Source organism: Pseudorasbora parva, chromosome 16, assembly GCF_024679245.1.
Source record: "Pseudorasbora parva isolate DD20220531a chromosome 16, ASM2467924v1, whole genome shotgun sequence".
Classification (NCBI taxonomy): domain Eukaryota; kingdom Metazoa; phylum Chordata; class Actinopteri; order Cypriniformes; family Gobionidae; genus Pseudorasbora; species Pseudorasbora parva.
This window is the reverse complement of record NC_090187.1, coordinates 32,237,936-32,298,883: the sequence shown is the minus strand read 5'-3', so window position 1 is coordinate 32,298,883 and position 60,948 is coordinate 32,237,936. Positions and strand designations below refer to the sequence as shown.

The following is a 60,948-nucleotide window of genomic DNA, read 5'->3' as shown; positions in this document are numbered from 1 at the left end:
ATTAAACACATTTTTTATCTTTTTTCAACACTGATTCTAATAAAACACATATTTCACTGTTCAAAATGTATATTGGTCAATCTCAGGTAACTTTATTTTATTTTTTAAAAGGTTTCAAAGTGGGAGATGGATGCATTTTTCTCAGTCCTGTTACCAAAAAACATGTGTCTTTTAAAAAACAAGTTTAAAAGAAATGTCAACTGGTCTATTTGTTTTCATTTCACAAACGTGCTTATTTTAAAGACATGGTTGGTTGCATGTTTAAATCATTTACATTTGTCTCTAAAAATCAGTATTTATGCACACAAGGTGTATTTCTTTTAAAAAACAAAAGCCATTTTTTCATTTTAAAGGAGACCCAAACCTCAAATTTATAAAAAATGTTATAATGTAATAAATTAAACTATTGGATAAATAATAAACATAACACAATTGAAAAAATCAGTGATTTAACTTTATTTTTTAGAGAAAAACAATTTAATAACAGGATTGAACATTGCGTAACAGGAATGAATGCGGACTGTGTGTGCGTGTGTGCGTGTGTGTGTGTGTGTGTGTGTGTGTGTGTGTGTGTGTGTGTGTGTGTGTGTGTGTGTGTGTGTGTGTGTGTGTGTGTATATATATATTTATATATATATATATATATATATATATATGTATGTATAGTGTGCATAGCTTGTGTGTGAGAGATTTCTGAAGAAAAGTGCTTGTTTCTCACAGCAAAGACAGAAAGAGAATGAAAAGAAGAATGAGAGAGAGAGAGAGTGTGAGAGAGTGTGAGAGAGAGAGTGTGAGAGAGTGTGAGAGAGAGAGAGAGAGAGAGAGAGAGAGAGAGAGAGAGAGAGAGAGAGAGAGAGAGAGAGAGAGAGAGAGAGAGAGAGAGAGAGAGAGGTGTATCTCCTTCCCCGTCAGCATGCCATGGCCATGCTCCGAATGGCCACACTTGGAAGTTGTCTTAATTGTTTGTTTACCTTTGTGCGTGGAGATGCATGTTTCTTTTTAAAGCGCTGGAGTCTTTTCTTGTACCTTTGTGTTTTTTTGGTTTCTTTTTTCAACAGAACCTTTAGTTCTTGAATTTGTGAATTGAGCTTTTTTCGTGTTTTTCGGTTTCTTCTCTGCCCTTGATTATGTTGCCTGAAAAAACATGCATCACAATAAATTAGACATCACAATAGTCAAATCTATGATTACATTGTTAAACTAATCTCTATAACCTGATGGAAAGAATTCATACCCCCCGGTTTCACATCGTAAAGCACATCGTAAAATATGTCAGTGTCATGGTTTTGTCTCAAGATGCACAGCAGTAATGTTTTATAGTTTATAAAACATTTATAAAATGTTTATAAAACGTTTATAAAACGTTCATAAAAGCCACTTAAATGCCCTAATTGATCTAAGGCCCTAATCCTGATTTAATCTAAGCCCTGTCTGTGAAACTAGGCCATTTTGGAATGTAATCATGTTCATGGCTATTTTCATTAAACCTAACCCCTCTAGCACATTGTCTTTGGCACATGAGCATTTTCTGAACTAGACCTGGAAGTGCTTGGTTGTGGATGTACAGCTTGCTCTGGTGATAACTGGGGGCTGTGTGGAGGTGTGACAAGGTGTTGGAGGGCTTCTTTCCTGTCCTTGATGCTATGGTAATTCTCCCTCCACGTTCTGCGACGTCTGTCCTTTTCTCTCTGACTGAGGTCATTGATTAGTTTCTTTCTGCCTGACTCGAGATCCTTCTTGTATTTTTCACATTCCTTCTCTAAATATTTCTGTCTCCTCTCTGGGTCTGCATCGCGCCGGGCGCGATAGAGTCGCTGCTTTTCTGCAGCACTTAGTGGTGGATTGGCTCCCTGTAATGGTATTCAGATTTGTAAAACTGATACGTCTGCAATTTAAGTAACTGTTAACTGTAAAACTTTAAAAAATCAAGTAAATTGTATTCCATAAACTGATATTTACACTAATAAATCAATACACCGGAGGATGCTACTCAGTCCTGTTACTGTTACTCAGTCCTGTTACGGTTTATATTAGTAACAGGACTGAAGGTAACAGGACTGAGTTTTTAGCATATAATTAGCAAATACATGAACTATAGCCACATAGCATACATGCTAACAGCATGAGGATACTAAGCAAATTCTATTGATTTACCCCAAAAATTATCTTAAAAATAAACAAATAACATCGAACTAATAATTTAGGTAACAGGAAAGTATGTTGAGATTGACCTTCTCAGACATAGTTGCAATATCATCAAATATACAGAAAATAAAATGAGAGGACTTACTTTTGGTCTTCCCATTGCCTTCAGAAGATGTAGATGATGCAACTTCCTGTTGAAAAGGTGTCTTGTGGAATGTTCCAAGTTTTTTAGAGGGGGGAATGTGTTACGGTAACAGGACTGAGTGAAAACCCAGGGACATGACTAAAACATTTTTTTTATTTAAAATATTAGATAAAATATTTTTTTCTCTTGATTTTATTTTTTAAAAAAGCATAGATTGTGTATAAAGTCACGCAACAATGCAAAAAAAATACGATTTCTGAAGGATTTTAATCATTATATTTCATTGTAAAGTACAGAGATAGAGAGTGGGGACATGCAACAAATGCTATTTTCTTACTGATCTAGGTAGTTTTTATTGATGTTTTTAATCAAATATTTAAATTTTTCATTTAGCTTAATATGCGGGACACTTTGCTTAATAATAAAATGCATTTTAGAGTTAATTTTCATGAATTTTTATACATATAATGTCCTGGGGACACAAATGTCACCCATTCGGTGGAATGGCTCGCAAACAATAGCATAATATGGGAATATTTACAGACGATTGCTACAAAGCTCCTTTTTATGACACAAGGCGCTAAAATATTTTGACACTCTTTACCAAATTGATACAGGGAGCCTAATAGTTTTGATGTCTTTTTAATACAAAACTCACCTCAACAATAATCAAAACAACAGCCAGCCTGTTACAATCAGGTAACGTTAATGCCCTAATATAACACAGTTTTCTGGTTTAAAAATAAAAGTGATGGTGTAGAAACTGAATGCGATATGGCCGAATTACAGCTGCAACCGAAAAGATGGCAGTCTCCGGCACCAGCACAGTTCAGTACCCGCATACCGCCATCGCATCCGTGACCGCATTTTTCTCGGCTTGCATAACATATCGCGTGACTTACTAGGTTAGTAACGTGAGGGAAAGGACAGCAAAGAAGGCGGTGTTGATGATGGTAGGAGGAGATTGTGCGCCGTAGTCTTCCGCGTTTCCCGGGATTTCAACCACTGTCCTGATTACATCGTGCCCTCTCCTTGCACGTTTTTACGCTCAGCCCACCCTCCCAATTCAGTTAGTTGAAAAGACAAATAATTAAATCAATATACAGGCCTCGCCGTCCCCCCTCTGCCGTCACCTCTCCTTTTCTCTCCCCCCTTTGCAAATAACCACCACCGCCTTCATTCTCCACATGCAGCATCGGAGTCCTGGGCCCCGGCGTACCGGCTCCAGCCATGTCGGCGAGGAATACAGCGGCTGGCGTCGGTGACGGAGCGACGGGGGAAAAGACAGGTAACGCCACTTAAAACAATACAAGTTAGTCCACCCCACACGGGTCCGCTTAAAGCGGAGACAGTTGTTGTAGATTGCGCTGTGTGCCGGCCGGGCGGAGGAGAGGGGAGATCTCGGTGTTCCCCGCTGATTGGTTTGCACACTCGCGTTCGCAGAGAAACTAGGTCAGTAGTTCAGTAGAGCGAACTCTAGCAAACAAGCAGGGCTGCGTCGGAGCTGCTCACAGGGGCACATTTGGGGCTTTAACGCGGCATTTAACCACATATCCTGCGTTTTAATGTTACTGACAGTCACGTATTTTAAATGTAATATGTTGTTTGTAGTTATTTTGCGAGGCCTTGGCTGATTGGCTGTCTCGGTCAGTTTGTGGCTCGTTCTTAAAATGTCTTAAAATATTTATTTGCTTGCTGCTGACGACTTTTTTATGTTTTGTGGAACTTGTTTCTTCTTTCTTATGGTCAACTATTTTGTTATATTTATTTTTTTCGCAAACCCACACCAAAATAATAGAATCGGATCTTATCCAGAAAAACATGTTAAATCGGCGGTATAGCCTACATAGGGGTTGTTAAATTCGATCCTGATGCATGCTTTTATTCCGGTTCCCAATCAAAGTTAGCTATTCTTTTATAGTAGCTATCCTTCCTACTTTTGAGGAAGAATATATAGGAAAAAGTAATTTGCGGTCTGTTGTTCAACACAAAGATACAAAGAAGTCTGATATTAAATGTACAATTCTGACAAAAGGAGGCATAAATGCGTTTTGGTCATTCATAAAAATGATGACACAATTAACTTGATCCTAATTTATTGTTTACGAAATAAAGCTGATTGCTACAAACCCCATGTGTATCTAAACGTTGTCATAATAACCAATCCGAAAGGTTTATTTTGAGAACAAAATGTTCTCTGTTCTGCAACTAGCTTACATAGCGAACTATAATACTGGTTTTATACTTTTCATATAGCCTATATTATATAGTCATCACTTGTGCTGTTTCATTGACATGAGCCCAAATAATTGACAAACAAGGTTGTTTTTTGATCATAGAACATTCTGTTTTATGATTTCTCACATACACAGTGTAGCACAGTCATTTCCTCTAGTGAATTCAGTGTCCCCTTTAATGAGTGAAACTGCATGTTGTGACGTAAATGTGAATCATTAGCATTGTGAGGTCATAGTGCTGCCTGATCTAGTCTGATTTCTTGTAACGTGACCTTGTAACGTGACGGTTGTGTAATATGTAGGTCAAACACTTACACAGCACGTGCAGGCCAGGGCTGTGATGCCCTCCTCTTCCTCAGGCGTTGCTTTCTCTCTTCACCCTAACTCATTCTGTGAACCTTTGCATAACTAGCTTATGAATATAGCTTATTAATAGTTTATGAATCCCAATTAAAGCTGTTTAATGTAATAGAACGACAGGGCAATATATTCCTGCTAAAACGTGTAACCTAAATCTGCTGCCAGTTTGGTTTGACTAGTCTCGTGACAGACACCCCCTCCCTTCCCCGACACTAAAAAAACGTGACTGGAATTTAGGGTCTTATCTGGAAAGTATGTCTCTTAGGTAACTGGCCTTTTGAGTTGCCCATTCCAGTCATTTCAGTGATAGGCGTTTTTTCAGGTCAGTTATTTACTTTCTGGCCCATCTGTAATTTCTAGCATAGCTGACAAATAAATGCATTTTCCCTGGCAATTTGTCTATTTATTTATTTTTTTGCCATAAAAATATACCCTATTTTTTTATTTAATGTGGGTTTTACGTCAATGACAGTGCATTATAATGCTGGCAATTAATAAAGATAATACTTTTTTTTTTACAACAAAAATGCACTTATAATGAACTCATTCACCTAAAGGATTATTAGGAACACCTGTTCAATTTCTCATTAATGAAATTATCTAATCGACCAATCACATGGCAGTTGCTTCAATGCATTTAGGGGTGTTGTCTTGGTCAAGACAATCTCCTGAACTCCAAACTGAATGTCAGAATGGGAAAGCGTGGCATGGTTGTTAGTGCCAGACGGGCTGGTCTGAGTATTTCACAATCTGTTTAGTTACTGGGATTTTCACGCACAACAATTTCTAGGGTTTACAAAGAATGGTGTGAAAAGGTAAAAACATCCAGTATGCGGCAGTCCTGTGGGTGAAAATGCCTTGTTGATGCTAGAGGTCAGAGGAGAATGGGCCGGCTGATTCAAGCTGATACAAGAGCAACTTTGACTGAAATAACCACTCGTTACAACCAATGTATGCAGCAAAGCATTTGTGAAGCCACAACATGCACAACCTTGAGGCTGATGGGCTACAACAGCAGAAGGCCCCACCGGGAACCACTCATCTCCACTACAAATAGCAAAAAGAGGCTACAATTTGCACGAGCTCACCAAATTTGGACAGTTGAAGACTGGAAAAATGTTGCCTGGTCTGATGAGTCTCCATTTCTGTTGAGACATTCAGATGGTAGAGTCAGAATTTGGTATTAAACAGAATGAGAATATGGATCCATCATGCCTTGTTACAACTGTGCAGACTGGTGGTGGTGGTGTAATGGTGTGGGGTATGTTTTCTTGACACATTTTAGCCCCCTTAGTTCCTATTGGGCATCGTTTAAATGCCACGCCCTACCTGAGCGTTGTTTCTGACCATGTCCATCCCTTTGTGACCACCATGTACCCATCCTCTGATGGCTACTTCCAGCAGGATAATGCACCATGTCACAAAGCTTGAATCATTTCAAATGGATTTCTTGAACATGACAATGAGTTCACTGTACTAAAATGGCCCCCACAGTCACCAGATCTCAACCCAATAGAGCATCTTTGGGATGTGGTGGAACGGGAGCTTCGTACCCTGGATGTGCATCCCACAAATCTCAATCAACTGCAAAATGCTATCCTATCAATATGGGCCAACATTTCTAAAAAATGATTTCAGCACCTTGATGAATCAATGCCACGTAGAATTAAGGCAGTTATGAAGGCGAAAGGGGGTCAAACACAGTATTAGTATGGTGTTACTAATAATCCTTTGTGTGTGTGTGTGTGTGTGTGTGTGTGTGTGTGTGTGTGTGTGTGTGTGTGTGTGTGTGTGTGTGTGTGTGTGTGTGTGTGTGTGTGTGTGTGTGTGTGTGTGTGTGTGTGTGTGTGTGTGTGTGTGTGTATATACATATAAAAAATTTTTTTTTTTTTTTTTTTTTATAAATGTAGTACTCTGTCTGGTGAATTAAAGTGTATCGTATATGTATGTATGCAGTACCGGTCAAAAGTTTGAAAAAATAACTATTCTTTAATATTTTTAAAAGTTGTGCTGCTTAATATTTTTGGGAACATGTGACTTTTATCAGATTCATTGATTAATAAAAAGTTTAAAAGAAGAACATTCAATATAGAAATATTTTTTTAACAGTATAAGCCTTTACTATCAATTAAACACAGCCTTGCTGAAGAAAACTAAAAAAGAAACTGACCCCAAACTTGAACGGTAGTATATTGTTATTGGTTACTGAACTAGTCATTTAGAATATTGTTCATCATGCATGGTGTATTGATTGATGCATATTGTTTTTTTTTTTTTATTATTAATAAAATATATTTAATATGTTAGTATAGTCATTACTTCCAAAAGTAATTCATGTTTTTAGTTGTGTAGATATACTTAGATTTCTTGACCTGAATACGTAAATTGTTTAATAGAAGTTCAGTCTTTATGGTATTCATAAATGTAGGTCAGAAGGACTGGGGTGTATTACGATGCTTTTTTTATCAACACTTTGACCACTGCATTTCTAGCTGTAGCATATGCAGATAAAATGTTGCACTATGGCTTGCTACACCTGATTCTGAGCTATACATGGAAGTCAGAGGACTTTTTTGCATGAAAGTCAAGGGAGAGTATTTTTTAAATTATTTGTTGTATTAGAATGTAAATTTGTTTATATGAAATGTTAGCAGTTTTTAAGGAATAAGGAACTGTATTTCAGTACAATTATTTAGCTGAGCATTTAAGATTGTAGTATTAGTGTGTCATTCCTGTAAGTGTTGCCTAAAGTACACTTACTTTGTCATGGTCAGTGAGGAGGCTCCACTGATTTGAATGGTCAAGCTATTTTGAGTATGCTTAAATTCTTCATGGTCTCATTCTCAAGGACCTCTTTACAACATTGTTTTTTTTTTTTTATCCTAGAAATTATAGTCCGGACTGATTGTTTTGCTGTCAATCTTTCTGATTATCCCATCACAATTTTTTTGTGTCAGTTTTATGGCTTGCACTTGACTTCCTATCTTTTCAAAGAGATGGTTTCCGGTTGCCTCCATTTCTAGACATCAGAAAATCATGTGGTTTGTTGATACTGCTATTGAGTTAAGCATTTTAACTGATTGTCTTGCTTAGCTTCATGTAATTTTGGTTATTTAGTGATTTGTTTTTATGTTAAAGGTATAACAACATCAAGCTCAAAGAGTTTATTCAGTTTATTACATTCCCATGTGAAAATTATTTCTTGTCCAAATATCTTATCTGTGACTAAGAAAAGGTCTGTTATAATATTAATAAACGTTTTAAAATATACAATACAAAGTTTAATAGGCAGATAAAGGAAGTAGATGCAATAATAATGTGTATATTAAAATGTATAGTGTATGCCACAATTTTTCTTATACTTTGAGGTAATCCAGAAAAAGAAAACATTATTACGTGAGACTGAAACTTATGTGATCATTTTAGAAATACTGTATGTAAGATGGTTTGTAAAAAGAATTATACTTTTATATAGCTTTAATTTAATAGTTTAATTAGTAAATTATTTAGTACTTATCGCTTGTCTGTGGTGTTTATAGCCCTGGATTAATTGCCCAATTATCAAAATAATTAAGTGTTCAAAATTGCCAGCTATGGAGGCAGGCAAGGCGCTTTTGTAATTTGTTAGAGAAATTAGGTCATGTCTAAACTTGAATGCCTTTTTTTAACATTTAGAGATTCTCACATTTTAGCTACTTTTCAGTAATTTAGCCGAACACTGATCTGAAAAATAGCATGTTTTTACATTAAAACTGGGAAAATTTGAAGTAATTTTCACTACATTAATATGAACAAATCTGAAAATAAACATCAGTCCTTTCGGAGTTTCCTTTCGTCATACAGAAAATCCACTGTTTATTGCCAAGATGATTTAACTGGCTTGAGTTGTGGTTCTAAACAACCTAGACATTAGTAATTGGCCTTTTGGCTTTAGTGACAGGAATGTGTCAGTGTTTTATTTAACCATGGGAATAATTAACATGTTTTTTTTTATCTGAATCATCAAATTTTAATAACTACTATATAGCTTTTCTTTTTAAGCTTAAACCTCACATAACAGATCATTTCAACTGAAATCAAGATGTCTATTTATTTATTTATTTTTATTATTTTTTTGCCAAGTAGGCATTTAACAAGTGGATTAATCTAGTCAGCCAGTCATTGACGGAAAATAAATCCATTCAGGTTGATAGAAAATCTCTCTTATGGAAGATTGTTTCTGCCACAGAATTAAAAAAAAAAAAAAAAGATAATTGTGACTTTTTATCTGACAATTGCAAGTTAACAAGTCTTGCAATTCTGACTTTTTTCTCTCACAATTTTATATGTTGGTCTTGCAAGCCTAAATCAACAGGTGAAGCCGGCAGGAAAACAGACTGCGCTGTGAAAGCCTGGCCATCAATAAGTTGCTCTGCTCACAGGGAGTTTGTGAATGGATTAGGGCGGTCAATGGGGATGGCAGATGGCAAAAACAGCTTCATTATGTCCCTGGTGTCAGGTAGAGCTACAGTTTGATATAAAAATTAATCATATCGCAGTTATTATAACATACTATGCTTGCGATATGAACTGCAATATGAAAAGCCCTCATGAAGTGGTTTTTTTTTTATTTTATTTTTTTAAGTCAGAATTGCATGAAATAGTCAAGAAAATTGTGTGATATAGGCTAATGTTTCTATACCCTCTGCTTCATGTCGGGATTCAGATCACCCTTTGTGATTTTATTTTGTGGTCGTGAAGATACACTGTAAAAAATTATTTAGAAAAAAAGTTACCTGGTTGCCTTAATTTTGGGTTCATTGAAATTAAAATTTTGAGTTAATACAGTGAACATTTTTTGAGATTCGACAACCTTTATTAAAATATAATTAAAAGATTTTGTAATCATATTGGGTAATTGTGTGTTTTATTTTTGATGATAAAGTGAAAAATGCCAAATTGTGCTATTTTTATGATTTATCAAATTTTTTATGTGGTTCAGATACAATAATATTTTAAGATTCTATTTATTAAACTAATTTCCTTCATTTTATCAACTAAAATTTTTAATTTCAATAAACTCAAAATTTTAAGGCAACCAGGTTACTTACTTTAAGTTAAACCAACAAAAACTAACAAATTTTTTTACAGTGTAGTGATTACTTATGTTTTTGTCACAAATGACAAAATACTTATTTTTTAGTAAGAGGCAGCAGTGGCTCAGTGGTTCATGTAGATGTCTACAGACCGGAAGGTTGGTTGTTTGATCCTTGGCTCCACCTGACCAAGTGTCGAGGTGTCCATGAGCTAGACACCTAACCCCAGCTGCTCCCGACAAGCTGGATGTCACCCTGCATGGCTGACACCGCCGTTGGTGTATGAATGAGAGAGTGAATGGGTGAATGTGAGGCAACGTGTAAAGCGCTTTGGAGGTCCATGGGTCTGTCAAAAGCGCTATATAAATGCAGTCCATTTACCATTTATTTTATAAGAAGTACAGCAGCTCCTTCTTCAGCCCCTTACATCCAATTGATTTGGCAGTTTAACTCTTATGGTGTCCCATCTTAAAGTGCCCCTATTATGCCATTTTAAAGGCTCCTAATTTTGTTTAATGTTTCATTTGTTTAATTTTCTTATAATATACATTGCACAACACCACCACATTTTTCAGTGATTCTCAAACAACTCAACGAATGAATCATTCTCTCTAAATTCCTCCTTTCCATGAGCTACTCTGCTCTGAGTGGCCAGATGGCCCAGTCTGTTGTGATTGGTCTACCGCATACAGTATGTGACGGAAGATAAACGACGATCACCATAACTGAATTTCAGCTCCGTCTGGAGGCTTCCTAAAGCTCAGCGATTGTACACTGTAAAGAAATTAATAATGACGTCGACTTTTACCATACCAATCCGAGTCCGATGATGAAACATTGGAAGAACTTATTCAGCCCGAGCCTCCTTCTCAAGGACAACTTGACTTTTCTCTGATACGCTACTGATTTTGAGGTACAAAATGAGATGTTGCAATTGTAGTTCCTCACTGCAGCATTAACAACTCTACCTCTACTTTTCTAATTTATTGCAGTGCAGATGCGGGAACTGCTTCAATAACGGCACAGGTGTTAGCCGAGCACTAAACTGAATGACTTGTGTAACAAAAGTTTGTAAAACAAATGCCTTTCCTCCATCCTTTATCTTTCCTCAAAATCATAAGAATTACAGACAATCTGCATTAATAGACAGTTTTAGGTAAAAGTGGCCCACAGCTGATTAGCAGATGTATTTTAGTAAGACAGTAACGTGAGTTAGCAGATTAGCCAGAAACGTACAAAATTTAAAACGCAAAACTTATGTATTTTGAACATCCAGTAGAAAATTATATACATCAATAAATATTCATATTTACAGCGTGTGATTCTGAGGAGCAAGCTGTTCCAAATAAACTGGGTACTGACCCATCTTTCAAGAGCAAGCGTTTTGCAAATCCTGCATTGAAATCCGAGATTTGACATTTGAGGGCGAGTCAATTTGTTCGCGGACGGACAACGTACAACATAGGCAGGCATTATCCAAATGTATTTTTTATTGACATATAACCATCATGCAGTGGGATTCAAATTACAAACAACTTACATAGGTGGTTCAGAGTCGATTCTTTCTGTTGGGAGACAACTTTACGGAGTGTATATTTACACCAAGTGCAAATAGCATAACTTGTTGGCGAGTGCTATTCGCACTAGCTCCGCCTAACAATGCCTGGCTGTGCCAAACAAGATTTTTTAAAACGCCCATAATTCAACATCCTCAGTGGGCAATCAGTAAAGCATATGCATGTCTTATAGATCACTGTTTAATCACGATCAGCACAGGTTCGATTCGGCCTTTTGTAAAGCTTGCTCTTCTTTCTTTTCTCATCACAAATCTCTTCGGAAAGGCATTTATTTTCAATTTAAAAAAAAATCTAAATGTGGAAATAAAATGCCAAACAAGCTGTTTAATAATAATAAAAACATGTATTGTTTAGGGTTAGGGATGGGTGTAAGGAGGGCTTTTATTGTCCCTTTAAGGCAGAATTCCATTTAATAATTTAAATAAAAATAATTTACACTGTTATTATTGCATCCTGTTATTGTACAACAATACTGAGGTGCAAATAGTATGTATCTGTCAAATAAATGATAAATTACATGTAATTACTGTTTATATGGCAAAAAACTTACTTTTATATGGTGTAAAAAGAATCACTATTTGCACTTAGTGTAAATAGCAATTATCATAAAGAAAATGTGTAAGAGTGTAAATAGAATCTAGTTGCTATTAACACTTGGTGTAAATAGCTGCTGCCAAAACTTTATTTATCGTGCCCTTTCAACTTTGCAGAAAGTTTACATTCACAAACAACAGTTATATTAAGCCGGGTGCACACTGTGCGATCTTGGCCACGATTTGGCCGTCTGAGACAAATTTAGGAAATCCCAAAAGATTCCTCAGATCCTAGGCTAAAATCTGACGTCTTTGGTCGTTAGTTTGACATGTTCACCGGCCGCCGATTAATGAGCTCTGCGATCAAATTTTACCTCAGACGAAATTCTGGCAGTGTCAGAAGATTTGGCACAGAATCCTGCAGTGTGACTTCTCCTACGACAACAGTCAAATATCTCGGTTTTTCAAGACAAACTATGACATAATACATAATATAATGCAGCTCACTGTCACCCAACGCGTCATTCATTGATGATATAAATATCCGGGTGAGATTTCTTGCGCGCGTCCGTTTTTAGCGCGCCTTAACTATCGTGCAGTCTGACATTAATGACAACTGAGATCTTACAGTGTGACACGGGGATCATGTTCGTACAGTCTGACAAGGGACATTCGCAAAGGATTTTGAAAAATCGCACAGTGTGCAGGACCCATTACACACTGCATGAAAGGGAATATTAGAGAAACCATAATAGGGTTAAATCCCTTTTAAGATGGCGATATGATAACATTATGTTATGACCCTTCTAGGGTAAGGTCGCAAATCACAAATCATTCTTCACCTGCAAACCTCAAAGATAGCAACCAGATAAGTTCACCATGTTGGCAAAGTTTTGCAGAACATAAATACTATGATCAACTTACAAATGACAATGAGTTAACAGTAGTGAACCCTGTGGTTACCCGTTTGTCAAACATTTAGCTGAACAGTCACTTTACAGCTTGACTCGGGGTGATGAAACGCAAAATACTACCAATGTGTGGTGTGTTGCCAAAAGTGTGCAATCGACTCATTGACCTACTTTCATATACTTTTGTCACGTTTCTTGCATAGTGGTTGACGTGAGTTTGGATATGTTTCCATTGCAGCTCTATGGTAACAGCGTAATGTATAATGAATAATGAGCTCACCTTATGACATGATCGTTTTTCAATGTCTGGGTGTGTATTCTTTTAAGATTTAACATTGTTCTGGGAAGTCTGCTCTGTATTTTCTACTGCACGAGGTGAAATCAACAGGCACAGTTCAAATTACTGTGTGAAATTGGATCGTTCTTCAACCACTCAGACAGCAAGAGGCGTGATCAACGGGCGTAGTTCAAATGACTCTGTACGCAATTGGATAGTCATTTAACCAATCAGGCCAATGATCCATTGCTTCGCAAATTTGTAACAGAAGAAGGATAAAAATATGTGTAAGTTTCCAGCCTGAGCTGCAAGGTGGAATCAAATCGCTGGCAGATCGGGCTGGGTTAACCCAGTCTAGGTGTGTATTGCTTTTAAAGAGTATAATTACACCTATGATTAATTTGTTTTGAGAAAGAAGCAGGCTAGATTAAGCTGTTGAGTGATTTTTGAGGTTGAATACTTTGGAATATGATTGTTCCTATGCATATGTAGGTTATGTATGTGTATGCATTTGAATGGTCCTGTAAAATCCTCACATCAATATGAATAGTGAGTCAGTGAAATGGCCTTTCTCTTGTGCAAATGATGTCAGAAAGTCATCATGAGCCTTAGCATCTAAATGGAGGTCAGTGGAGTCCAGATAAAATCATGAGCCAGTGAAAGACGGAGCTCTGCAGCGGCCTTGTAAAACCAAATAATCCCGCCACAGATCTTCACTCCAGCACACAGGATTAAAAATCAGGTTGTTGCCGATCTGTTAACGACTATTTAGGTCACTGGTCTTGCAGAGGACTGTTAAATATAGGAGCCAGGGCCACGAGCTGTGTTTGGCCTGGCCCGTGCCATTGTCACCTGAACCTGATGTCACTGTAAACACACACACAGAGTAAATGCACGTGTACACATGGCTCGAGGAAGAGTGTGTCTGTTGGTTTTAGAGGCTTAAGGCAACAGGTGAAGCCGCCAGGAAAACAGACTGCGCTGTGAATGCCTGTTCATGAATAAGTTGCTCTGCTCACAGGGAGTTTGTGAATGGATTAGGGCGGTCAATGGGGATGGCAGATGGCAAAAACAGCTTCATTATGTCCCTTGGTGTCAAGTAGAGCTACACAGTTTGATAAAATAAAATTCAAAATCATACTTTCATTTTAACAAATGCTATGATTGCGATATGAACATCCCTATGAACATTTTTTTTTTTTTTTACTATTTTGTCTTGCTTTTCAAAAAATCAATTACAAAACCACAAATAATGTGGAACAATATGTTTAAAAAAATTGATACAATAAAATGTTTTATATTTATTATTTTAAATGATAAACAGTGACAACAGTTCACAAAAATGGAAAGCATATTAAAAAATAATAATTTTATATATATATATATATATATATATATATATATATATATATATATATATATATATATATATATATATATATATATATATATGTATGTGTGTGTGTGTATATGTAATTTTATATATATATATATATATATATATATATATATATATATATATATATATATATATATATATATATATATATATATTTGACTGTGTCAGCCCCTTTTCAGAATTGCACACACAAAAAATAAAGAGAAGCTGGTCACTCGAGTTTGTGTGGAGTACTTGCCCTTCAACTTTGAATATATTTGTTTAAATTGCACTCTTCTGCATTTTAATAATCACACTAGGCCAGTGAGCCATTTTTATAAATAGAAGTAATAGAAACCGAAACTGAAATGTTATTGACTTTAATATTCAAGATTCCTTTGCTTTGATTTGAAACAATAACTAAATGCAGCTTAGCGGTTTTCATTTTTGTATAATTTTTTTTTTGCCAAAACTGACAAGCTAAATCTCTTTGAACTCAATGGATGTATGGTGTTAGCGTTTGACTGATCCTCAGACTGGATATGTAAATAGACATAACTGCCATAAAGGCTTCTGGTTTTAAAGCCTTGTTTGTACAGGGAATTCAAAGACCCTATATTAATTGATACCTCATTGTCTAAATGGGCTGATAGATGAGCATAAAGGAAAGAGTGATGCAAGTTCTTACGGTGGTGAACTAGGTTGTCTGTATTGTGCTTCTGGTCGGCCAGCCTCAATGCAGCAAGTAGTTCTATCTGAACTTCGTGTGTTTTGAAGAATCAGGTGTAAACTGGGTTTCTGGGTTTTAAGATTACACTTTTAAACATTTTTGTGATGACTTTCGCAAGATAAAAAATGTCCTGTTTATTACTAAAGTCACCGCACAGGCAAAAAGTATCATTCTTCTGAATTCACATAAAAATCCTTTGACTTTGTGTGCCGATTACAGATGGTCTGATTCTTTAGAAGTCTGTTATGAAATCTGTTCCACAGTGCCCTGGTTCCAATATGTAGCACGTAGTTGAACATTTGCAGTCCTGCCTACTTCAAATTGTTTTGGCATATTTCTTTTTGTCACTTTACTAAAATAAATCCCTCCCACTAATGGCAGGAGATGCATTAGAGGAAGAACCCCAGGGCCTCTCCGTCTCTCTGTCTGGTTTGATGACCCCCACCTCAGCCACCGGCATGGCCTCAGGCATGGAGCTGCCCAGGAAACGGAAAGGCAGCATGGACATCCAGTAAGTACATAATAAAATATTTTGTATTTGTCTCTAGTAGGCTGGTGGTTTGACAAAAATATGACAGAAACTGTAAACATCAATATATTGTTATTTTTTGTCAGTAAAATTAACGATTAAATGTTTTATATATTAACAATGTATATAACACTGTAGTAATGGCTTTTTAAAATAATTGATTTAAATGCTTACATTCTCTTGACTAAAATTTAACTACTCAAATTATTCATTTTATTTACACTATTATTCAGAAGTTGTTTTCTTTTAAAATAATCTATTACTTTTATCCAGTAAGGAGCAGGGATTCATTAAATTGATCAAAAGTGACATTTATAATGTTGCAAAAGAGTTGTATTCCAAATAAATGCTGTTCTTTTGAATTTTCTGTTCATAAAGGATTCCTGAAAAAAATTTAGCAGTTTTCACAAAAACAAAAAATAGTAATAATGCTAATAAAATAGGTAATTCTGGTTCTTAATTCTGATCGGTTACTTCTACATACTTGCATGTCAATTTAATTCTATTAATTCAGAAGACTGAGAAGTTGTACAACAGCTGCAACCAAAAGATCTTTTGCGTTTGCCTAACAACATATTTACTCCTCTCTGCCTCTTTAATTTTGGTATTATTCTGTTTGTTCATTTTTTATTCATTTTTGTAAATCACATGAATGTCTTTATATATATATTAAATGTCTATATATGCCATACTGCCTATCCCCTAGTGTCTAGAAAGAGTGTATGTGTGGGTGTCCGAGTATAACACTATTGATGTTAGATATTGGGATTTTATAGCTGATTTGTATGACTACTACTTCGTCTTGCTTTTCTGAATGAGTCGAGATGTGTTGGAGGGGGATGTGCGTGGTCTGTGTATAATGCCCTCTTAGAATCACAGCAGCATTTCATGAGTCATTTTAATCATCTGACCACTTTGTTTCCAGAGAAACAAAATCTGCATCAAATCTAGACGAGGATATGGAGGACAGTCAGGGAAGGTATTATGCCCATTATCGATACTCTGTGTGGCTAAACTTGATCCACAATTTTATTCATTATTTTTAATATCTGCATGTTGTTATTTTGTTTTTTAGATCGGAAGGAGACGACCAGCATTTAAAAATTAAGTGCATCAGGTATTTATTGTATCCAGATTTTATGGGGATTGATTATGTTATTTATTTATTCCCCTTTAACCCACTTATTTTTTCTCCTTTTATTTATGTATTGTCCTTTTTATTAGAAATTTCAACTGTCATTGAAAACACTTTAATAGTTTGTTGTTTAGTGACGTTATATTTCAACTAAGTTAAGTACTTGCGGTACTTATGACATATTAACGTCATCTCGTAGGGAACCTCACAGTCAGATTGAGAAACGACGGCGCGATAAGATGAATAACTTGATTGACGAATTGGCAGTGATGATTCCCACCTGTAACCCCATGTCCCGCAAGCTTGACAAACTCACTGTGTTACGAATGGCTGTCCAGCACCTCAAATCACTCAAAGGTACCTAGAAGACTGTTAAATGTCTTTACAGATGCTTTTAGTGTAGACTAGCATGCACAAGACTAATATTGAGTTTGAAAATTAGTTTTTCCTCATGAGTACTGAACATTGTTATACACTGATGAATGTTCTTGATCGTATGTGGTGTAATAAAGTCACTGTTTTTCAGGAGCGACCAACTCCTTTGCAGAAGCCAATTACAAACCTGCATTTCTCCCAGATGATGAGCTCAAGCACCTTGTCCTTAAGGTAAATCCTTCAGTTTATAGAGCTATGTGTTAAAGTCCCCTGTAATAAAAAATGATATCCCTTAAAGCCCTTTGAAACTGCATTGATTTGGACCTTCAACCTGTTAGTTGCCATCAAAGTCTATTATATGCAGACAAATCCTGGAATGTTTTTCTTAAAAAAATGCATTTCTGTTTGACTGAAGAAATGAAGACAAACACCTTGGATGAGGTGGGGGCGAGTAAAATTATATCAGGAAATTTTCATTTTTTTAAGTGAACTAATCCTTTAAAGGTGCACTGTGACATTTTTTTCAGTAAAATATCCAAAAACCTCTAGGCCAGTGTTATTATATATTTTGTTCAGTTGTGTACTTACAATATCCCAAATGTTTCCAACCATTTGTAAATCGTGAGAAAATTGCTATTTTAACCAAGGAACCTGGACGTGTGAGGGAATCGCCTGTTAACTGCGTCATATCTGCGTAACTCTGTTTTATTTTGCAGAAAAGTAACTATTTTACTGCAGTGTGCAACAAGTATCACAGCAGCCGCCAAGTGAACACACAGAGTAACGTCATAACATGATTTTCAACACACTCAGATGTATATAATCTGTAAAACAGAGCAGCGTTACCTCATACTCATGACGGGAAAAGCGGAAATAGCGTCAGCGTAATAAGTCCCGCTGACGTGATTGGTTACAAGGTAGTTTGTGACGTAAGACTCACTGTCGATTTCAATCCGTCTTTTTTCATGCAGTTTTAAGAAGAAAATACTCTGCAATGGTGTTGACTTATGCTTTAAGACAAACCATGTGCAAATTCATATTAAAAACATCATATAGACATATAAACAAAATTAAAAACTTGATTTTCTCCATAGGGGGGACTTTAAAGCTATATGTAATAGGAGAAGAAATATCACAGCAAATCTTTGATAATGTGGGTGGGTTTTGACTGTTTGCAATTGCAAAATTACGACATTAACCCTGAATGATCTCCCTCTTGTCCAGGCTGCGGATGGATTTCTCTTTGTGGTTGGCTGCGATCGTGGAAAAATTGTCTTTGTGTCAGAATCTGTTTCAAAAATCCTGAACTACAGCCGGGTAGGAGAATTTGACTATAAAAAGACCAACTACTTGCCAACTATTTTAAATGGAAAGTAGCTTAAAAGCTGCTCAAAAATTAAAAAATAATGTCTGTCTGCAGATTACATCTGTTTTCTCTCCTAATCCAGCCTGAAAAACTGTAATTTGTATATAATATATAGCCGAATGTCCAAAAAAGATGTTCTAATTTACATATTATCTGTCAGAGATTATCTGGAACATAGATGATATAGCAGTCCAAAAAGTCGCTAGATTGTCATTCTTTAGAGAGAGAGACAGAGATTAAAAAAGACACCATGCTGTTTCCAAAATTTAAAGGGGTGGTTAAACACATTCTTTCGAAGGCTTGATTGTGTTTGTGCGGTGCACTGTAACGTGTTCATGCTTCGTTTTCAAAAAATTGCATTATTTTTCATATATTTTACCTTTATTCTACACTACTCCTCCTTGTAAAAACGGTCTAATGGTTTCTGGGTTCTATGAAGCCTGTCCCTCAAAAATATGCAATGGGCTCCGATTGGTTAGCTGACCCAGCTGTGTTGTGATTTGCTAACCACCTAGTGCACGTTTCTCGGAAACCCCTTACTTTACCGGTAGTCTGTAAAGACTGTGGATCTATACTGATTGCTACTGAATGGCACCTTTTGTATTTTTTAGAACGATTATAGCCAAATATCTGTTGCAAGAACTATTAACCCAAAATGAACACTAAACATTGGCTTTACTATAGTAGCCAAATCAAATACAGAACCATGTTTAGCATGCCTGTAGATAAACAATCATGTGGATAAACTATACATAAAAGCTCTAATCAAAGAATAATTTACACTAATTCCAAGCAAGTTCACTGTTGAGATTTTAAAAAGTTTGTAACGTTTGGTGTTTGTCAGATAATGTTAAGTATGAATGAGCATTTAACAAACTGGTTTGCAGAGTTAAAAAGCATTGTCATTTGTTTACTTCCTTGTAATTGTACAATTAACAATACGAACTATTACAGAAAAAAACATCAACAAAAAATAAATCATACAGTTTGTGGCCCGTAAACAACTTCTTTTTTAAAAGTTTGAACTGCTCCATCTTTCATTACAAGCTGTTGTGCGAATCCTGCATTGAACTCGCGACGATTGTGAGCTTTCCTCCGTGCAGCACAGAGAGCGAGATTTGGGTAATAATTATATGAGGGACAGAGTTAAAAATAAATTAACCATTGATCCCTAACTCCCCCGTCCCCAGGAAGGCTAAACAAAGTGGACCTGCAATCCAGATGAAAATAACAGTGTTTCGCCGGCATAGCGTCATTGCGCAACACTCCAGCCTACTAACTATACCACAACAACTTTTTTCCACAGCAATAAAAAATGGCCTCACCCCCCTTATTTAATATTCTCGGAGGAGGGTTTTATGTAAATATTGGGGCTGGTAATGTCACCAACCCTGAAGGAAAGTCTGTAGTCCCTATTAGCCGCTTGCTGTAGTCCTTAGAAATGTTTTGTTTTAAACTTTGAACGTTGTAACTTTGCAGATGTTGTTTATGCTCAGACAGCAACATTACACACTAGCTAAAGTAAGTTAGAAAAGTGAAATTGTGTTGTACCACCCCTTTAATAATATTTTTAACAAAATATCTGAGATGAACAAATATAATAAAACAAATCCTGATTCATTTCAAGATTCCCCAGAAGAGTACAGAAATGTAGGTTTTGGGATTTGTTCGTTTCAGATGTGTTATCAACTTAATAAAAGCTATTTTATTTTGGAAACAGCATGGTGTCTTGTGTAATATTATATAATATTTTTCTTACACAGTACATGGTTTTATATTTTAGTAAAAGGTTGGTTAACTGTTAATGCCAACTAAAAAAAGAAAAATGTATACATGTGCATGTATGTCAACAAAAATTGCTTTATGCTTTTTAAAGCATTTTGTTGAATAGGTTTCAAGAAACCTCATACATAGAAACCTGAACATTAAATCAGTCTAGTATGACTGAACATTTGACTGGTAGTATATACTAGTATTTTGAGGGCTGTTTAAAAAAAATCCTTTTGCCTGGTAATAAATAATTAGGCTGATGATATTGTGACCTGTTTGCAAAATATTGTAGTCAGATCATGGCTCATTTGAATATGTTTCTCCCCAGACGGAGTTAATTGGACAAAGCCTGTTTGATTATGTTCATCCAAAGGACATTGGAAAAGTGAAGGAACAGCTATCTGCCTCCGAACTTTACCCACGGGAGCGCCTCATAGATGCCAAAAGTAAACATATAAATATATATAGGCTGTACAAATGTTGTTCTCTATGTCACGTTTGTGTGGATGCTTCCTCAATGCTTTTTATAAGTGCTTATAAAGTTTTATGTCTTTCTGTTCATGCACACTATCATTCAAAAGGCGTTTTGGAAAGAAGCCTCTTCTTTTTACAGTTTAAAATAATTGTTTTCATTTCAATGTTTTAAATTGTAAGTTATTCCTGTGATAGCAAAGCAGAAGTTTTCGCATCATTACTTCTTAAGTTCTTAGTCTTAAGTGTCACATTATCCTTCAGAAATCATTCTAACAATCACTGCTTATTTTTTATGGAAACTATGATACCTAACTATGATTTCATATTTCATGATTATTTGATGAATAGAAAGTTCAGAGAAACATCTATTTGAAATAGAAGTCATAACTTTATGTATGTCTTTACTGCCACATACATATTTGTTTCTTTCAAAGAAATGGTACTGCTCCCAAACTTTAAAATGATAGTGTATGAATGAATGTGTATGAATTTAAAGTGTTTATTATTCATTTATAGTTCCTTATTTACTCTCCCACATGTTTAAAACTTGTATCCCAGGAAAAGCACAATAAAAGTAGTCCGTATGACTCATGCTTTGTATTTGAAGTCTTCCAAAGCTATAATATTGCTTTTTGTAAAGAAAATAGGATTGCTTTTTGTAAGATTTGGAAGAACATGAGGGTGAGTAAATGATAAACAGAACATGCATTTTTGGGGGAAGCATTTCTTTTAACGTGTGTGTGTGTGTACTTGTTTATATTACATTGTGGGGACCAAATGTCCCTACAAAAATACAGAATATTTCCTGTGATGGGTAGGTTTAGGGGCAGGGATAGTGTAGGGGGATAGAATGTACAGTGTAAAATCCATTACGCCTATGGAATGCCCCCACATTTAACAAAAGCCTAACGCGTGTGTGTGTAGCGGGGTTGCAGGTGCAGGCTGAGCTCCCTGTCGGATCGGCTCGGCTTTGCTCTGGAGCCCGCCGCTCATTCTTCTGCCGAATGAAGTACAACAAAGTTACCATCAAAGAGGAGAAGGACTTCCAGGCTGGTGCCTCAAAAAAGAAAGGTCAGTAGAATTACATTTAAGAAACATCAGGAGCTCATCTTGTTTTTAGAGTCAAGTTGTTAAAGCTATTTTTCTAATTTCATTGATGACATTAAGTGAATCAGAAGAGCCTTATGTTCATGAAACCAAATCGACTGTGATGAAACCCATTATTAAGTCTGTTATGATTGCTCTGTAAAAATTAATAAATAATGGGAGTAGAAATTAAAATGAAATGATTTCCTTGACTTCAGACCGCCAATAAGCGGAAAACATCTTCATGTCTCTGTTCTTACTGAGAACCAAAAATCCAAGTGGTGATTTTGTGACGTGTTGATGACGTGGCCTGCATATTTTCTCCATTACACGCGTCATCTTTTCTTCTTTCTTCTCGCCACATGCAGTAGTGTGAGCACAGCTTGTGGGATTTTATTCCGACAGCTGTATCCCTACAAACTTGGATAGTTGGATAGTGACTTCACTTTGGAAAGTGTTGTGCTGTGATGTCTGGACTTGGATAGCATTGATGTTTCTGTTCTTGGTGAGCATAGTCTTTTCCAAACTGGCCCGAGAAGTTAGTTGACTAGTCATTCAGACAACCCCATAAAGCCATGCATTGATTATTTTTATGCATTGAACAGGCATTTTTTTTAAATGACAGTTTGTTCAACATGTTAAGCAAAAGCTTGTATTTAAGCTTTATTAAGTATCACTTTTGGCACAATATTAAAAGAAGAAAAAAAATGTGTCAGATGTTTGTCAACGCACGTTTTTAGATTAAATAGAGCAAATCGAAAAGGGAACGAAACATGCACCTTTGTGTCCCTCTTTAACAACATATGGTGGAACATTTGGCTCACAGATCACCTGTAAATTGACTCTGTGTTGATTGGCTGCCCCATCAGAGTCCCAGCGGTACTGCACCGTTCACTGCACAGGCTACATGCGCATCTGGCCCACGCGCCAGCTGGGCACGGAGGGGGAGGCCGAGGTGGAGAAGGAAAGCTCCCACTTCAGTTGCCTGGTAGCGGTGGGCCGTGTGCACCCCCACATCCTCCCGCAGACCAACGGAGAGATCAAGGTCAAGCCCACCGAATTTGTCACCCGCTACGCCATGGATGGCAAATTCACCTTTGTGGATCAACGGTTAGTTCACACTTGGTAGCTTGGTACACAAATAGCCCCAGAGTATGTGATTAGCCTCATTCATTCAGCAGTAAGTTGACTATCCGTGGATTTGCCATTCTCACTAGAGGGCAGCATGTTTTTTCTTTTCAAAGCTTGTATTAGTTTGACATGTGTTAACGGAAAACTGCTGTATTTAGTTACCTGTTATTCAGATATGTAACGTTGGAAATTAACTACATTTGAAAAAAAATCTTTAAGACTTTAAAAAAAAAGGATAACCGGAAAATTTCAGTCTTTCTACTTTAAAATATGTTTAATTAATATTGTATTGTAATATGTTTAATTGTAATGTTTAAATCAATGTGTTACTTGCCGTTTCTTTGTAATTGTTTTACTAAATTTACTAGCAGTGAAAATGGGTACATTTTACAGCATTTTTCTTAAAAGTAATAGTTCACCCAAAAATTGTAATTATGATTTACACACCCTCAAGCCATCCTAGGTGTATATGACTATCTTTTTTCAGACGAACAATTAGAATTGTATAAAAAAACTATCATTGCTTTTCTAAGTTTTATAATGGTAGTGAATGGTGATCCTGGCATCCATCCATCATAAAAGTCATATATACAGCTCCAGGGGGTTAATAAAGGCCTTTCCTTTCTTTTTTTAAATTCTCATTTTATACTTCTAAGTAGTATTTCTCCGTGTTTTGTGTTGCTCTATCTTCTGCTTTTCCTCGTTCGTCAACACGTTGTGCGTCAGGTCAGGGGTTACTCTTGCCGTAAATCGTTGCATACGGCCATCTATCGGAAGCTAGTTATTTTAGTTTGTTAAGTTTTAAATATGAATGCTTTTTTTAGACAAATGCATCACTTCACAGAAAGCCTTTATTAACCCTCCAGAGCTGTGTGGATAAATTTTATGATGGATGGATGTGCTATTTTGGGCTTTAAAATGTTGATCCACACCTATATCAATGGTGTATTCATAGTTTACTATGCATGTTGTGATAGGAGAAAGTATTTAACATTGAAAAAATTACACCACACATGTTTACGGTATATGTATAGTGAAAAAATTTAATTTTAAGAAACTACTGTCCATTTGCATTATGCACACACAGAGCCACCACTATTCTGGGTTACTTACCCCAGGAGCTGCTAGGTACATCCTGCTATGAATACTTCCACCTGGACGACCTGCCTCATTTGGCGGATAGGCATCGAAAAGGTACAATGCATCCGGATTCTTAAAATTAGAAACACTAGAGCTGTAAACAGAGTTTCCTGAAAGTATTTTCCAAGAATGGGCAGATTGCCTAATCCCCATCATCCATCATTAGTCTTACGTCCAAAGAACATTAGAACAGCTTTCAATGGCAGATACGTGAGGCCAGTGCCTCAGAGAGATCCGCATAGATTTATACTGAATTGCATGCACATACAAATAAATTTGACATACCTTTTTTGACATTCATGTGAAAAATTCCTATCCTGTATAAGTTTCTTTCTTTCTTTTGGTCATTTTGGAGCTTGACAGCCTGGATCCTTTTTACTTTACTTATATTTAAAGTGATCCTTACATTCAACATTATATTTGTGTTCTATTAGAAAAAAAGTCATATGGAATTGTAATTTTGTGAGTAAATGACACATTTTATTTTTAGGTGTATTGTCCCTTTAATATCTCATTATGGCTGCTTCGTTTTTACAGTGCTGAGGAGTAAAGAGAAGATCGAGACAAATTGCTACAAGTTCAAAACGAAATATGGCTCTTTTGTCACCTTACAAAGTCAGTGGTTTAGTTTTATAAATCCCTGGACCAAAGAAGTAGAATACATAGTGTCAACCAACACAGTTATGTCGTAAGTACCAGTATCAACTCTTTTTTTTCTTCTTCAAACCCATTTTTGCTATTACTCTGTATCAATGTGATGATTCAACCTGTCAAATCCAAATCGATGAGATAACAGATAACAGATTATTTGTCAACTTTTTTTCCACCTGACTCAGCGGTAAGAGTAATCCAGGTGGATCAGGGGATAAAGCCGAGCAGCCTAGCAGTTCCAAGGCCTCGGAGGGTAAGTATTGAGATCTACCAATGTTGTAAATATGTTTTGTTTCTAGGCGTGTACTTGCATATTGCGTTGCAAGATAATACACAAGGGAAAAGACAGAGTACTCTATGTATTCTGAGTAAAACACATTATTCAATGTGGCAGCTGTCAATAATCAGCCTTCTAGTTAAAAGAGCCGTCTTGCCTTTTTTGATAGATGCATTGATTTTTTTATTTTATTGATTTTTCATTTATTTATTTATTTATTGGGGGGAGGGGTGTTTTGGTTTGGTTGGTTGTTTTGTTTATGCCTCTTATCTGATAATATTTTTTATGTTTTGTAGATGATGCCAAGAAGTCTCAACAAGTTCCAATCATCCCAGGGATCTCCAGTGCATCAGGCATGATTTATGCTGGGTGCATAGGGACCCAAATTGCTAATGAGATAATGGACTATAATAGGTACATTTTTATTTTTATTATACATTATTATTTTATGTAATTTACAGTGAAATATTACAAACTATGAAAATGTAAACTAGTCATGCAACAAATGACTAGTTAATTAGTGAGGTCAATTAAAAATATAGATGGGGAAATGGACGCGCTTTGTATTAGGTGTCTTTAACTACTATGCGGCGCAGCGCTACTGCGCATCGCATCTGCGCAGCGCTCGTGCGCAGAGTATAACTATCACACGAGTCAGCGGGTAAAGTGCATTAATCATTATAACACTGAAGCTCAATGCTTTACTGTATTGATGCAACTCCTTTGCCTACCACACAACCGTCTGTTACATTTGTTCACTTGGTAATTTGTGAATTATCCTGCGTTCGAACATATCGCAACCCAGAGAACTGAACAGTACACGCGCTAACCTAACTATGAATCAAGTCTCTCAGCACGGACTAAACGCAGCCAATGTTGACAATTACACAAGTATGAAACTTTACACATTCCTGAATTAAAGTACAGCAGACCGTAGCTTATGATGAACTTTCAAAAGGTTCTAAATTCGCTACATACCAACGGGCTGTGTGCTCCTGATGATGGGTTGTGAATAACAATAGACGTTACTCTGTATGTTTATAAAGAAGCTTCCGGCGCAACTGCGCATGCTGATACCCAAATTACCATCGCGCAACAAATAATCATTATGATGTAAATATATTATATATTTTTTGCTTAAATAAATCCTACTGTTCCCAATATTTTAAGTAGACTTTTTATAACCATGAATTTTACCACTATTATTATTTATTTATTTTAGTGACCCAAAGAACCGAACACCTCCCACTTGGCCGACTGATGCAAATCCAAGGAGGCCACTACAAAGTAACTTGAGTTTTCACAGTAGAAACAACAACTTAAAAGTCAAGTTTAGCAGCATACACAGAATTAACAAATGCTTTCTAATGTTATCATTTGCTCAAAAGTACTCTCTAAGGAGGTAGGCACCACCACCTTGCCTCCTACTGAGTGTAGGTTTGCCCTTGAACCACTCAGCCGCCTTCCAGGGTTACCCACTACCTAAACAATAAGTGTCTCTTGGGTACCCATTGGTAAGGACTTTATACTTTGTGCTGGTCCTCAACAGGAATCAATACGACCAGTCTCCGCACATCCCTGCGAAGAATGATAGTAGAAAGTAAGGTAGAATCTTTTGCCTGGGTCCTAGCAACAAGGGGGGCAGGAAGGCCTATACAGGTCGCCACGTCAGCATCCCGGACCACTCCAAACTTGTCCGGATAGGTGACAACGATTCGACCGAGCCGGAACTGCCCTCTTAAGGCATTCTGGTCTGTGATCCAAACCAGATCTCCAACCCGGACACTTCTTTCCACTCTGTGCCACTTATGCCGGATAAACAAGTTTGGTCCCGCTAGTTCACTCCACTTTGACCAGAATTTGTCAACTCCCGCTTGAATAGCCCTCAATCTACGCCAGGAGTGAGTTTCCAAGTCAACACAGTGCATATCTCCTCTTTGTCCAGTGCGTCCCAGGATGAGGGAGTTAGGAGTCAAGTACTCTACTGCATCTTCTTGCTCTTGCGCCTTGGCGTCGATGGGTCTTTCGTTAGTTAAGTTGGCTGCTGAGTAGAGAAGAGTCTGGAACTCCCCCCAGGTGTAGCTACCGGTCGTTCCGCCGAGACTATTGAGAGCTCTTTTGATAAGTTTAACAGCTGCCTCGGCCGCTCCATTTCTGTGGGGCGAGTCCGCAGGATGGAAAGCCCACTGCCATTTAGTTCCATTTTTTGCTGCTATGTCCTCAACAGCCACCTTCTCTAAGCATGCTAAATGCTTGTGTAGATCTCTCAGAGCTGACTTGGCACCTATGAAATTTGTGCCTCTGTCAGACCATAACTTCCGAGGGTGCCCCCTCAGGGCAGTGAATCTGGAGTAGGCTTGAAGAAAGCTCTCGGCAGACAAGTCGTCAACGAGGTCCGCGTGGATGGCTCTGGAAGCCATACAACAATACACAACTCCCCAAACCTTTTTCTTGGTCCGTTTCTTTACTGCATCTCTGACCTCGAAGGGACCGAAAAGGTCCAATGTGGTGTACTCAAAAGGGTTTGCTCTGCTAGTACGCTCATGAGGAAGGTCGCTCATTACTTGTTGGCATAGCTTTGCTCTTTGCTTCTTGCAAGTAACGCACTCGTTCATAATCTTCTTGACTGTCCTTCGGCCTTCTATGACCCAAGCTTTTCTTCTCGTACGTAACAGTGTAGCAGCAACACCTTCATGGTTGGCCTTGTGAGCTTCTCTAGCCAGCAAAGTCCCCAACCATGACTGGAAAGGAATCAATGGTATTGCTCTACGGTCTTCACTCCAAGATTGTACTCTACCGCCACAGAGCAAGAGTCCTGTGTTTTCATCTTTAGTTACAACTAGGCGGTTCAAGGCTGTAGTCTTAAAGTTCAAGCCGTCCTGGGCAGCAAGGGCTAAGTCTTGAAAAGCAACTGTTCTCTCTTCTACAGATAGCTTAGAACTATTTGCCTCCCACTTTGCTGAATTCAAGGCTCGGTTCTTCAAACTTAGCCAAGATTCTGCAGCTCGTCGAACCCAAGCGACAGTTCCACATAGTTTTGATAAAATACTGAAACGTTTGGGCTCCACCAGGCGCACAAGAGCCACACTCCAAAGTTTCCTTCTCTGCCTTTCTACTGCTTGAGTTGGACCTTGGTCTTCAGGCAGTGGTTGTAGTATATTAACTCCAACGTTAGCGCCATTATCAGTGCTGCAGGGTCTTGCAATCTTTTGCGATTGAGCTCTAGTGGTTACAGCTGAGAATGCTTTTCTTTGTAGCCTTTTCACCTTATCAGCAACTTTGGTCACAATTTCGCTGGCCATCTTCACAGGCCATTCAGCTTCAGGTCTTTTTAGGAATTCAGGGCCTTGTTGCCATTCTGACTCTTCATCGAGCTCTTCAGGAGTTGCTCCCCTAGTGACGATGTCAGAAATGTTGAGATTGCCGTCAACCCACCTCCAGTCGTCCACTGGCCCAGCCATCTGTATTTCACCGATTCGGTTGGAGAAGAATGTTTGGTAGCCATAACTATCCTTCTGGATTGCCCCTAAGATAGTTAGGCTATCCACGAAGTGGACCCAGCGTTTGACCTCAAGGCGGCAGTGCTTCCCAAAATACCTTTTCAACCGGGTTGCGAAGACAGCGCCACATAACTCTGCCTTGATTACGTCCCCTTTCTGGTTGAGAGGAGTAAGTTTGGCTTTCGATTCAACAAACCTCACAACAACTCCTCTTTGTGTTTCCCAGCGGAGATAAAGCACGGCGCCGTAGGAAGCCTCACTCCCATCCGAAAACGTGACACCCATAGGGCAGCCCATGGTTCCAAAAGGTGTGAGACTTCTTCCAAACTTAATCTTGCCAAGTCTCACGTACTCTTCAAAGAGTCTAATAGCAGCCTCCCGGATTTTTTGCGACAGTGGGTCATCCCAAGTATCTTTAGTTGGATTACCTATACTTGCTTCTTGGTAGGATTCCCTTACAAGCATTACTCCTTTCTGCTTTGCTGGAGTGCCAAAACCGATAGGGTCGTAGAACCCAGCGACCTGACTTAGAAGTACTCGACGAGTTAAGGGGTTTGGAGTTCCACTTCTTACTTCCTCTTCCTTCAAATCAATTTCCGTCCTCATCTTGCCTCGCTTCTTTGAGAAATTGATGGACGTCAACACCCGAAGTTTGTCGGTCTCTGGTTCGTAGCCGACACCCAGTGCTTTACTTTCTTCGTCTCGCATCTGGTTAGGCAACACAAGAGTCTTAGGTGCAGACAAAGTTTTCTCACTGTTACTGGAGTTAACTGCGGTTTCTAACCTCCCACTTTGGGCTGTCAAAACCCACGGCTTTAAGGAGAAGCCTCCAGCCTCCAAGATCTTTTCAACTCCGTTGGTGATCTTTTCCAGTGTTTTGATGTCATTGTGGGATGTTAATATGTCATCGACATAGCTGTCTTCTACCAGAACACGCCGTTCTTCAACCATGGCTGCAAACTGTGGAAGATTAGCAGTCTCCCTCATAGCGACCTGGGCAATACAACCAGCAGGTTTATCACCGATGTTAACTCTGACGACAGCGAAGGTTTGAATCTCATCCTCTGGGTTGTCTCTCCAAAGGAATCGATGAAGATGAACTTCTTCGTCTTTAAGCCAAACAGAGTTATACATTTTCTTCACGTCGCCTAAGGCGGCGTACAATCCAGTCCTGAATCTTAGAAGGACTCCTCTGATCTGATTGAGGACGTCTGGGCCTTTGTACAAAAGGTCATTTAAACTCACCCCGCAGAACTCTTGGCTGCTGTTCCATACAATTCTTACAGGGGTAGAGGAGGAGTGTGGATTTGGTGCGATTAAATGGCTGATGTACCACTTCGGCCCCTTCCAGCTATCAAGTTCTTCTTGAGTGAGTTTGACGGCAGCTCCCCTAGAGATCATCTCGTGGATTTGCTCCCTGTACGCAGCCTTCCATTCCGGCTCCCTCTCGAGGCGTTTCTCAGTATTGAGGAAAGTTGCCTCCACTGCACGTCGGTTGTCTGGCAGTGTCGCAGGATCTCCTTTCCATGGATAAGTTGCGTCCCAGTGAGGAGACTTGCTGTGCTTGTCGGCTTGCACATAGGTGAGGCATTCTTTGATCTTTTCTATTTCTCTTTCCTCTCCTAGTGTCATTTCTTTACCACCAGGGGGACATCTACCGCATTTGCAGCCACCGCATTGAGGGTCGCAGGCAGCACCGACGCTGTCCCACTTGAACCAATCAAACATTTCTTTGTTGGTGACCAAAGTACTCCTGAGGATTGTTCCTCCATTAACTACTTTAGCATTGGCAAGTTCAGTTGGGTCAACAAGGACTTCTTTATAAGCCTTTGAAGCTGATCTCATAGAACGTGCAAAATGAGTTTCGGACCTGTGCACCGCTAAGTCTACTTGCTCAAAGAGGTCAGGATGAGCTCCACCGACCGTTATTCCCAGAGGACCATCCCAGAGGACGAGGTCTCCTTCCACTTTGATTGGCTGTGGGACCAGGCGACCTTCCCTATGACTTATTAGAAGGTCGATCTTCTCAGGGCGGACCAAGTCGTGAGCGGCGATGTTAGGAAAGAATTTCAGTAGTTGCTGTGGTGTGACTGCTTGGTTCACTTTCGCAATGTTCTCCAGGCCGTAACATAGGAGCTTGTGCTCCGCCACTGTACCCTTCTGTGTTTTTACTCTTATTCTCAGAGTATACCTTCTGGTAGCAACTATCTTCTCCATTCCTCCAACTCCTTGCACAATCAGCTTGATGTCTTCGCCTTTCAGCTTAAGACGCTCAGCGGCTTCATTTGATATATAATTGGTATCTGAAGCAAGATCGATTAGTGTACCGATTAGCTGACCCGAGTTAGTCGTCACGGAGAGTAGCATCATTACTACGGGGTACTCTTTTGGCTCACTATTTGAACTAGTGCACACTGTTGTTGAAATCTTATTCGAGAAAGCTTCTTTGACCTCTGCTTTTAGCTCTGGAGAGAGCTTGGCAAGAACCTCCTCTTGTTTGTCTGTCAATCCAAGTCTCTTTGTCTCTACTCTCACTTTGCATTGCTCTTCATTCTTTTTATCATTCTTTTTCGTCTGTGGCAACGGGCAGAGTAAGTAGTTGTGGTCTGAGGACCCTCCTTTCTGACAGTCTTCTTTTGGGCATAGAAACCTTTCAGTGCAGCAGCCGTCCTCATTATGGATGCGCAAACATTTGAGGCATACTCCTGACTTCTTTAACTGAGCTTTCTTGCTTGACAGGTTGAGCTTCTTGAAGGCTTTGCATGCAAACAATCTACCTGCGTGCTTTTCGTCTCCACAGGTTATGCATGAACTAGGTTGAGAGCCCTTTTGGATTGATGTAGCCTTGGTAAATGCCTTCTTTTCTCTACTCTTTTCCTGTGACCTCTCAGTATAGTCTTTTGAGCTAGGCTGCAGTTGATCTAACTCTTCAAGAATGTCTTCCTGTTTTTTCAGGTACACCATTAGACAATCGAAGTGATTTCTGGGTGAAAAGCCGCTTGCAGGGTCGTTCTTATAAGTTAGCCACTTTTCTTTCAGGGAGTCTGGTAACTTACTCTCAATCGACTGTGCTACTAACCGATTTTTCACAGCATCTTCTTCCCCCAGGACTTGGAGGTCACGAAGAGCTCTCTCCACAGCTTGAATTAGTTCGATCGTCTTTCTAGGGCTGTTTCCCCTTACAGGTGGTAGGTCATGTACTTCTTTTGAGATAAGTAGCACTATTTTCGGCTTGTTTCCATATTTGTTGTCCAGGAGCCTGAACACATCTGTAGCAGATCCACAGCTAGACAAGACGAGTTCTCTTTTGACTTTGTCATCTAAACTTCCTATAAGATGGAACTTTTTTATATTTTCCAAACCATGAGGGTTCCCCAGCTGCTGAAGGTCCTCCCATTCAGCTTTCCAACGGTAGTAATCTCTCATGTTACCAAAGAATGTAGGCAGGCGCGCACGTTCCAGCATGATTTGGGGCTTGAAATTGAAAGGCCCTGGGTACATGTTGGGAGCACCTTGGACTTGCAATTGCGTGCTTGTAGCATTTGGAAGTCCACCATAACTGAGATAGGTGGGAGCGATGGGTGGGTCATGCCGAACTTCGCTAATAGGGATGTGACGGTCTACGGGATAGGACAGTTTACGGTTAGGAGAAGAACTAATAGACGCGGCGGCTTGCTCACCGGTCTGGCTTTCCTCGTCCTCGTCTTTCTTCCCAGTAACTTTCAGTTTCACCAGTTCTTTCTGCTCCTCTTCATCTTCAGACCAAGTGCTGCGTTGCCATGCCCACTTATCCCACAGTCTCTCTTGTCGCTTTCTCATCATCCTGCTACGGTCTCTAGATTCCGTTAGTGCGGCATGAGGAATCATTTCTGTCCACTCAATTACTAGCCTGTTGACTTCACAGACCTCTCGTTCTAAGTTTCTATTTATCAGTTCACACTCCTTCCTAGACAGCTGCATATGGTCAGTTGCTTCGGCCTGATCGAGGGCTGAGTTAGCCTCTTTAACGAGGGTGGAGATTTGCTCCTCAGCAAATCTGGTCCAGAAGCTGTTTTGGATGAGGTGTTTAACTGCATCAAACTTGTGATTGCATTCCAATGTTTTCTCGTCAACCTGATCTGCCTTTTTTGTGGCCTCTTCGTCTTCTAATTCTCGTAGGGCCATAGCAAAATCAAATCCTGCATCTTCTACTCTGGTATGATCTCCTTTGAACTCTCTCCACTCAGCCTTTAGATCCCTTTCTTCTAACGCATTGGCCCTGGAGGTGAGATGATTGGCTCTTTTAGTGAACGCAGTCTGGGCTGCTGAACGCTTCTGCCGTAACCTCTCTATTGTCTCCTTTTCTGCCATCTTGTTAATTTGCTTCTTAGTTTGCAGACTAGCAAGTGAATAGGCCGTATAGATGGGCTTTTAGCTTAACTAGATAAGGTAACCAGTCACTGATTTATTTTTCTGGTCTTCAGAACAGGGCCACAATGTTTGAGTGGCAGGCCTAAACCTGGTTTATGACTGTTCGGATCTTTTTAAATTTTCAGCCATCCGAATGGGCTAGCAACAGGCAGCACACATGGCACGACTCGTGTTTGTCATTAGTCTTGTATTTTTGTTTTATTTATACAACTGACCACAGGTCATAAACCTGAAATAAGAAATAAAACAGTGTTACAAATATATCCATTGAACATATAATGCAAAATAAACAACCATGAAGTAGTTACAATAAAATAAATAGGTCTATTTCTGCTGTAAATAAGATTACACTATAATATAATCTCCTATACAGTCCTACACAGCTGTATAGACACCGCAGAAACTACATTTCCCATCACGCATAGCGGCGCAGCGCTACTGCGCATCGCATCTGCGCAGCGCTCGTGCGCAGAGTATAACTATCACACGAGTCAGCGGGTAAAGTGCATTAATCATTATAACACTGAAGCTCAATGCTTTACTGTATTGATGCAACTCCTTTGCCTACCACACAACCGTCTGTTACATTTGTTCACTTGGTAATTTGTGAATTATCCTGCGTTCGAACATATCGCAACCCAGAGAACTGAACAGTACACGCGCTAACCTAACTATGAATCAAGTCTCTCAGCACGGACTAAACGCAGCCAATGTTGACAATTACACAAGTATGAAACTTTACACATTCCTGAATTAAAGTACAGCAGACCGTAGCTTATGATGAACTTTCAAAAGGTTCTAAATTCGCTACATACCAACGGGCTGTGTGCTCCTGATGATGGGTTGTGAATAACAATAGACGTTACTCTGTATGTTTATAAAGAAGCTTCCGGCGCAACTGCGCATGCTGATACCCAAATTACCATCGCGCAACAAATAATCATTATGATGTAAATATATTATATATTTTTTGCTTAAATAAATCCTACTGTTCCCAATATTTTAAGTAGACTTTTTATAACCATGAATTTTACCACTATTATTATTTATTTATTTTAGTGACCCAAAGAACCGAACAATGTACTATCATTTAAATTAATTGTTTGTTACAATGCACTTAATGTGTACGTATATGTTTTTACATTGTATTTATTTTAAAATATTACCTGCATGTAAATCCTTTCTGTAGTTACATTTATCATTTCACTGTTGACACTTCCCTTACACCGAACCCTACCCTAAAATTACCCACACCACCACACCTGTCCCTAACCTTACCCGTATCCCACCTCAATATCAGCAAAAGTGATTTGCAGTACAATATGAACACAATAAGTACATTGTACTTATTTTTGGATGTAAGTACATAGTAGTTAAGGCCACCTAATATAAAGTGGGACCAGGAAAATTAATAATATATTTTTTAATATGATTGATATTATAGCAGCAGTGTTTTGGCATACTGTACTTAATCTGTTACTTGGCTGGTAGTTTGCATGGTAAATGATTAGTCTGTTTTGAAAATACGTAGTTTAGTTCTGCAAATCTCTAAAGAAAAGATGAATTCTGATGTTATGCTGTTATATTAAGGATGAACTCCTCACCATCCAGCGGCAATACAAGTCCGTTCAGTGTACTGCAGGACAAGTCTCCACTGGCCCTTGCGCAAGCTAGCAGCAACGTGAGTCTGCTGAGCAACTGTGTATGTGTGTTTAGAAATTAGTTTTGTGGCTTATTGCGTTCTAACACAACTGTGCTCTCGTGCTTTAAGGTGCCAAATGGTGAAGTAACAGATGTGGAGATGCCTGGTAAATCAAGCTCAGAGGATGAAGCGCGGGGTGGGGCCTTCACAGCGGGTGAAAATCTCATGGGTAAAGCGGGTAAAAAAATCTCATGGGTTTCCTCTGGGGGGGGGGGGGGGGGGGGGGGGGGGGGGGAAGTGTGTTTTGTAAAATGAAAATTAGGCTTGTTTCGGAACAAATAAAGGGGTCATGATTTGAAAAATAAACTCTTTTCTTCTTTTGATATATTAAAGGTCATTGCAATATAAGAATATCCTGTAAGTTTGGGAGCTAAATACTTCCTTGTAAGTCAATTTTATTCACAGCTGACTCATTAAATGAGGGACCTGTGACGTCAGAGAGCAGCGAATCGTCGCCTCAACAGAAGACGAACCCCTAAATCTGATCCCCACCCACCAATTTGTGCATGTCATTTAAGATAACATAACAAAGGCCTACGTGATGCTAAACCGTATCGAGCTACCAATTATGTCGTTGAAGATTACAAAATAATGTGCAGTGCCTGGTTGTGGAAGAACACAGTTGCTGCATAAGCTTCCTTCGGATTCCAATATTAGGAATGCCGCTAAACTTTATTTTTTAATGAAGTTCCAGCTAAAGTGGGTTTTATTGTGCATTTGTTCGATTAATTTCACCACGGATACTTTTGTAAACGAGACTGGATTTGTAGACAGAATGAGATTAAAAATTATGCTGTGCCTTGTACTGGTCCTTCTCAAAAAATTAGCATATTGTGATAAAGTTCATTATTTTCCATAATGTAATGATAAAAATTAAACTTTCATATATTTTAGATTCATTGCACACCAACTGAAATATTTCAGGTCTTTTATTGTTTTAATACTGATGATTTTGCATACAGCTCATGAAAACCCAAAATTCCTATCTCAAAAAATTAGCATATCATGAAAAGGTTCTCTAAACGAGCTATTAACCTAATCATCTGAATCAACTAATTAACTCTAAACACCTGCAAAAGATTCCTGAGGCTTTTAAAAACTCCCAGCCCGGTTCATTAATCAAAACCGCAATCATGGGTAAGACTGCCGACAAAAAAACAGGCTCAAAACCAGGATGGAAAATAGCCTATTTATACTATTTACTTAGTAGTTGTAGTAGTAGGTGTAGGTATTAAATAGTATATTTTTCAATGATTCATTAGTAAAACGCTGATAAATATTTTTATGGCGTATAAATGATAATAGGCCCAAATTTTAAATCTGTACTGTTGACTAAAAACAAATTCATTACTAAAATCAATACTTTTATGTTCTACAGTTGTTCTTAAAGTCACTATGAAATCAAAAATGTTTTTAATTCATGTGCCCTCATAATAAATGTTAACCCTCTTGAAATTACTTCTCTTCCTGTCACGTGCTACGGCGTGAGGAGCTCCGCTATCATTCATCATCTCATTTCTGCCACCATTTTCTTAGCAATGAAGGACAAAATCAAGCCTCGCCCTCAGAATGCGTTTCACTCTGATATATGTCACCAGGGTAAAAAAAGAACAATTGCAACTTTCGATTTGGGTCGACTTTAAATTAAACGTGAATATTTGTCCCTTTTAAAAATAAAAAAGAGTAGAAATCCTTTTTCCTTCCTGTTGCGCTAAAGATACTGTGCAGGTTTTTTTACCTTAACCAAATAAAAATTCTTTCCAAATATGGCACTCACCTTTTCCATTCTCTGCTTCTGTGTCTGTCCTCCAGAGGGAAGCTCTCAGTTGGACCTTGAGGGGGTTCCTGGATTGAGTGCTCTGAGCACTGACGAGGCAGCCATGGCAGTCATTATGAGCTTACTGGAGACCGATGCCAACCTGGGTGAGGCCGTGGACTTTGACGAGATGCACTGGTCTCTGTGAACACATAGCTCCATCTTTTTTTTTAAGACCCAACTTATCTGGAGCTTTTTAAAATTAACCATCCATTAATTTTCAATGGGCAACCAGCCATCGGAAATTCTTTTGACATTTATGGTTTTTTTTAAGTTATTAGTGTTTTTTTTAATGCATTTTGGCAAGCTGCATGGCAGGGTATCTTATGGCTGTCCTTGGTGAAGGAGAACCGAAGGGGATGGGGGGGTCTCTCTGTGTACCTTAAACTGAGTACCTTAAGCAACAGGACCAGGTTTTATGTGGTCTGGTGTGCATTTCTTCATCTCAGCTCTGAGGTCACTCTTACCCCATGGGATGGATATCAGAACAGAGAGTCGTTTTTGGCCTGTTTTGCCATGTTGAGAAACATATGCCTCAGCCAAGCCATAAGGCAAGAACTGTGGTCCACTGTGATCCAGTGGCGTAAGGATTTCAAAACTGTTTCCTTAGTCAATCAACACTTGAACAGTACATGGATGCTTTGAGGCAAACCTGGACTGATTTATATATATATATATATATATATATATATATATATATATATATATATATATATATATATATATAATATACATCATGGGATTCCTTTGGCAAGGGAAGCCTGGTAGTTATTTTACCCTTTTAGAGCAGAAATCATCTTGAATTCAATGTTTCATGATGAACATGAGAGGAACAATGGGGAGGGGTATTGGTGAGCGCTTGGGGTCATTTGTCAAACAGAACTACTTGAAAAGACTGTGGAAAAATTGAGGATCACCGTTAGGCCTGACATTTGTGTGTCATTTTCCTCTGGTCTACAAATCTGTGTGTAAATGTGTGCTTTTCTGTCAGACCTTAGTCTATCCTGCCAGGGCTAAGCTATTCTTGAAATAGGGCCGTCACTACAATTCACAGGGCCTGGGACAATTTTTACTGATGGGCCCAATGAGCTGTATAAGCTGTATTATAGAGGACCTGGGAAAATGTTCCCAGTTGTCTCCCCTGCAGGTGTATAATTAGATCTTCTGCTCTGAATGAATGCCTGGATGGAGATCAGCAACTGGTAAATGGTTATTGGAAAGTAAAATATGGGCAGGGTCTCTCAGGGAACAATTCATGGAAGCCCTGTCTCAAAATCCTTTGTCGGATCCGCCTAGTACCACTTTTTAGTGTTAAGTGTTAAGATGATGTTGAGACATTGGTTCAGGGCTTCATTCTTTCATTAGGTCTCAGTTATGTGCAAAGAGATATAACATGCTTGTGTGGTCAGCATTTAGTAGGTGATTGTTTAAACTATATTGTGGAATTATGTCCCATCATTTTAATTATGGGAATAAATTAATCCATACTCGGCTTCAAAATACTAACAATCACTTTGTATAGTATAAAACTTGACAATAGGGTAGTGGGGAGAAATGGTTGCACATTCTTCCTGCTTCAAGATGAGATTTAATATAAGCCCAACCATTAAGTCATGATGGTAACCCACTTTTAAAGGCATAATTCACCCTAAAATGAACAAGCTATAATAATTTACTCACCCTTATGTCTTTCAAACCTGTGTGACTTTCTTTTTATGGAACACAAATGATGTTTAAAATAATGTTGTTTTTTGTTTTGTTTTTTCATGTAACAAAAGTCAATTGTGACCAAGTGCTGTCAAGCTTAAATGAGTGATGAATGACTAAAAAGCATCATAGAAGTGCTAATTCAAAGCACAACTTCCACCTCTATAGATCTTAAATCTCGTTTGCGGCATTTTCTTGGTTTGCTTTTTTCCTCATCTTAAGGCTGGAAATATACTACACAACTTTTGTCCAGATTTTGTCCGATTAAATAATCTGGATGAGTCGCTGCTTGTTGCCAAAATATCTGTTTACACATCTAGCAATGAGGCACGTTTCTGCATGATTTTTTTATGTTCGGAATGACTTTAAAGTCTGGTAGAGTGTGATCCTCAGTTGTTTAGTATATGTAGTGATGCTGTTTTTTTTTTCTTCCTGTAACCATTTACAAAGTTGGCAATTGCATGTTGTTTTTTTGCTAGTTTCAGCCCAACGCAGTTATCATTTTCATGTCCAGCATTGTTTAAATAGCAAATGCACTGAAATGCACCCATGGACAGAAAACGAGGTGTGTTCAGGCGCATTGTTGACGTGTTGCTATTTTGAGGCAACTGAACATGACTAACAAAAACCTGGTCTAAAGTCAATAGCGCAATATTTTTTGTGTTATTTAAAGGGCGCGTTAGTAATATGCGCCTACAGGCCGGTGCACAACGTGTACACTTTGCTTATTACACCCACACAGGGACGTGCAGCAGCACAAAAAACATTTTTAAATATTTAAAATAATATTTATAATAAATACCTTTTATCATCTGCTCAGATTAAAGTCATGTAGTGTATGCCAGCCTTTTGGAAAAAAAAGAAAACGTACACATTTAGAACAATATGATGGTGAGAGAAATAATGCTGGAATTGTCGTTTTTGGCTGTACTATCACTTTAACCTAAGGCAAGAGACCTAAGAACATGTTTTTACAGTTTTTAAATGTTATTAAATTAATCTTTGAATAGATCAAAAACAATGTCCACTGTAGAATTCAGCCTGGGAAGCATGACACCTCTTTATAGGCTGTTAAAATGCTAAAAGGATTAAATGATGCCCTTTCTTGTAATAATTCCCTGGTTTTTTTATATTATAAATTAGTTCTTATTTGCATATGCGCATCCTCTGGATACTAATTCTCTCTCGGGCTTTCTCACTTTCTTGTAACAAACATTTTCCAAAACAGTTATCTGATTCTCTCGGGTAATCGTTCAGCTCAGTGAATTCACATTTCGGCGTGGCTTTGTATCCGATTTTGCACATTTTTCTTCCAGAATTTTTTCTTCCCTTGTTACTGGTGACCTTTCATTCAGGCGATCAGCGTACTGAACTGCTTTACTGTGACGGTGCATATGTGCCACAGGAGTCTCATGACCTGGTGTTAAAAATGGCCGATTTTGACCAATTATACCAAAGCAAGTTGACCGCAGACATATTTCAAGTACCCTTAACGCTCAGCTGCCCTGTGCTGTCAGATGTCCTGTGATTCTGTGACTGTGGTGTGAGCTGCTTTTAAAAAAAAACAAATCTTCATATCATTGTCAACTCTGCCACATGCTGCCAAGAGCTTACTTGAAGGGAGGAACCCACCCACCCCATCCAGCTGAAATGAAATCCTGCTAGGTGATGTGAATAGTATGGGGTTTTATTGTGAAAAGTCTCGCCGCGATCCATCGTCACTCTATGCTTGGTAAATGTACCGTATTACCCTGAAATTTCAAGGGATCAAATGTAAGTGCTTGTCATACAGGGGGTTAGATGTGTTAGCCGATCACAATTCTTGTAAGATGGCTAGTTAGGGGTTTTGATGGGGCAGTTTTAGCCTTGGGCACAGGAACAGCTGTTTTGTTCGTCCCGGTGTACGAGCGTTGAGCTGTGCCATAACTGCAGGCTGGTCCTAAAAGAGGTTAAATGACAATTGTGAATTATTATTATTATTCTTTATTCCTATCCACTCCCCCCACATAGCGTCACTGGTTTTTAATGTCACTGTTCTGTTTGGAGTGTCGCTCTGCTGTTGCACTTGGCAGAAATCAAGTACTGTACGCAAGTTTAAACCACAGACCTTTTCTTCTGGCGCTTTTGTTCTAATTTCAGATCTCTCACTCTGTGTAGCCTATAGAATTTCTTGATTTTTATATTGTTCCAGTACATTCATGCATGCCTTTTTGTGTACCCTTTGCTTTTGCTTTTTTCTAATTTCTGTTGTTCTGTTAGCTATCTAATGGTATTGGATAAAGGTGTTTGCCTTATAAGACAGTCAAAGACTTGTATGTTGTTCTGTTTCCCTTTGATTCTTGAGAGTGTGATGAAATGGGTTTGGATACTCTGAAGACTGTTCATCATTTCCGTGAATATCTCAGTCGTGGAGCTGCAGTCGGGTCAAGCCACCAGATCTGCATGCGTTCGTCTCATGGTTGCTCTGTCTGAGCTTTTGAAAAAGGCTGTCATGGAACCGGGGGCCTCGTCCAGGCAAGGGCCCTTTTTGTCTTTTGCTTATTTCCTTCTCCTCCTCTGTTTGTTATCAAGCATATGATGCCATCGCTGCTGCTGTCAATAAGTCTGGTTAGTAGCAGAGAATCTGTCTCTCCAGATTGAAATGTAAAAAGATTCTTAAATAAACAACATTAGTTTCCTGTACATCTGTGTTGGTCTGTCATGTGTCAGTGTACAATTTTTCATTAGCACGCTTGAGTGTATGTTTGAACAGTATTGCTCAAAAGTTTGTTTGTAAGATACCTTTTCTGAAAGCAATTGATATTTTCGTCCACTGAGGATGCATTCAAATTGATCAAATGTGACTACATATTTATATAAATGCTGTTTATTTTGAACTTTCTATTCATCAAAGAATCCTAAAAAATATTTATCTGCACGGTTTTTGCAAAAATAGTTACACAATCCTTTTCAGCATTGAGTTTTCTTGAGGACCAAAACAGCAAATTGGAATGATTTCTGAAGGATCATGTGACACTGAAGAGTAATGATGCTGAAAACTCAGATTTGCTATCACAAATTACATTATAAAATATATTTTATATTTAGTTTATATTATTAAATTTGAATAAATTCCTTTTCCCTTAATCGCAATTAAAATCCAAATTTTCTGATAGCAAATCCAACATGTTTGACTTTCACCCTTCTTGTTTAAGCTGTGTGTTGAGTGCATTGAGAGAACAGTGCTGACTCAAACGATGAATCTAGATCAACCACAAACTTCCGTGAGCATATTTGGTGGTTCTTGACTCCATTTACATTTCGGAGAATATTCACAAGCATTCTCAGCTGCAAGTACAATGTGACAGAACAAGTCAGCTCCCAAACGACACACGTTTGACGTTTTGAATGAAAATATGGAGCTGCGACCATCGCTTTATGTAATATTTTGCATTATCCTCAACTGCTGCTAGAGAAGCTAGTCGATTTGAAGTGTCACTCGTGTCTTTGAGGTAATTAATTTGTCACTCACCTGCCTGTTGCCCTCCTGTGGGGAGATTAGTTTAGTTTAATTTCACAGATGCAGAAGGGTCTAGGTAAGAATGATTAAGTGAGAGACAAGTAAGCTGGGCTTTGCTATATATGCACCTCTGCTGTTGTTGGTTTTGTTGCACGGATGAAGATGGGACAGGCTGCAACCTTGCCCTGCCGAAAAGGTGGTACCTACGTCACCGAGCTTTATGAATGGTTCAGGTAAGTTTGCAAAATATAGGTGACTACTAGCTGGTCTTTAGGTAAGCATGTTATCTGAGATGCTTTATTACAAGAAACGCCAGACCACATTCAGGGTTATTATACAGCACGATGTGTCAAGAATGGGTCATGCCATAGCTACTGAAGATTAGCCTAGGGCCTATTATAGGCCATAAAATGCCAACCATGACTGTAAAGACTCTATTTGGTTATCTTAGTAAGTCATCTGCTAGTTTAATTCAGTTATTTCGTATTTTGACCTTTTAATGTAGCCAGTCGTTTTCCTGGAACATTTAATTAATGATTGCTTTTATAATAATCATTTAAAATGTTGTGTTAGATATCATGCTGAAAAATATCTTAAAGAAGTGGTAACGTTGCTATTAATTAATTATACGGGGCTCTTCTTCAAGAGCCAGTAAGAAATGTCGTGTAGCCTTTAAGTTGTTAAACTATTGTAGCCTACTGATAAATTCTCCAGAGCACATTTCTGTGTGAGTGCGTGTTCGCGCACTGTCTATGTGAGTGGGAGAGCGCGCGGAAGAAATGTGTGTGCTTCTTCCCGTAAAATTGTCGCCAAATTCGGCTGATTAAAAATTCTTCTGCGTCAAACCTACTGTAGCTCTAGCTACGTCTAAATAAGAAACTGAAAAAGCCAGTAGGTATTGAAGTTATGTGTAGCAATATTCAATTTGCAATGCGATATGCAAAATAGCAATGCAACATGTAAAATTGCAATGCATTTCAGTATTTAAATGTACATTTTCCATAGCATGTGTGCAACATTTCAGATCAAATTGATTTATTGTCATTATAAATGTACAAGTAGGCTACACTGCAGTGAAATTTGTCTTTTGGAACAGGGCTACAGCATTTGGAACATTAATAAATGGCTGTCCAAATTCAAAGGATGCATCCTTCAAAGGACTCAAACTCAAAGGTCGGACTGAGTGTTGTTAAATGGGATCATCTATATAGCCTATGGAGGTTTCTTGTCACCTAGCAACTTTGATTGCATTAAATGCATTAATAATTTTAACGGTTATTTTCCCCATAACTAATTTAATTAAATTTGTGCATTAAATCGGCAGCTAGTGATTTCTCGAATGCCAAGACACATTTCTTGAAAGCTGCTCTCCTTTTCTCTAAACTGTGGACACAAATCCCAATTTTCAAGCTACATTCACAAAACCTCACTCTTCTTGCAAAACCAAATTTTCACCTCAAAACAGTTCAATTTTAGCCTGACAAGCCAGACCCATATCAAGATGTTTGGTCTGGAAACTCATCTTTGACAGGGCTCAATCCGAGGGGCGGGATAAACGGTTGTCTTTCAAACTCCCTCTGCACGGCGTGCACGCAATTGAATAGCGCTACAACCAACCAGAGCAACGAAGGTGAAGCAGTTAGTTGATAGATTAAACTTTCGCCGTATCCGGTCGGCAAATCTCCGAACACATCTTCCCTTTTTAAGAACGACTTCAGTGCCGTTCTTTTCTCAAAGAAAAGCTTAACTCCAAGTTTTCCAGAGTCGCGGTCAAAGCTGATTCGAAAGACCGCCGTTCGCCAGTTTCTGTGTTTACTAGTAGCACGCAAGCGCAACTCGGCCGTCATTATGTTAAGCCCCGCCCACCGACTCTATACATGATGTGATTGGCCTGACCAGAGTTTGGCGTTTACAGCTCAGAAGTGTATTGAGAGTTGCTGGACGACACTCGTGGCAGATTAGATTTGCTGCCGTTAGGGTGTGTCTAGATTTCTAGGCTAGGGCCTCACAAACCAGTGCTCTCTGCACCGGCTTACTGTATTATTACTGTATATGTTCCCTCACATTATTAGCCACATATGTGATCAATTTTGAGTTGTTGTGTTCAAGTGGTGACATCTGTGCTTTGTGTTTGACTTTTGTCACCTGTGCTCACCATTATGCAGCACAGGTGCATCACAATTCAAATGTGTTGGCAAGTTGTGTCTAAACAGGTGAAAAGTGCTTATGGTTTTGCCAAAAGAGTTGTTGATTCAATCAGTGGGTTCAGGCAACTGAGCATTTGTTTTGTGTTTTAATAATTGAGAAAAACTGTAATAAGCCTTTTGTCAGTTACCAGATGTAGGTAGATGGAAAATCCTTAGTACCTTTTTAAAAAAAAAAGTCATGCTTGTCAGAAAACTTGTCAAAAAGTTATTGTCTTTGTATCGCATTGCTTTAGAGCAGCGTTTCCCAACTAGGGTGCCGTCTGACGTGAGCAGGGGTGCTGTGTAAAAGGTACCGGCACGCACTTGCACCGCGGTTCATCTCACATTTGATGATACCTATAAAATGAAATGTAACTTGAAAGTAATGCTTTATGTGTGTTTCTGTTGATGGAAACACATGCTGGCTCCTCAGTGATACATTACAACAGCAATAAAAGAAAAACGTGGGCAAAACGGTTTCTCTTTGTAAACTTTGTTCAAAGCATGCAGGTGCTGTCATAAGCCCCTTTCACACTGCACGTCGGACCCGCAATATTCCCGGAACATTGCTGGGTCACCTTCTGTGTGAAAGCAACCACGTCCCGGGATTGATTACTGAATTCGACCCGGGTCGGGGACCTAGTAATATTGCGGTATTCGACCCGGGACGAGCGCTGTGTGAACAAAAGCCGTAACATATGCCGTAACATATGCCGCAACGTGTACGTAGTTATCGTGCGACTCCTAGAGCTTGTTTTTTCAATAATACAACCCTGCAGTGCCAGAAGAGCTAGTCGGTGTTTAAAACGCAGAGAGTGTTCGTATACAAAAGAAACTAAAATTAAACAAGCAGAAATGTGCGCAAACTGGACACAAGTCGAGACCACGGAGCTCCTTACTATCCGCGCTGAAGCGGAGATCGCTCGCCATTATACGTCACATCCGGATGTCACGTGTCAACTCGACCCGGGACCGTTAAGCGTTGTGTGTAAGCGCACATATTACGGCATTTCGCTGGCTGTGTGAATGGACCAAATCTAGCGGCCCGGGAACAAATGCCGGGTCGCATTATCCGTGTATTTGCCGGAATCGCAGTGTGAAAGGGGCTATATATATTCAAATATGACTAGTCATTTTCGCCGTCATCACCCGGGTGTAGAGCCAGAAGATGCAAATGAGAACTCACGCGCTGTAAGATTCGTCTCTGTGCACTCATCCGAAAGCACGCACACGTCTCACAGCATGCAAATATTGAGTTATTTTTCCAAGTCTTGCTCTTGAATGGACAAACTCACACAAAAAAGTATGTCAGCATGTCCATCTTGATGAGAATCCTAGCAGACAGTCTGAATATGCCTTAAGTGAACTTTATACAGTCGAGAAAAACGATTCATAGTTAGTGTTTATAAGCCATGTAAATTTGCTTATTAAATATGATACAGTTTGTATAATGTGTGTATATATGTGATCTTGGTCCACTCTTCTTCCAGTCTCTTCCACAGTTCGGTAACTGTAGTGGGTTTTTTAGCCATAACTTTGTCACCAATGATTTTACAGATTTTCATTGGGGTTTAGATCAGACTCTGGGCTGGTCATTTTATTATTTCAATGTTCTCGCATTCAAGAAACTGTTTTACCCGTTTTGCAGTGTGATAGGCAGCATTGTCTTGCATAAAAATTGCGGACTGATTGGGAGATGCTCGCAGTGAAGGAACCACATGTTGCCGAAGGAGGTTCTGAGGTTCTCCCATTTAACTGTATAATAGGCCCAACTCCTGCTGCAGAAACATCCCCAAAACCATGCCACTTCCTCCTCCATCTTTCACTGACTTCTTTGGGCACTTTGGGGTTAATCTTTTTCCAGTTTGATGCTGAACATAATGTTTACCATCAGACACAAATAAATTAAACTTGCATTCATCACTAAAATGAACTTTGTTACCAGTAGGTTCAGTAGATTGTCAGAAAACAAACAAGACCCAGCATTCATGATATGCACGCTCTTAAGGCTGTGCAATTGGGCAATTAGTTGAAAGGGGTGTGTTCAAAAAAATAGCAGTGTCTACCTTTGACTGTACAAACTCAAAACTATTTTGTACAAACATTTTTTTTTCTTCTGGGATTTAGCAATCCTGTGAATCACTAAACTAATATTTAGTTGTATGACCACAGTTTTTTAAAACTGCTTGACATCTGTGTGGCATGGAGTCAACCAACTTGTGGCACCTCTCAGCTGTTATTCCACTCCATGATTCTTTAACAACATTCCACAATTCATTCACATTTCTTGGTTTTGCTTCAGAAACAGCATTTTTGATATCACCCCACAAGTTCTCAATTGGATTAAGGTCTGGAGATTGGGCTGGCCACTCCATAACATTAATTTTGTTGGTTTGGAACCAAGACTTTGCCCGTTTACTAGTGTGTTTTGGGTCATTGTCTTGTTGAAACAACCGTTTCAAGGGCATGCCCTCTTCAGCATAGGGCAACATGACCTCTTCAAGTATTTTAACATATGCAAACTGATCCATGATCCCTGGTATGCGATAAATAGGCCCAACGCCATAGTAGGAGAAACATGCCCATATCATGATGCTTGCACCTCCATGCTTCACTGTCTTCACTGTGTACTGTGGCTTGAATTCAGAGTTTGGGGGTCGTCTCACAAACTGCCTGTGGCCCTTGGACCCAAAAAGAACAATTTTAATCTCATCAGTCCACAAAATGTTCCTCCATTTCTCTTTAGGCCAGTTGATGTGTTCTTTGGCAAATTGTAACCTCTTCTGCACATGCCTTTTTTTTAACAGAGGGACTTTGCGGGGGATTCTTGAAAATAGATTAGCTTCACACAGACGTCTTCTAACTGTCACAGTACTTACAGGTAACTCCAGACTGTCTTTGATCATCCTGGAGGTGATCATTGGCTGAGCCTTTGCCATTCTGGTTATTCTTCTATCCATTTTGATGGTTGTCTTCCGTTTTCTTCCACGTCTCTCTGGTTTTGCTCTCCATTTTAAGGCATTGGAGATCATTTTAGCTGAACAGCCTATCATTTTTTGCACCTCTTTATAGGTTTTCCCCTCTCTAATCAACTTTTTAATCAAAGTACGCTGTTCTTCTGAACAATGTCTTGAACGACCCATTTTCCTCAGTTTTCAAATGCATGTTCAACAAGTGTTGGCTTCATCCTTAAATAGGGGCCACCTGATTCACACCTGTTTCTTCACAAAATTGATGACCTCAGTGATTGAATGCCACACTGCTATTTTTTTAAACACACCCCTTTCAACTAATTGCCCAACTGCACAGCCTTAAGAGCGTGCATATCATGAATGCTGGGTCTCATTTGTTTTCTGAGAATCTACTGAACCTACTGGTAACTTGTTTGCCACGTAGCAATAAAAAAATATATGAAAAACCTTGATTATTCTGGTTAGTCACATTGTACTGCTATTATTTTGAACAATACTGTATATATAATATGCATTATACGTATTGTTTAATTGTATTCAAAGAATTCTTTGTTTAGAGGGGTGATGAATTGAGAAATCAACTTTCCAATTAGCCTTTGATATATAAAAGTTCATGGCAATATAAGAATATCCTGTAAGTTTCAGAGCTGTAAAAAAAAACAAAAAAAAAACGCTTTTATAGACACAAGGCTCTCTAATCAATGACATATTAGAAGGGTGAAACGCTGTGAAAATATATTAAATACAAATATTTTATAAAATGTGTCTTTTGTCTGGCAGGAAATTCCTGAATGAGTGTCCCAGTGGACTGATCACCCTACACGAGTTCCGGCGTCACTTCTGCAATGGAACCGTGGGAAAAGAGTCAGCGGAGTATGCAGAGCAGATATTCCGCACGCTAGATAACAATGGGGTATTACACAGCTCTAAACCAAATAAGCTTTGAGGCCTGACATGTGATGTTTTAAGCCTGGTATTTTAAATGGAATCATTTTTCACACTGCCTTTACAAAACATGTATATTGACTTTTAAAAGGCATGGGCCTAAAAAAAGAGACATGCAGTACACTGCACTGACCCTTGCTCCTTTTTTACATGTTTGTCATAGTGGACCCAAAAAGTATTTGAACACAAACCAAAAACAAACCCCAAACTTGTGATATGTTTTATGTTATAAACAACTGTACAATTGTGGTCTGCTGTAGGCTCATGCATAAATATTGTTTTTAGAGAGTTTGATTCTGAAAATTAGATTTTCTTTTAAAAAAAAAAAAAAATCCCCACAGTTTTTCGCTATTTGTATAAAAATGTGATTATGATTGCCATTTAACAGGATGGAGTTGTGGACTTCAGAGAATATGTGACAGCGATCAGCATGTTGATTGAGGGCACAACGGTGGAAAAACTGCGCTGGTCCTTCAAACTCTATGACAAAGACAAAGATGGAGCCATCACACGGTCAGAGATGCTTGAAATCATGCAGGTAACTGATAAGACCATCAAATTTAAAAGGGTGTTTGTTTACTCGATTTTGGAGTGCTCCACTAGAGGGCAATGTATAATCAGATTTAAATGCTGTCTGTCCTCAGGCTGTGTACAAGATGAGCGTTGCAGCATCACTGACCAAACCCAATCCGCTGACTGCTGAAGAGTGCACCAATAGGATATTTATACGGCTGGACAAAGATAACAATGGTACATTGCTATTGCTATCTAAAGTACCCCATATCATTTCGACCACTCTTAAAATTCACAGCATTGAACTGTACCAAAGTGACAGAAAGTTATCTGTCATTCTTTATCTTTCCATCTCTACAGCCATAATCAGCCAAGAGGAATTTATTGAAGGTGCGCTGAATGATGAATGGATCAGAGAGATGTTGGAGTGTGATCCAAACACAGTAAAGATGGAAAGGCCTCTCAAAGGCCATGCAGTGCTGTAAGCCTGTGGGTATATGGCTGTTTGTACAGCATTGATTGTGATAGAGCTGTTAGGAATGCCTTGAAGATGAGAAGTTCATGCATTATTCAGTATATTTACTGTAGTTTGAATTAATGTATGCCTATAAATGAACTCAATCAATGGCAATCAAATTAGTTCTAATATTAGATGTACAGTATACTGTATTACATGTTTATAAATTGATTTCCAATACTGAAATAATGGCTGAACAAACAACAAATCAATATTTTTTATTTTAATCAAATAATTTTGTATCTTTTCTTTTTCAATGTGAACAAACTGCTTGTTTTCAGAATTCAGAAATAGTTTTGACTCTTTTTACTTCAGCTTTTAACTTGATGTTATTAATCACTCAGCTCCTTAAAGGATAGTTTACCCATAAATGAACAATTTACTCATCCTCATTACAAATGCCTCAAAATGTCCATAAAGAGATCGTTAAACGAATTGATATGGATTTTAGCGGTTTAGTCCAAATTTTCTTAAGAGGCTCATTCTCTTTATGAACATAGGCCTATTTAATTTAGATTTTATTCACATTTTAACATTGATTAGCGAACATGAACAGAACTTCAAGCGAACCTGCTTGACATTCAAGAACAAACCATCATTTGTTGCGGATGTTGCTGCGTAACAAACAAGAATAAACCTCACTGTTTCTTGCACACGTCAGTGAATATGCTAGAGCTTCTGTTTACCACAACTGATGTGTGAGTTGATGAGTTTATCTGTGAATAAAAGCCTAAATTCAATATGTTCATCATAGCATCAAAGTGGTAGGCCTTGCACAGCTGTCTAAAAAGAGTACAGAAAGCTCTCAGATTTCATAAAAAAATATCTTCATTTGCATTCCGAAAAGCCAGATTCTTGTGCCATTTTAGATAGATTTTTTTTTTTCATACAGTATTTGAAAAATATAAAACTACATATTATGTTGCCTACAGAAACAGAAGTATGACTTAATTTCACAGCTTCAGTTCTTTATTCTAATGAACAACTGTGTTAGGCCTACTCTCTTCATTTCTCACAAGTTTTGATGCCCAGAATATGAAATCTTTTTGTCTCACCAGAATGCATCTGCATGCCCTGTTCCTACAGCTGTTTACTGATAGCTGAATAACGTTAATTTAGACGAGGAACACTTTTTGACGGAGCAGAACACTTTCTGACTGAGCAGAAATTCCTTCTTCATTCTCTACTTTGCTGTGACACACAAAAATGTTGATAAATATTACTAGTAGTGAGACAAAAAACGATGTCTATACAAAGGGTGAAATTATGTAAAACCCATAACCCTCACATGTTCTCGCATGTCAGCAGCTTTATGACAACAAAAATGGTCAAAAATTGTTTTTTTGTGTGTGGCATTTTTCACTATATGTTGACATTTTCACAATATAGCCATCACAAGTATTGCCAAACTTACGCAACACACACAAGTTATACTTTACTTATGCTACTATGGCGAAGGCTAATTGTGAATATTAATCAGATAGCGGTGACGCAATTTTATAGCCTTCCTATGGCGAAAAAATGTGTATTGAATATTAAATAGGTTTACTACGTAACCATCCAATGGCAAAGATTGCTTATGAATATTAAGCAGTAATCCTTCGCCGTAGTAGGATGTTCCCTTCCTATGACGTCCCACATTCCCACTTTCATTGTCGACATGGCGCTGGCGAGGTGGGAACACCAACTACGGAAAGAGCAAATCTCGTAAAGACAAAAAAACCCAAGGAAAATATTATACTTCCATACTTTAGAGGGTAGTCCAAATTTGGTAAGTGTAATTTTTGTCAGAATAACTCATAAGTATTTGTTCTTTGGGAAATTACATGGCTTTTCTAAACTTGCTTTAGTAACGTTAACGTAGCAGACTTGCTTGTAATTGTGTCAAAATCTTTTTTGTTGTAGCCTAGAACATGACAAAAATTTCGAAAAGTTAGTTTTGTCCGTAGTTATGCTATTATATTCTAATCCTTTCACAAGTAGCCTAGTAATATTTTCATAGCCTAAGGGGTTGATTACTAACAGCAATAATGTAAATGTCGCTAAAGTGATGTTTAGAGGTATTGTGTACCACAAAACACAAGGTATATTTTAAACTTTTTTTTTTTTAATGAAGAAACGTAAGGTGTGATTTGAAGAGCAGAACTGTAGGTAGTGGAGACACAGCTGCTGTGTTTGTGAAGAAGTGATTCACACATTCCACGTAGCCACAGAAGAACAAGATCTGCTCTTACATGAGTTTCTTTTACTACATCCTCACCTGTGATCTGGACTAAAAAAAAAAGCTTACAGAAGATAATTGTCATTTTTTTAACTATGCAGTCAGAAACACGTTCCTCTATTAAAATTAACTTTTGTGAAGGGGGAAAGTTGTCAGATTGGAAGTTATCATTATATATCAGTAGGTCTACCTATATGGTTTTGAGTCAAGTCAATAACAAATTGACAATTAGACAAATATAATATCTACTGTGTTAATGGGAAACCTTATAAGATGATAGATTTGAAAAGGTTTATCTGCTAAAACAAGTGTTTAGTTTTTGTTTCCCCCCCACATTTTTGTAATTGTGTTTGAAATTTACAAACATGCCTACAATGAGCTGTTTGATGACCAGTTCAATTGTGATAACTAACCCATAAAACATGCCCAGTTGCATGTTGTCTCAAAAAATGTTTAAGCCATGCAGCACTTTAAGATATGTGTCTATTCAGAAATTGACTTAATTTGACAAATAAAGGTTGGCACTATGTTGTTCAATTAAGAACACAAAGGGTACTTTATAGTGGAAAAAAGTTATTTAAGATGGAACTTAACTGTAAAAAAAAAATATATATATATATATATATATATATATATATATATATATATATATATTTATATATGATCAATAAGATCATATATAACAACATGTGATTTTACATTGATTCAGCTTTTTTTCTGAGTTATATAAGATTAAACTAATTTTAATGCAATTTAAGTTCAAATTACTTAAATATCCCAAGTTGATGTCCTTGTAATTGCTGTGTCTGAATCCATGCAGTCGCACATCTGTCAAATTGTGTAAATGCTCATGGTGTGATGTTTACAGTAGATGTCTCCATTGAAAGACTTCAAAGAGCATCATTTGCAGGAGATGCTGTTTGATTCTTGTGCTTGTAACCCAAAATAAACCTGCAGGTTTCATCTAACCATCTTTTTTGTTGTGCAAAATAATTCTAGAAGGGTTAAATCACGAGTGCATGTGAGGCTATTTTCCTTCTTCCACTTTGATATGCATTTTGCAGACACATCTGTGCATTTATCTAATCAGAGTGGCATTTTATTATTTTTACTGTTGCCTATAGATAGCATACAGAACGCCCTGACTACAGACAGGCATCCCTTCTCTGCTCCATGTGTTATGTGAAGTATGATGCATCATATTCTACAACGAAGACGACAACGGCTTGGCTTTCATATCAGTGTCAGATGGGTGTCCCTTTAGATTTGTTGAGTGTGTGAGAACAGTCAGTGATGGTGGTTCATTGGTAGCTTATGTATAAAACTCTGCTTAGTGACGCCCCAATATAGCCACAAATATGTAAAAGTGGATTTTAAACAAATGTAATGTTCCATTCTCTTTCTATTTCTGACATATCTAAGAAAAGGAGCCTGCTGTAACCAGGGGCTGTCCTCCTCCCACATGCAAAGGCTGGATTGGAGTCTTGTGCACATCTGTGTTGCTCTAGTACTTGCACGGGACCCAAACATCTTTTATAACTCTCCGCTTGGCTCAAATGCACGTGTGACTGCTTTTTTCATCCATGTGAAACTTGGCATACATTTATATAGTGTCGAAAGATGTATAAAAATCTACTTACACAATCAATTTGGCTTTTACTGTGGAATTACCATGTTTTTTTAGTTGAACATGAATATCATGGTATTCTTTGAACTACCTCGGCGTAGGAAACATACATTTTTGAGGACTTTTCGATGAATAGAAAGTTCAAAAGAACATAATTTATTTGAAATGTAAACATTTTTTACTGTCACTTTCGATTAATTTACTGCAACCTTGCTGAGAATTTTTTGTGATTTAACGTTTATCTTTATCATCAATTTTCTGCCAGTGTTGGTTATTTTTATTTTTTATTATTTTTATTATGGCTTGATATAAAATATTTAATTGTGCGTGCTAATTTCACGTTTATATTAAATTTGCTGTCATCTAACACTCCTAAAAACCTGTAAATTTTTTATTTTTTTATATAAATAAAAAATGTATATCAGATAAATACATATTTGCAAAATGTATTTAAAAACATTAAATGTAATATTTACCAAATCTATTTTTCATGCTGTACATCATTGTACATAATGATGTGATGCTTGTAGCATTTAAAACAAATGATTTTAGAATTCAGCAGAAGTAGGCTAGTATAGAATTTGTAAGAATTTTCATATTACTCTCTCAGCATTTACTAGAAAGCTTGGCATGCATTTTTATTTATCAGATGAGTATGTGCTTATGGATCCATTAAAAATGTCTTTCCCATGACTCTCCCAGCATGCTTCTGTGCTTGCTTTAGCTTGACTTGAGGCAAGTTTGCTGGCTTACACGGCTCGCCTGCCATAAATGCTTTTATTTCTGTTGAGATGAATGACCCGAAGGCTGCTATTTTTCTTCAGCATGTGCCAGCAGAGGTTTTTCTGTCAGTCAGTCAGAGCGGTTCAGAGAGGGATAGTAGCAAATGTGGCTCAAACAGAGTGTGGAGTGGATAAAGTTCATACACACACTGCCCTTAGGTGCCCGACTGATTTGAGAGAGACCATTAGGATGGACCCACCCCCCCATTATTCTCACTCTCATGCTCATATTCATAACATTTTATTCTATGCCATCTTGGGCCCATTTCAAGAAAACCGTAAAAATACGAATACTTTCAAAAAACAGAGTTGACTGCTTTTTTTGTGACCGTTGCTCTTACATGTTTGTGTTCTGTGAGTCTAGGAAAATGTTTCCAAACAAAAGACAGGCTTCATTCATAGTTTCTTCCCACTTAATGTCATTATTGGCATGATTTCTCTTAATATTGTGTTCCAAGAATTGTTGTAACTCAAGATTGTCCTTCCTTTGTCTGTGGTTTAAAAAAAAAATAGTGTTGTAACTTTTTGCTGATTGTCCGTATGCTGTTTTTGCACGTGCACAAAGTCTTGATTTTTCCTTTTGACTATATATGAATCTGAGAGGAAATATGAGCTTCATAAAGAGCATGTTATCGCTTTTCGCAGGCTGGAAGCCACCCAGTTCCCGCCATAAGAGGAAATACCAGTCATGCAAAAATCTGCAATGCAAAAGCAACCTGTGCTTACTTAGCTTGTGCTTGTGTCTATGCTGCATGGTTAGCTCATAATAAAAGGAGAAAATGTTGTTGCCTGGAATGAAATAAACATTAACTGAAATATAATAAAATATTAAAAATAAAAATAAAAACGTATTTTATTTCAGCTAGTTGCTTAAGCAATTTTCTCATTTTGATCAAAAATGTATTTATTTATTTTTCATTTTTAACTTGATGTACTAATGTAATGGAGGTATACAACACAAAATTGCTAAAACTTTCAAATGAAAAATATAAAAATCAAAAACAAATATTATTTTTAAAAAACTTAATACTAACTATAATAGTATTTTATCGTCACTAATGACACAATAATGTGTCACGTCACAGATAAGGGAAAAGGGTGCGAGGACTCAAGTGCAGAAAATGATAATTTATTATAATATAAAACATAAACTCAAAACAAAACCCACGAGGGGGAAAAACACATAATAGAATAATATAAATACAAACTTAAACAAACCAACAGAATCACGGGGAGGACGGAAGACGTAGACATTACACAAGGATCCAACACAGACTGAAAAACACAAGGAGATTATAAAGGGAACAAACAAGGCAGATAATGAGGGAGAACAGGTGGGGCAAATAAACCAATAATCAGATAACAAGAAGGGCGGGGTTGACAGTAGACGGGAGACATGACAAAACCCACATGTGCACACAAGACAGGACAGGCATGTGACATTACCCCCTCCTTAAGGAGCGGCTACCAGACGCTCCACTAGGGACGGGCGGGACAGACCAGGGCGGGACGGGAGGGACAGACCAGGGGGGCACGGGAGGGACAGACCAGGGGGGCACGGGAGGGACAGACCAGGGGGGAACGGGAGGGACAGACCAGGGGGGCACGGGAGGGACAGACCAGGAAGAAACAGACAAGGTAGGGGTAAACAAGGGAGGGACAAGGAAAACAAAAAGTTCAAGAGGCCACGGTGGCACACAAAGTTCGAATGGCCAGGACGGCCCGCCGAGGTCGGGAGGCCCACCGAGTTCAGGCGGCCCGCAGAGTTCAGGCGGCCAGGGCGGCGCGGTGAGAGCAGGACTCCTGGGTGGCGCGGTGAGTGCAGGGGGCGCCAGGGAGGAGCGGTGAGAGCAGGACGCCTCAGCGGCGCACGGAGAGCAGGACGCCTCAGCGGCGCACGGAGAGCAGGACGCCTCAGCGGCGCACGGAGAGCAGGACGCCTCAGCGGCGCACGGAGAGCAGGACGCCTCAGCGGCGCACGGAGAGCAGGACGCCTCAGCGGCGCACGGAGAGCAGGACGCCTCAGCGGCGCACGGAGAGCAGGACGCCTCAGCGGCGCACGGAGAGCAGGACGCCTCAGCGGCGCACGGAGAGCAGGACGCCTCAGCGGCGCACGGAGAGCAGGACGCCTCAGCGGCGCACGGAGAGCAGGACGCCTCAGCGGCGCACGGAGAGCAGGACGCCTCAGCGGCGCACGGAGAGCAGGACGCCTCAGCGGCGCACGGAGAGCAGGACGCCTCAGCGGCGCACGGAGAGCAGGACGCCTCAGCGGCGCATGGAGAGCAGGACGCCTCAGCGGCGCACGGAGAGCAGGACGCCTCAGGGGCGCACGGAGAGCAGGACGCCTCAGGGGCGCACGGAGAGCAGGACGCCTCAGCGGCGCACGGAGAGCAGGACGCCTCAGGGGCGCACGGAGAGCAGGACGCCTCAGGGGCGCACGGAGAGCAGGACGCCTCAGCGGCGCACGGAGAGCAGGACGCCTCAGCGGCGCACGGAGAGCAGGACGCCTCAGCGGCGCACGGAGAGCAGGACGCCTCAGCGGCGCACGGAGAGCAGGACGCCTCAGCGGCGCACGGAGAGCAGGACGCCTCAGGGGCGCACGGAGAGCAGGACGCCTCAGGGGCGCACGGAGAGCAGGACGCCTCAGGGGCGCACGGAGAGCAGGACGCCTCAGGGGCGCAGGGAGAGCAGGACGCCTCAGGGGCGCAGGGAGAGCAGGACGCCTCAGGGGCGCAGGGAGAGCAGGACGCCTCAGGGGCGCAGGGAGAGCAGGACGCCTCAGGGGCGCAGGGAGAGCAGGACGCCTCAGCGGCGCAGGCAGGGCGTTGGGGAAACTTCTCCAGTCCAGCAGTATCCACCAGCACTGGGACCACCGGAATACGATCTGCTGGCATTGGGACCACCGGAACATGATCTGCCGGAACTGGGACCACCGGAACACGATCCACCAGCACAGGGACCACCGGAACACGATCCACCGGCACAGGGACCACCGGAACACGATCCGCCGGAACTGGGACCACCGGAACTGCCTCCGGGGCTTCGGATAAAGCCCTGTGCTCCTTCCACGCATGCAGGACTGCCACCACAAAGCATCCCATCACAGCCCTCCAGGCCGTTTCCGGACTCGGGACCACCGGAACGGAGTCCACCGGCACAGGGACCACCGGAAAACGATCCACCGGCACAGGGACCACCGGAACACGATCCACCGGCACAGGGACCACCGGAACACGATCCACCGGCACAGGGACCACCGGAACACGATCCACCGGCACTGGGACCACCGGAACACGATCCACCGGCACAGGGACCACCGGCACAGGGACCACCGGAACACGATCCACCGGAACTGGGACCACCGGAGTTGTGGATGACACCCTGTGCTTCTCCCAAGCATGCAGGACTGCCACCACAAAGCCTCCCATAACAGCCCTCCAGGCCATGTCTGGACTCGGGATTCCCGGACTCGGGACCCCCGGGACTGGCACCGAGGGAGAACTTCTCTGCTGAGTCCTCATTGTATGGTTGGATCCTTCCACTCTGCCTCATTGAGTCTAAAATGGTCCACCTCCCTGAGGAACCTGCCTGCGAACTGTTGCACATCCGTCCCCTGTTGACGGATGTACCGGGAGTTCAGGTAACGCATTACCCGCAGGTTCTTCTCCCACTCCATAGGAGGATACCGGGAGAAAAAACAAAAACAAAAACGAAAACAACAAAAAAAAACAAGTCCTGCTGAGTCCTCAAGTGGTTGGATCCTTCTGTCACGTCACAGATAAGGGAAAAGGGTGCGAGGACTCAAGTGCAGAAAATGATAATTTATTATAATATAAAACATAAACTCAAAACAAAACCCACGAGGGGGAAAAACACATAATAGAATAATATAAATACAAACTTAAACAAACCAACAGAATCACGGGGAGGACGGAAGACGTAGACATTACACAAGGATCCAACACAGACTGACAAACACAAGGAGATTATAAAGGGAACAAACAAGGCAGATAATGAGGGAGAACAGGTGGGGCAAATAAACCAATAATCAGATAACAAGAAGGGCGGGGTTGACAGTAGACGGGAGACATGACAAAACCCACATGTGCACACAAGACAGGACAGGCATGTGACATAATGATATTAAATGGATGGTTCACCCAGAAATGAAAATGTCATCATGTTCTGATCCTTAAGTGTTTCCAAACCTGTATGAGTTTCTTTGTTCTGCTGAACACAAAAGAAGATATTTTGAAGTATGTTAGTAACGCAACCAATGACTACAATAGAAGGAAAAAATACGTTGCTTTGTTACAAACATTCTTCAAAATATATATTTTTTGTGTTCAATAATATAAAAAAACTCAAACAGGTTTGGAACAACTTGAGGGAGAGTAAATGATGACAGAATCATCTTTTTTGGGTGAACTATCCCTTTAATATAGATGGACAGAATTGTTTGAAAAGTGCTGGGGGGAAAATGCAGCAACTCTCGTGGTGTGAATAACCAATGTGATGTGTGGGTAGCACAGCTTTTCTAGACATAACATGAGTCTTCCCACAAGGTTTTGATTTGTTATTTGGTTTGGACTTTAGTCTTACATCAGACAATTAATTTAACAACTATACATTTACACTGCGCATTAATTTACTAATTGATTTCATAGCATCTGTAAAAACTCTTCAAAGGAAAGTTTTTGATCCATTTTTCATTTGAAAAAAGGGCTCAGTTCACACATTCAGTGTTTGGGATTGACGAGCTTGCTGGCAAGTGAGACTGAAATCAGCCTGTACCCACAACAGCAAATGGGGCGCATGGGTTGCCTCAGTCCTCTTTTCTTGCAGTGGCCTTGTGTAATGTCTGTAACCATAGTGACAGGATACAATTAAATCTTTAAGATAATTTTTTTTCTTTTTGTTTAGTTTTGTAACTATGCATTAAAACTCCCACTTAAGGCCCTTTCACACCAAGGACAATATCTATAACAATAATGATAAAGATACAGTTCTAAAATCATTATAAATATAAAATAATATAGCTGAGTCCACATCACAGTAACGATAATGATAATATTAACAATAAAGAAAAAGTTCTAAATATAAAGACTAGAAGAATCCACAGCAGAGCACAACTATAACGATAACGTCACAGAGAAATCCCTTCCAGAATGTTTTTTTTTTTCTCCAGCTGATGAATGATAAAAACATTGACAACCAATTAGAATCCATCCTACTTTAAAGGGCACAGGCATTTAAAGAGGCAGACAACAAACCTGCAGCGTGCTTAGAATAAACAGAACAATATCTTCCGCTGGTGTGGACGCAAATTTAGTTATCCTTCTTGGTGTGAATGGGCTTTTACAGCACACTTTCCTACTTTTGGATCTGTACCTTTGGCCTCTTATTTTTGTTCATTACGGCAGAGAACTTTATCAACACTGGTGGATGGGATATCAGAACATGACAGCGTGTCTCTTCACCTCCTTGTTTTGAGGATTAAAACTGAGAGAATACCGCCGCTGTATTCTCGGGCCACGAGCCAAAGGGCCTAACAATGTGTCCCAGCTAGTCCCCCAACAAAGTACCCAGTGTCCCCTGCCGCAGCACAAGCACTGTGCCAATAATTGAAATAAATGGCTCAGTTATTCTTTAAAATCTGTGGTTAATGGTTGGAGCTTGACTGTGTTACCCAGGGAACAGCAGAGAGCTTAGAACCAGGCAACCTTTCACCCAAAGGATGTGCTTTTCTCTCTGGAACCACCACAGGGAGACCCAGGCCAGATAAATACGCTGTTAGAAACAAACCTCATTTGAAAATGTTGAGAAATATAGTTTCTGTCATTTTGATAACATGTCATTGTGTCATTTGATATTTTTGTATTCAAACCTACTTCATGCAAAAAGGTTTCTGTGCTCACATCAGTGTTAAAACTATTGCAAATCATAAATATAAATAAAGTTGAAATAAAATAGTATATATAAATATTATATGAGAAACTTAAAAAAAATGAGAAATTTTGCTTTGGCAACTGTCTGAAGTAAAAATGATTAAAACTCATACTAAAATTGACAACAAAACTGAAAATACAAATAAACGTATTGTAATAGTATATATAAATAATACGGTAACACTTTATTTTAAGGTTCAGTTATTGACTATTAACTAGTTGCTTATTAGCATGCATATTACTAGGATATTGGCTGTTTATTAGTACTTATGAAGCACATATTAATGCCTTATTCTGCAGAACCTTATTCTACATCTTTTAACCCAATACCTAAACTTAAATGCTACAAAAAATACCTTACTAACTATTAATAAGCAGTAAATTAGGAGTTTGAGTCAAAAGTCGTAGTTAATGGTTAATATAGTTAACGTAGTTAATATGTGTTCCTCCATACTAAAGTGTTACCAATAATACTAAAATAATATTTTTATGTATATTTGGCTTCTGTATACAGAATGTTATTCTGTTAATCTTTTCTGGCTCTAAATTCTGTTATATTCACCAGAATCGCATTCACATCACTTTCTATCTTATTCGGTGCTTAAGCCGTCAGAAGGTTTCTATTGATGCATTCGCGACTATATTTATAGAACATTTTATGTTGACTGCAATATTTGGTTTGCTATTTTCCCTTTATTCAGGATTAACAGTGCTGAACAAGATGATGTCTGATGCCAGTGACATGTTGGCAGCCGCCTTGGAACAAATGGATGGTATCATAGCAGGTAAAGCTTTTTAATATTTGTAATAACCATACTAAATTTGAAATGAAACATCTTTTCCAAATGCCTACACACTTAAATCTGACAGAATAATTAACTTCACATTGGTAAATGTATTCATTATTTCCGGATTGGAAATATTCGGCAGTGGTACAAAGAAAATGTCAGACTTGTTTCATGAAACCTTTACAGAGTGAGATTAGACTGATATTAGTAGGTTGACCAAATGATTTGGCATATGAAGTAATTCATCACTGGTTTATTATAAGGCTGACATTTCAAGTTGGAGTCGCCTGTCTTATCACATGATTTCCTGAGGTTTTAGCAATTAAAGCATTTACTCTGACCTGGTTCTGATTTCATGATTTTCTAATGCTATTTTATGCATTCTGACTTATGTACACTGTTAAAGAGTTTGATTCTTATGCATGATTCTAAACATGGCCAAAAAAGCAAGTTGGATGTATGACAGAGTATTTCTGTGCCAAATACACACCATAACACATACACACTAACCAT

At 39.0% G+C, this 60,948-nt stretch overlaps 3 protein-coding genes and 1 long non-coding RNA gene across 9 annotated transcripts in view; 3 read left to right on the top strand and 1 right to left on the bottom strand.

Annotated features, from left to right (window-relative positions):
• Window positions 1–766: 766 nt before the first annotated feature.
• Window positions 767–2,323, bottom strand: LOC137043737 (uncharacterized). The gene is made up of 3 exons (XR_010898566.1): window positions 2,291–2,323; window positions 1,540–1,850; window positions 767–1,134 (listed from the first exon to the last, which is right to left on the bottom strand). It is a non-coding gene; the product is annotated as an uncharacterized lncRNA (long non-coding RNA).
• Window positions 2,324–2,899: 576 nt separating this feature from the next.
• On the top strand, window positions 2,900–37,405 carry bmal2 (basic helix-loop-helix ARNT like 2). 2 transcript variants are annotated; one of them, XM_067420315.1, is made up of 17 exons: window positions 2,900–3,578; window positions 15,750–15,879; window positions 16,823–16,876; window positions 16,973–17,014; window positions 17,232–17,389; window positions 17,559–17,638; window positions 18,632–18,724; window positions 20,872–20,989; window positions 21,942–22,088; window positions 22,973–23,213; window positions 24,322–24,428; window positions 24,912–25,062; window positions 25,211–25,278; window positions 25,599–25,716; window positions 34,803–34,893; window positions 34,984–35,092; window positions 36,727–37,405. In XM_067420315.1, exons 1-17 carry the CDS (start codon window positions 3,521–3,523, stop codon window positions 36,876–36,878), a joined length of 1,917 nt encoding a protein of 638 aa, XP_067276416.1. In that variant the 5' UTR covers window positions 2,900–3,520; the 3' UTR covers window positions 36,879–37,405. The 2 variants fall into 2 exon arrangements, with proteins under 2 accessions (XP_067276416.1, XP_067276417.1); XM_067420316.1 differs by having other exon boundaries at window positions 2,901–3,578; window positions 34,984–35,083.
• A 4,542-nt stretch (window positions 37,406–41,947) lies between these two features.
• On the top strand, window positions 41,948–49,724 carry si:ch211-245j22.3 (uncharacterized protein LOC563798 homolog). The gene is made up of 5 exons (XM_067420317.1): window positions 41,948–42,169; window positions 47,875–48,007; window positions 48,428–48,577; window positions 48,684–48,789; window positions 48,913–49,724. The coding sequence occupies exons 1-5, from the start codon at window positions 42,093–42,095 to the stop codon at window positions 49,035–49,037; spliced, it is 591 nt and encodes a 196-aa protein (XP_067276418.1). The 5' UTR covers window positions 41,948–42,092; the 3' UTR covers window positions 49,038–49,724.
• A 972-nt stretch (window positions 49,725–50,696) lies between these two features.
• The window catches only part of ppfibp1b (PPFIA binding protein 1b), a 39,030-nt gene continuing 28,778 nt past the window's right edge, over window positions 50,697–60,948 (top strand). For all 5 annotated transcript variants that reach the window (XM_067420314.1, XM_067420313.1, XM_067420309.1 and 2 more), the window contains exons 1-2: window positions 50,697–50,840; window positions 60,349–60,432. In XM_067420314.1, the coding sequence (XP_067276415.1) occupies window positions 60,369–60,432 (64 nt within the window). In that variant the 5' untranslated portion in view covers window positions 50,697–50,840; window positions 60,349–60,368. The remainder of the gene's footprint in view (window positions 50,841–60,348; window positions 60,433–60,948) is intronic.

Excerpts from the sequence above, each read along its gene's own strand:
- bmal2 (XM_067420315.1), top strand. The coding sequence starts at position 3,521 with ATGTCGGCGAGGAATACAGCGGCTGGCGTCGGTGACGGAGCGACGGGG. Across the intron at positions 17,015-17,231 it reads TTAAAAATTAAGTGCATCAG|GGAACCTCACAGTCAGATTG; the intron begins GTATTTATTGTA and ends GTCATCTCGTAG. Across the intron at positions 18,725-20,871 it reads AAATCCTGAACTACAGCCGG|ACGGAGTTAATTGGACAAAG; the intron begins GTAGGAGAATTT and ends GTTTCTCCCCAG.
- si:ch211-245j22.3 (XM_067420317.1), top strand. The coding sequence starts at position 42,093 with ATGAAGATGGGACAGGCTGCAACCTTGCCCTGCCGAAAAGGTGGTACC. Across the intron at positions 42,170-47,874 it reads GAGCTTTATGAATGGTTCAG|GAAATTCCTGAATGAGTGTC; the intron begins GTAAGTTTGCAA and ends TTTGTCTGGCAG. Across the intron at positions 48,008-48,427 it reads GCACGCTAGATAACAATGGG|GATGGAGTTGTGGACTTCAG; the intron begins GTATTACACAGC and ends GCCATTTAACAG.